Source organism: Oryza brachyantha, chromosome 4, assembly GCF_000231095.2.
Source record: "Oryza brachyantha chromosome 4, ObraRS2, whole genome shotgun sequence".
Taxonomy (NCBI): domain Eukaryota; kingdom Viridiplantae; phylum Streptophyta; class Magnoliopsida; order Poales; family Poaceae; genus Oryza; species Oryza brachyantha.
This window is the reverse complement of record NC_023166.2, coordinates 7,929,025-7,989,972: the sequence shown is the minus strand read 5'-3', so window position 1 is coordinate 7,989,972 and position 60,948 is coordinate 7,929,025. Positions and strand designations below refer to the sequence as shown.

Genomic DNA, 60,948 nt, shown 5'->3' with positions numbered 1-60,948 from the left:
CTCGAGGAATCAAACTAATTAAGCCAAACAAAAAACTCGTTATTAGTTGAAGCCAGTAACAACCTTGGTTTGGCATTAAATCGAATAAAAATCTTGCTCAGCGGCGGGCACCAAGGTATTTTTTCACACGGGACAAAGTAAATGCCGAAGTTAGTACAATTTGTTCGTTCGATCACATTGTCTGTACTCTGTTAGGTGAAGAAGACTTTGAGAGGATGAACAAGTCTAAGTCAAAGGAACAATTTATAAAAATCATCTCATTTATTTGTTGTGTGTGTGTATATATATATATATATATGTATGTATGTATGTATGTATGTATGTATGTATGTATGTATGTATGTATAGCATGGCGTGCATGCAGCATATATGCAGTAGAGGGTACGTGTAGCTGCTAGTAGATCGATTGCAGCTAGCGTACCACGTTGTCTCCAAAATAACTTAACCAGAGAGATGATTCAGGCACAGCCAATGCCACCATCTTTGCTGTCCCGCGCAACAGCTGCTGCTCTAGCGTGTCTCGCCGCAGCATTGGCGGCGGCATGTCTCGCCGGCGCCGTCGACGCGGCGGTGTCATGCCAGAGAAGATGCGGCGACATCGACATCCCTTTCCCGTTCGGCATCGGCGGCCAGCCCGGCTGCAGCATGGCAGGCTTCGAGCTGAGCTGCAACGACACCGCCGGGAGCGGCGCCGATGCGCGCCCCACGCTGCTGCTGCGGGGCGTGGAGGTGCTCAGCATCTCGCTGCCGCTGGGCCAGGTCCGGATGAAGATGGACATGTCCTACGACTGCTACAACACGACCAGGCACGAGATCGACTGCGTCGACAGGGTGGATCTGAACCTGAAGGGCACCCCGTTCACCTTCTCCGACGCCGCCAACAAGTTCATCGTCTTCGGGTGCCGCATGCTCGCCTACCTCGGCCCAGGCGAGCAGAACGACATCGGAAGCGACCTCACCATCGGCTGCGCCGCCACCTGCGGCGTGGGCGACGACCTCGTCGCCATCAACAGCGCCGGCTGCTCCGGGATCGGCTGCTGCCAGACGAACATCCCCAGGGGGATCCAGTACTACAAGGTCTGGTTCGACGGCCGCTACAACACGACGGGCATCTACAACTGGTCTCGCTGCACCTACGCGGCGCTCGTGGAGGCGTCCAGCTTCAGCTTCTCCGAGGTTTACCATGCCCTGTCGAGGGTCAACAGCAATCTTGGTAGCCAGCCGCCGTTCGTCGTCGACTGGGCCATCGGGAACATGACGTGCGAGGAAGCTCAGAGGAATGGAGATTCGTACGCGTGTGTTAGTGGCGACAGCGTGTGTCTGGACTCGCGCAATGGACCGGGCTACATCTGCAACTGCAGAAGCGGCTTCCAGGGAAATCCCTACATCAATGATTCTCATGGCTGCCAAGGTGAGTTTAATATCTGATTAAGGGCTTTCTCGGCCAAAAAATCGTTCGTGCGTATGATAAGTTAAATATGTATAAAAAAGTTAACGGTATCAAATAAATTATTTTTTTAAGAAAAAGATATTATCATGTAGTCCCTTGTACTTATTGTAATAATATTTTAGCTTTGATTATATTCATTAATAGATCCATACATATATTTTATATATGTGTCTAGATTCGTTACTACTATTTTGCTACGAAAGTCTCGGTACATGATAGCTTTAGCAGTAAAGTACATGTATCTATCTACCTAACTTGTCTATAGTTTATTGAGATGTTATCTAGGCAGCCATATCCTATTTTGATCTACTTTTTTTTTGACAGATATTTTGATCTACTGTAGTAGAGAGATCTACCTACCTATCTATCTGTTTATTCCTACTTAAGGACTGTGGATAGACTCATCCATACACGTCTTCATCTATAGCCACTACTTAGACTTTCAGATAGTTGATATATCGACCAGAGAAGGGTGTTAATTAATTTAGCCATTTAATTACGATTGAATCAAAATATAACCTTTCATGTAAGGAAGAGCTAGTCCATAGGTTAAGCATGGTAACCATTTGCTTACATCAAAAGTAGAGTTTCGATAGTATCTCCTCGGTGCTACAACCTGGCAATTAAAATTTAGCGATTGTAATTAAATTTAATAAAGCGATAACATGTTAGCTATGGTAACAATTAATTATTAGTTTAATGCGCTTTGATATATCGGGTTATATGTGCTCTATAATCTCTATAATTCATCTACCTAGTTGGGCAAAGAAAACAAATAATTCTAACTGGTTAGGTCACTCCACCATTTCGGTGGTCTTATTAAATATCTTTAGTTGCAGGTAAAAATGATTAATTTGTTAGTTATAACCACTGTGTTGTTTTGTGGGTCAGTCGACTGACCCCATATCCTACTACTAACACGGAAGTGCTGCCAAATTAACAATGCTGTTCAACTGCATGTAATACCTTTTAGTACATCATCATGTTATTTTTATTTTCTTCGCTAGTAACATTACATATTGTGATAGATATTTCTTATTTGATTGTAGATATTAATGAATGTGAGGATACAAGCAAGTACCCTTGCTATGGGAAATGTATCAACAAAGTTGGTGGATTTGATTGTTTATGCCCTGCGGGTACCCGAGGAAATCCTTACATTGGGACTTGTCGGAAAGATATTCCATTACCTACTGGTACACATATTCTCGTCTTAGTACGTACATCATTTGTTTTGTTTGAGAAATCTTACTATAGCACTTCGTTTAATGTTTATACTGATTTCTACAATATTTTCAAATGGAAATTTACGTTTCAGCTCAAAATATTTTCTTTTGCCCTTGGAATTTATTTGCGTGGATAGACATTATTTTTAATTGAAAATTAACCAAATTTATTCAATATTTTAGCCTGTTTATTTTTTATAGACTGGACATAATCCAAGCCTTGTTATTTCATAGGTATAGCTAACAGAAAGAAAAATAGATAGTGGCAGACGTTATTCATGTAGTCCAGCAGTTTAACATTCAAACAATGAATGAACTGATCTTAGAAACAATCCTTGCATTTAAATTATCCTGTGGTATTTAAGCTATCATTATGTGTTTATTTGGAACATAGAAAAAAAATCTTATATGAGCCCATGTGTCTAGGTATTGCAATTGGTCTGGCCGCTGGCTTTGGAATTCTCCTTCTTGGCTTATCAGTGACATTCCTTATCCGTAAACAAAGAAGCGATATTCAGAAACAATTACGAAAAAAATACTTCCGGAAAAACCAAGGGCTTTTACTACAACAACTAATATCATCCGATGAAAGAGCTAGAGATAGCACAAAAATTTTCTCCATAGAGGAGCTGAAAGAAGCGACAAACAACTTCGACCCGGCACGTGTTCTTGGTAGCGGAGGGCATGGTATTGTTTACAAAGGCATATTATCTGATCAACGTGTGGTGGCTATAAAGAAACCTAATATCATTAGGGAAGAAGAGATTAGTCAATTCATCAACGAGGTAGCAATACTATCGCAGATTAATCATTGCAATATCGTAAAACTCTTTGGATGTTGTTTGGAAACAGAAGTTCCTCTACTAGTATATGACTTTGTCCCAAATGGTTCACTAAATCACATTATTCACGCTGATACAAGTAACAAAGAATTCTCCTTGTCCTGGGATGATTGTCTGAGGATTGCTACCGAAGCTGCAGGAGCTTTGTATTACCTGCACTCTGCAGCATCAGTATCAGTTTTACACCCTGATGTGAAATCTTCCAATATACTCTTGGATGCAAATTACACAGCTAAAGTTGCAGATTTTGGTGCATCAAGACTCATTCCTAACGATCAAACCCATGTCTTCACCAATATACAAGGAACATATGGGTATTTAGATCCCGAATACTACCATACTGGGAATCTAAATGAGAAGAGTGATGTTTATAGTTTTGGTGTAGTTCTTTTAGAGATGCTCCTTAGAAAGCAACCTATTTTTGACTGCGAGGATGGCACAAAGAAAAATTTGTCTATTTACTTCCTTTCTGAGATAAAAGGAAAGCCAGTTACAAAGATAGTAGCTCCTGAAGTTCTTGAGGAAGCAAGTGAAGATGAGATTAACATTGTTGCCTCAATTGCCCAAGCATGCTTGAGGCTCCAAGGTGAAGAACGGCCAACTATGAAGCAAGTAGACATGTCATTACAGTCCATAAGAAATAAAAGTTTGAGTCCAGACATCGCGAGTCCAGAAAGCAATTATGAGATGCATCCACCCCTACCTGGAAGATATGTAGAGCAGCAATTCTTGGGAGTTGACATCAATGGCGGTGTAGCTAATTTACCGTATTCAAATTGCCATAGTTTAGAGGAAGAATTTATGCTATCTGCTAGCTTTGCACGGTAAATTATGTTTGTTCCACTATTGAATTATTACTAGATGTCCTGGTTGTATATGGTTGGGTTTACACGTATTCCTTGAATCTATGTGTTTGTCATGAAGAAAATAATGCTTTGTACACGTATGTGAGATCGATATCGTTAACCATTTAAATTAATTATGTCTGTCATGTGTTTTCTATCCTACATGTTTTGGCTTTTTTGCCAGAGTTCAAACACCAAATTGTATGCCAATGCCGAAGTTCGATTTGGCCGCTGTATTTTTTATAGGTCATATTTCAAATACTCTACTCTCTTTTTTTTGTTTTTCTACTTTTCAAAAGATTTTCTACCTACATTCCATATTATATATCACATGATTTGCATATTAGCTCTTATATATATGTTGTTGACACAACATTCATAGGTTTATCGTTGTTGCAAAGAAGGCACTAAAAGTACAAAGTTTGCAAACAATGTAAAATCACTTCTTTGAGAAGGCGGTTCATCCTATAGACATATAGGAAACCTCATTTTCTAAGTAGGCAAACCATCTATCAACCCTTGCTGGAGCCTGTTGAAGGAAAAAAAAAGAAATTTTGCTGCTTCCATGTATGCCAAAATGCCAGCAGTGCATATCGAAAAATCCCTTTTTCATGAATGTCAGCCCCATAAGCACTACCATATGATATAAATCAATTGAGGCGTTCCAAGGGATCTGAGGTTTGTCCCAGCAGGGTTTAACAAAGACACATTGTTGTTTTAACATGCTATCTTTGTGCTAGCGGGTCTATAGCTGGAAAAATACAACATATCGGCTAGATCAGAACTGGATCAGTTTGGTCCGATCTTCTAATCTAGTTATACGGTTGCTACATATAATATCAATTTTAGCTTAATGTACTTTTGCATCTTTGGTCATTCTAGATACTTATCTAGTGATCGTATCGGTTAGATTAGGACTTTTTTAGTTAGGTCCAATATTTCGATTAAAGTCTGTACTATATAGATGGTGATTGTATTGGTTTAGTTCTAAGTTACTCTTGTATAATGGGATGACCTGGTCAATCAGTTTGGGAGATTTAAGTTGACTTGATATTTACTGTTTGTTATCTTCAATCTAATATATTGTCAGTTTCGTACGATCTATTAGATTATGCTAATCAAATGGTTTGCACACTGTTTCATCAGAGTTCCAGCTGATAAGTTATCAGTCATCGGTTCATCGACTTGTGTCAGAGAAGTGGGACGGGGGGTACCCACTAAGCTTGGGTGGCGCAAGACGATTGTGGGCCCACCAACTAAAAACCCCCGGGAAAGGGGAGGTTGGGCCCCGACAAAGCCAAGCGCCCTCGGGAGGTGGAGCCCGAAAGCTAGCTCAGTGGACGAACGACGGAGGGGTCGGGCCGCTTCCTGCCCCCTCGGCCCTTGGATCACCTGCCACGGGGCCCACTCTACGTCAGACGAGGCCCCAACGCCCAACTACCGCATTTATTACAATGGAAGGGCGCCTGGCGTGCCTCGCCACCCTCATGATGGGCACGCACCTACATCGCATTAAATGCAGTGCATGCGCATGCTTCTCATCTATGCCTCTCTTGGGAAAAAGGGGTGGGAGACAAGGCCCCTTGATAGTTCTATGATGTCTCTGTCGCAGGGTGGCCTGTCTCCCTCGCGTCGCCATCGTATTATATGCGACAGACAACCGTGGGAGAGGCGAAGAGGCCCCCGTTCAGACCGCTGGGTTCCAACGAGCACCGTCCCTTCTACCTATCGACTGACAGACGGGACCGGACAGGAGTGGTGTGGGGCTAGGTTGACTAACGGCAAGCCATCGTAGTAGTCCCTAGCAGAATGACCACCTATTTGTAGTGTCCCCTTGCAATATAAAAGGATGCCCTGGCCAATAGCGAAGAGGACAAAGAGAACATTCCCACAGAAGCTTGCAGCGCATTTACTCTCATAGTTTGCAAGCAACAAGAGTAGGGTATTACGCCTCCCGGTGGCCCGAACCTATATAATCTCTTTGCATCTATTCGAGGGTCACAACCCCCCGAAAACCTCTCTTCCGCTAGTTCCTGCACTCAGACAATGCTTTCCGACCCTGTCCTCGCACTCCTGTGTCGAACTATCTAAAGGGGTCCCATAGACTCCCGTTTGAGGAGCTCACGCTCCGATAGCTTGATAGCCACCTTGTTACGTTTAGTATCAAGCCTAACATTACTAGGCGTCATCTTGAACTTTTAAGATTATTCCCAATAAGTTAGTGTAGATATTTTATAGATCTGGGCCGATTGTCAGGTGGTTATAGCCAACGATTCTTGTTAGTCTACATACTCATTGTATTTACATCAATAGACTAGTCGATTGTATTATTGTATTACTTGTACACCAACCGATTTTTATTTAAGTTAGTTGTTGTTTAAGTGTTGCATTGACTTATAAGGATTATATGCAAGTTGGTTTCAACCGATTCTAGCAAAGGATTTATTAATTGTTTATTTAATTATTCAAGTATATTAGTATCACACTTCTGTTCAATCCTATCTTCCAACGGTCGATTGTTCAACCTATCAGCTAAACACTGATACATTACTGATACATTGACATCCTCTCACGTGGATTCTCGGTTATCCACCGGCTCAATAGCCGATCAACTTTTTTACTCTTTCTCTTGTCAGTTGCAGCATATAGACTGACTGGCACGCCCGCACCGGCCCTTATAAGAATTTAGGTCCTACACTAGAGCGACGCTGAAACTTACAAGCATTCGCGTGTATTCAGCATGCCGAATCAATAGATTAGGGGTGAACAATCATGTATATCCATCACGCTTGTGTAGATTTATCAACTTAATAGGTTTCTTTTATTATCTTTAATCCTATACTGTCTCGGTTAGGTCTTATCTATTAGACTATCGCTACTGCGTTCAAATTTACTTAGCTGATAGGTTATCTGCAACTTATGTTAGAGTTCTACTAGTTGAGTTATCCCCTTCACGTTGTATCGACTAATTTATAAATTCTGCGTAGCTGTCCGATAGATCTAGTTTCAATCTTATATTATCTTGGTTCGGTCTAATGTATTAAGATTGTGTTTAATAAATATTAATTTGTGGATAATTAAGCCTAAGTGGAATATAGCCGATGACAATATAATTTCTTTAAATCGCTTACCATCGATGATTTTCTTTATCGAATTAACAAGGTACGATCAATATCGATCGATTATCGATCACCGTCTTCTTTACCAATTTCATGCAAATATTGCTATCATTTTGTTAGTTGTAGGCTCAAACTAATTGGCACACTTTGAATGAGATTTGATAGGACCTACACCAGAGTTAACTAGATCTTCCAGGCCTTCGTTTAACAGCGTAATATTTGCATGAAATTGGTGCAAAATTTTCGTCAAGAACACACAAATTTGGAGGCTGGGGTGTTATAGGTGGTATTAGACCCTCAACCAACGTTGTACGGGTGTACGTCATGAAGGGTATACCTAGTTCACTCCAAGCATATGATCTCGGAGTTAATCCTTTTATAGGATGCCAACATAGTACCTCTGGGATAATTATTATATGCAGAGCGAGGACTGAAGTGTAAGTGTGATATTTCATGAATCAAGATTGTAAGAAAATGCAGGCGATGTGCTATGTGTTACAAGAAGTACATATTTATAACTTGATATCGTGTGGATGCACAAGTTGATGACGTATTTGGTGTAAATAGAGCACACATCCATTTGATTTGTTTCGGAAACTCGCACTTCCTTTCACATTCTGGCATCGACCTTTTCGTTATCTGCATCTACCAAATGTATCATACGTACAAAAAATTTGACGACAAAATTTTGCGGTCAATGCTAATTTTGCAGCAAACAAACCATGGATGCTCAATAGATACTTGATCGGTACAAATATGTTTCCTTCACGCCAAAATGCTAACGGATGAAAGTCCAAATATCCAATCCTGGGGCAAAAATGCTAATGGATGAATGTTCGTGGGACCATCAGCCCGCATGTAAAATTATACATGTGAACTTTCTATATACATAATTTATACATATAAAATATATATATATATATTTAATTTCTATATATACCTCTTTCTAATAGAATATTTTACATATAGATATATTTTACTATATATACTTTATATGTTATATATTTGTTTTTTTTAAATTTTTATGTATAAAAATAAAACATTTATATATACCTAAACTTTTGATCATGTAAATTTGTTTATTAACAGATGCGCGTATGCTCGCCTTTAGACCCATCCAAACGAACGACAATCCGAAAACACTATCCCAGGCTACCTGCCTTGTAGCAGTAGGCTCGCTATGCAAGCCTTCCACAAGCCAACTCTTCCTCGTGCTGTCCCGGTGCTTCAAAACATCCATCGTCCTAATGCGTTTGGTATCTATCTGTCTGCACGGTGAAACGTTCAGCAAGACAAGCTGCCATGTAGGTAAAACTAGGTCTAGATTGAAGAACACACATAGCTGCGGTCGATATCCTGATGACTTCCATTCCGATCTCTGCTACCATCAGCTCGCTCGGTGTCGGTGTGTTCCCGTATTATATGGAAGTCGACCTGAAGCAATTAATTGATGTAATCTGCCTCTTCCTCTTTTGATGCTTCAAAATACTGAACCGAATGCAGTTGTGGCACGGCTAAATGGCTAAATGCTCATGGCTTTCTCAAGTAGGGGGCCTCCTCTGTTCGACAACAATTGCTCCATGCCAACCAACAAATCACTAAACGGTCATTAATTGTACATATTTATAGTAAATTTAATTAGCTCCATTGAATTTATTAAGTCTCTCACCATCCGATATATTCATGGTGACCATGCTCACAAACATAGTAGCTCATGATATTTTCATGAGTTTTACTCCCGTCCTTTCTTTTGTACCGCGAGGTACCAGTATCTCGAGGTACTAATATCCCTACTTGTGCTATCCGCTCACGATCAAGGTGGTACCTCTGGTACCATGCAATCGTGACCGTTGGATCTATTATCACCAACAGTTAGGATTTTAGTATCAACTTGATCATGAGGTGGATCGTACGAGTGAGGATTTGAGTACCTTAAGGTACTAGTATCTTGCGGTACAAAAGGAAGGATGTGAGTAAAGCTATATTTTCATTCATGCCTCGTTTAAAACCGTTGAACTGTGGTAAAATGGTTAGAGCATAGATGTTTATAAGCACGCTCTAGGCCATATGGAATTATAAGGTGTAAGTTTTAAGGTTATATGAAACCACTGCAAACGATTGTAGACAAACACCAGTGGAGTGATTTCTACGGCACTAAGCCAATTCAACATCATATACCATAATACGTGCTACAATGTGCTGATGACACTGCTCTTTTCCTCGCTCACACAAGTCAGAAATTTAACGGTCAGCCTATAATATCTGTTATCTCTTATAAACAGAGCAAACTAGCATTTTTCTCTCATTGCTTTCTGGATTCTAATTCCTCATGCAGATGACACTATTTCTATATTTTCTACATCTTTGAACTCTTTTGCATCTATCACTTGAGGCAATCCTTCAGCTTGCCATGTGCGACCAGTATCCTGATGCCTTGCATTCTTGTATAGCCAAGGCAACTGAAGCAATTTGTGTCGTTGCCTTGTTGCCGACTCCTTTCCAGCCTTATGTTCTGCTGCCGTCTGGCAGAGCGACTCAAGTAGGCTAGGTGCTGCTCTACTTGTTGACAACAGTTGCTCTCTGCGACTGCCCAAAAAAATGAGACCTGCACCAACTGGTCTAATTGAGAGGATTTTTCTGAACAAACTAAGTGTGCATCTGGCGCATCATATATGACCACTGAAATGTAAGTCCCGTCTAGTATTTGGTCTAAACAGATGGAGCATTTGCTTTAAGATATTCGTATCGTTTTAAAATGTAAGTATTTCTAGAATTAAAATAATATGCGGTAAGATAAACTCTTATGTACTAATTTCCATGATTTTACTAATTCTAACGGTTCCAGAGTTAATTAGATACTTAAAAGAAAAATGTAATAAAGTTAACATTCAAAAAATTGATCATTGAAGTGAAAAAAAACATTTTGATTTTATTGGTATGTACTAAACAACCTAGAAAACACTTATATGTTGGTCTTCTTCGGTTCTAATTTTCCTCTCGATCAGGCAGAAGTATTTACAGAGGCAACAACCTTGATTTAATTAGGTGCCTGAAACCTGTTGACCGTGTAGCTCGGCAGGGTGCCCTGGTCTTGGGGAAAGCCTCGAATCAAGGGGTGAGATGGAAGGTGTCACTTCACTTATTTTATGAACCTTCTGGCTTAATCGGCCGATAGATAGTACAAATGTACGCAAGAGGTACACAACGATGAAGCAGTAGGGAAAATCTATTATGTTGTACCAGTTCACGTGACATATGGTGGTGTTTTAGTCCTTTGTCCCATCAAATGTTTAGACACTTATTATAAATAGTAAACATAGACTATTAATCAAACACATCTATAATCTTAGACTTATTCGTGAGACGAATCTATTAAGCCTAATTAATCCATGATTAGCCTATGTGATACTACAGTAAACATGCTATAATTATGAATTAATTCAGCTTAAAAAAATTATCTCGCGGATTACCACTCATTTATGAAATTAGTTTTTTTATTAGTCTATGTTTAATACTTTGAATTAGTGTCTAAACATCTGATGTGACATAGGGCTAAAAAATTTAACCCCATCTAAACACCCCCATAAAATCGGACCGGACCATGTTTGAGTGGTTATATATCACCTCTATTTTTTCACTTATGTTTATGTTTGTATGTTAAATTTAAATTTTTAACGAGTTGACTTTGGGTTTTTCACCGAAGTTTACTTTGCTCTAGTATTTAAATCGCTAAGAATACGTACATAAAAAATTTATTCATAAATTTTTATTTGCAAATATGTCGTTTGCGCTTATATGTTTTCTAGCTCCCATGTGGCTGGGCTCTAAAAGTTCTTGCCCCTAGGCCACGTTCAGCATGGAAAAATTTGGGGTTAGTTATCCCGTGCAGAAAACGTGCTAATAGATTAATACATGATTAATTAATTTTTAATTTTCAAAAAATTATAAAATAGATTAGTATGATTTTTAAAACAACTTTTCTATAGAAAATTATCTCAAAACATAGACCGTTTGGCTGTTCGGGAAACGTACGCATGAAAAAAGGGGAAAATCTACGGTAAGTTAGAGTAGAGCCGAACGAGGCCCTAGTCCAAAGAGATTTTACTTGACAAAAGCTTTTTGGTGAACTCATGTTCCAATATTTCTGCTACATTGGGGCTTTTGAAAAGACAACCTATAAGATTCTTCCTAAAAACAATCTATTTTCCTAAAGAAAAGTTATTTCATGATTTTCAAAATATAATTGCCACACACATTCATTTGCAGCTCTTATTACGGGAGTACCAAGGATAAAATATCATAGCTTTCAATGAGGAATTAGTAACCGACTTTCCCAAATTCCCTCTCGACCTATGGCAATCTACCCTATAGTACACCAACATGAGTCCTCACTTCTACATCCTCACCTGTCATCTGCCCTATAGTACACCAACATGAGTCCTCACTTCTACATCCTCACCTGTCAGATCCAATGGTTCATAAGAGTCTGCTTCGAAATCAAGGGTTCAGATCATCCACGTCATCCCTCACCCTAGCATTCTAGTAACACACCCTCCCCTCGCCTCCGCCCCAGCGCCGCCCGCCTCTGCCCCTCACCCTAGCAGCGTGCCGCCTCCGCCTCCGCCCCCCGTTCGCGACCCGCCGCCTCCCTCCATCGTCGTTGCCGCCGCCCTCCACGCCGCCTGCGCCGCCTCCGCCCCACCTCCACCGCGCCGCCGCGTCTCCACCGCCTGCGCCCACTCCGTTATTGCTTAAGTCAGACAGGATAACAAGCAGAGGTTTAGTCTGCTGGATGCTAGAGCACAGAGGGGCAGCAGGACTTGTCGTCTGTCGGGACTAGCCGCCTACTCACCATCGCTGAGATGCCGAGGGCGGGCCGCGCCGTACGCAGCATCAAGCGGCGATGATCCTCCGGGCGCCGCTAGCAGGCAGATGTAGCTCGCACAGCCGCACTCCCGCATGACAGGGCAGGGGCGCCGCGGCCTGGCCGTCAGGGGCACCGCAGTAGGAGCAGCCCAGTGCCGAGCAGGCACAACGCATCTACCCTATAGTACACCAATATGAGTCCTCACTTCTACATCCTCACCTATCGGATCCAATGGTTCATAAGAGTCTGTTTTGAAATCAAGGGTTCAGATTGTCCGCGTCATCCCTCACCCTAGCATTCTAGCAACGCGCCCTCCCCTCGCCTCCGCCCCAGCGCCGCCCGCCTCCGCCCCTCACCCTAGCAGCGTGCCGCCTCCGCCTCCGCCTCCGCCCCCCGTTCACGACCCACCACCTCCCTCCATCGTCGTCGCTGCCGCCCTCCACGCCGCCTGCACTGCCTCCGCCCCGCCTCCACCGTGCCGCCGCGTCTCCACCGCCTGCGCCCCCTCCATCGCCTACTTAAGTCAAACAGGATAAAGCAGAGGTTTAGTCTGTTGGATGCCAGAGCGCAGAGGGGCAGCAGGACTTGTTGCCCGTCGGGACTAGCCGCCTACTCGCCATCACTGAGATGCCGAGGGCGGGCCGCGCCGCACGCAGCATCAAGCGGCGCTGATCCTCCGGGCGCCGCTAGCAGGCAGATGTAGCTCGCACAGCCGCACTCCCGCATGGCAGGGCAGGGGCGTCGTGGCATGGCCGTCAGGGGCGCCATAGTAGGAGCAGCCCAGTGCCGAGCAGGCACAACGCAGAGGGCAGATTTGAGGCTTGTGACTGAGTATTGTTATTTCATTCACTGAACAACAAGTTTGTGATTTCATTTACTGAATAATAGCTTTGTGATTGCATATACCGTGTAGTGAATTTGGGATTCTCATTTCCTGATTTGTAAATTTGTGATTTACTAATTGCAAGATTTGACAATTGGGAGTAGAACAATACAAGATGCATAAGAAAGAGAGGGGAAATGCAGCATCACAAAGAGGTAAAATGGTAAATTTGTAAATTGTGATTATTGATTGATGCATGTTAAGTTGTCACAAAGAGGTTCATTTAGATGAGCACAATCCATCAAGAGTGGGATGATTTGTTGCAATAATGGAGTCTTTGTTTTGGTACGACTTTACAAACCCAACCTATTTCTTTATGTTAATATATCTATCTTAGTTTTGAATACTAATATGTTGCTTTTTTTCCGTAGTGGACAGTGGAAAATTATTCATATATCTATGCTACTGGCCTTTAGCTCTATTGTTCAATCTTTATTTTATTGAGGTAGATTTCAATTTTCGATGCTTACTTTTATATTTGCAAGTTGCATGTTGTTTTGCTTGTCTAAATATAATCTCATATTATCATGTAATGAAAAGAATTATAGTGATCATTAGTCTCATATTATCAAGTGTTCGTCGTCGCCTCGGCCGCTGAAGGGGTAAAACCTTCACGCGCATGAGATTGTTGAGCATGTCCTCCGTCACTACTGCAGGTTGGCTGCCCCTTGCGTTGCTCATTTTGTGCCACTGACCACTCTCTGGATGTCTCTCTACACTACTGTTGTTGGGATATATGGCTACAGAGCCGCAGAGGTTTAGTTCTTGTCCATTTTTTCTGTAGGATTCTATGTGTTTCAGAGCATTTTGGAGATAATGAATGCATATATATTATAGGCAATTCTATCTTCTTTTTTGGAATAATATGAAAACAACCAAACTGACAAATAATATGAAAGAGAAAATAACCAAACTGACAAATAACTATGTATGCTTTTAACTGGTGGTGTGTATTGGCGTTACTGGTATATGTTTTAACCATTTTCTAAAACTGTGTCTTCTCCAATTGTCCAGTCATGGACTCTAAACTTTTCATTTAGCGGTATTGGCCGCTATTTAATCTATGTGAATGTTTTGTAGCCTATAGGCAATGTATTTCCATTTCCCACGGATTTGATTCTGTATGTGTCACTATGAACCATGCAAGATCTTGCTTTACTGTTTAATCTTGCTTGCCACTATAAGCAATAACTCGATGGAAAAAGATGAATTGGAAAAAGGAACCACGACTTTGCATTGTGCAAAAATGTAGGTCATTATCCTAGGCAAGCATGGTCTGTGCACAATGGTTAGGAAGCCAAAGAAGTAGATGAACTTTGAATGTTTAAATAAGTACACCGGTGCTAAATAAAGTTTAAAGGGAATGCATTACATGCCACTCTGAATTAGGATGTGTCTGGCAGTTGTGTGTATAACTCAATTATCCATTTTATGAATTATAATGTGACTGTTGTGACAAATTAAGTTGTTTCTATGCAGGGACTCAAACCTTGTATTCATGCTGTTTTATTTTCTTCATATGATACAACGGAATTGCTTTCAAATAACTACTGAATTCTATGTTTGTTCTAGGTGTCTAATCCTGGACAATTGTCAGATTACTTTCTAGGTGTCAGACTAGGTGTCTAAACCTGTATGATATGTAAAAAATTGGAACATGAGTTTAAGAATATTTATTAATGATATTGAGTTTAATATTTACAGGTAATGTTATATTATTGCACTTTGCCTCAATTATATTCAATATGTGACATATATTGATTTAAAGCTTTATTAGAATGATTGTAGTTTAATAATATATTACTAAATATTTAATAATATATTATTAAATATATAATTTAGAACCGTAGCGTTAGCATGGGCAAATTATTAGTACCAAATAGTATACTCACTGCTGTATCTAAACAGGAACAAATCAGTATGACTGCCGTCTTCACCTGGAGATATTTCAAAAAAGGAATGAGGTAAATGTTCTTTCACACTGGTTGAATGATTTTCTAATATGCGCAACCAGATGTTCAATGAGGCAGGGCGTGCACAAGAAAACGGGCCTAAGACAAGGACCTTTCTGGCTATCCTGACGCCCACCATTCTGATCAGCAACTGCTGTTTGCGTGGGTAATTCAAACCAATTTCTCTCGTTGCTTTTGTCGTGCATGTTTCAGCCTTTTCTGGCGACGAGTCTGGCTGCCTCAAGTAAGGGTGTGCTATACTTGACAGCCGTTGCTCAGTGATCCAGGCTGATTTGCCGATGAATCATATATCACCACGCGGTCATTATTGGAGCAGATCTTCAGTACAAAAGGGAATCTCTAATTATTGTGTATTTACGCTATAACCAATTAATATGTAATTACAAATGTAACTAGTATATAACTATACATGTAAGTCCGATGTAAATTAAAAAATGTGCATAGTTTGGTGCTAGTCATATTAATTAGAATATTTAAAATGCTACTTATATTACAATTATATTATAATTGCACCATAATTAGATTAGTGCGATTTAGCGAAAAAACCACCTGGCGGATTTCAGCAAAATAGTATTGCAAACATAGATGGTAGGGCAGTGACCCATCCTGTAAGCACCTTGTTGATCCCATTTAAATCATAGGCACCGTGAGTGTGGGTGAGCAAATATCTTATGTCAAAATTTTAATTTAAATTATTTAAAGTAGATTCTTGGATTTTATTATCATATTTTCTTTTAATCATTTGCTTTTAGAACCACAAGAATATATACGCGACTATTTTACCGATATATTATTTTGTATTTGCTAACATGGTCTTCCACTTATATTTATTAGTCGTCATGTTCGGAGTGAGAGGCTTGCATCTACAGTAAGTCCAACAAGAGAATAGCTACTATTCTCACACCCTTGCCATCTCAAAATATTGGTAATTCGGGAATATATTTTTTTGGAAAATAAAACTACTTTTCCAACTGTCCTTGTCTCAGCTAATCACAATCATCCCCCGTCTATTTTATTTTTTTACATTTTCAAGTCAACCAATCACGGTCATTTTAATAATTCTAGCCGAAGGCCCAATTCTCTTAAGCTTGTTAACCCAATTATTAAAATGGATCATTTGTGCCAGGGTTGCAAAACTATATCACTTAAAAGTTTCTCCTTCTCCACCGCTTAAAACACTTGTTTTTAGCTATTGGTTAATTTCATTTTTTTCAAATATTTAATTTACGACTATAATCAACCCATAACGTGCCACCACAATCCATGGGATTCATTATTTGGCTTTTTCATGCAAAAAAACAAAATGATGTATTTGCAAAGAAAAATAATTTGTGAATAAAATTTTTATACAAGTGTTTTTTAGCATTATAAAAGCAAAGATTAAAAATTAAACTACGACAAAGAAATTCCAAAATCTACTTCAAATTTAAGGTTAAAAATTAATTTTTAGCTTATAAGTGTATTCATTCTAATGTGACGGAGGGATCGTACCATTCGAGCCTTTTTTAATCCTTTTCCCGGTGATCTGGAGAAAACAGCAATCAATAGGACTTCCCTAATTCTCCCGTCCTGAAATGAAGAGCGTGAAATTATTTTTCCTTTCTGTAGGGACTAGGAGGTTGGATCTAGCCATAAGAAAAATGCTTGGTATAAATAAGCCACTTCTTGATCTTCTACACCCTAAGTCACTATACGCAGGAGCATAAAGACAAAGATGCACGTCAAAACAGGATCTAACTCTTCGACACGGATGGTGATAAGGCATCCTTGGTAGAATTACAACATGGTGAAAGGGTACCAGAGTCTTCAAGTAGCTAATAAAAGCTCACCAAATCCCCAAAGCTCCTATAACCTATCAAAACGAATCAATATACTGAAACATAGTAACAATCACAATGGACTATCTTTTGTTCACTCGGTTGGTTTCTCTGATCTTAAGCAATTGCTTGGCTTCTCTTATGCCTGAAAACACTAAACCAAATGAAGTTGTCATCTGTCCAATTGGATCAAGCCAGTGTACTTTAGGCTATGGGATGTTCAACTACGGCATGTGGTCCAAGTAGAAGCACATCTGTGGAGAGAAACTGTTACCCTATGAAACATATCGTGATGCGATGCATTCCTATCGTCTTCCTATGGGGAGAACTTTTCTGCTGCGAAATATAGCAATTTACCAACTAGCTCATTTCATCCTCCTAGGTAGCACGCCTAGGCGATGAACTTGCCTAGCTTAAATAGAGGCAATTTTAAAGTTGTTAACACCAAAATATGGTAATTTTTCTTATTGGATTCGGATAAGGAAATGTGCAATCACCAATAGAAATTTTATCTGAAAGAGTTCAAATTCAACAGGGAATCGTGAAGACTAAGGCACAACGGTGTAAATTTATCTATTAAGAGTTATGATTTTTGTTTTATCTCTAAGAGAGTTAGAGTCCGATCGGGACTTGTTTCTTTCCTTTTATCCGTTAGAAACTGTGTCGTATCTAATAGGGATTAGAGGTAGATTCCAAATATGATATGTTTGTTATTTCTTTTTATCTATTAGCAGTCATGTGTTGTGTCCGACATGGACTAGCATCAACCCGAGGGTATAAATATGTCTGCTCGGAGTCATTGTAAATCATCTACATCATAATTAGAACAATTACTCTTGGCACATCGCCACCCTCTTCATTAAGGTTTCAACACTGATGGAACTTGGCACCTGACGCATGGCTGCATCGTCTTGATCTCCGGCGGAGGGGTAAGTCCTACGTTCCGACGGCCAAGGTAATCGTATTGGCTAGATTAGAGTTGTCTCGGTTCAGTCCAATCTTCTAATTTGGTTGTGCGATTGCTAGTTATCGTATAAATTTTAGCTTAGATCCCTATCGTGTCTTGAGTTGATCTGGTCGATCACTTTGGGCGACCTATGTTGGTTTGATATTTGCTATTTGACGTATTCAATCTAACACTGTCTCGGTTCGGTGCAATCTAGTAGATTGCGTTTATCAGATGGTTTATATCAGATCAATATATTTTGCTCATTGTTTTATCGAAGTACCAGCCGATAAGTTATCAGTCATCGGCTCATCGGCTTGATAGCAATCTAGATTTATTTAGTATCTATCTTGACATTGCTAGGTATAATCTTAAACTGTCTCAGTTTGGTCTGATCTTCTATGATTATTATTAGCAATCTGGGCTAGATATTTTGTAGATCTTGGTCGTTTGTCAGTCGTTTATAGCTGATGATGTATGCCGATCTACATGCTTATTATACTTACATCAACAGAGTAGCTGATTATCTTACTGCATTATTTAGATTAGTAATTATTTTAGATTGCATGGACTTAAGGGTTTTAGCTGATCGCAGCAAAGCACTAATTGTTTATTTAATTATTCAAGTTTATTTCTATGAAAGTTCCAGCCGTCCGTGCTTTCAACAGCCGATTGTGTCGCCTATCGGCTAAATGCTGCTTCATCAACATCCGATTGGCTAGATATTTTGTTACCTATCGGCTCAATAGCCGATCAGCTTGTTTTATTCTTCATCCTGTCAGCTGCAGGATCGAATAAACTGGCATACCCACGCAATTTGAGAATTTAGGTCTTTCACTGAAGCATTCTGAGAAATGACTCCCAGGCCTTCGTATGTGACACGTCGGATCACATTTTTGACGTCAAGAAAGGTACAACTAGGCATCGATTTTACGTTCAATTTTTATATCTCGATATACAAAATAACTAAAGTTACCAAATCTTACGATAGAAAATATGGTACCCCATGACTTTCTCCATGAAGATAAAATTGCTCTAAATAGGAACCTACTTACTCCGTTTCGCAATGTAAATCTTTGTAGCATTACATTGATTCATATGGATACTAATTAATCTAGACGCATATATAAATTATATACATTCATCGATAAATGAAAAGAAAGACTTACAATATGAAACGGAGGTAGTAATATTTATTGAAAGGAGTTGCTCCACAACAACAAACAATTAACCAAATGGTCCTAATTTCGACTTTAGTAAAAAGAGCAGCATCAAATGGACTCCCGCTTTCTCATTAACATGCTTGAAAGGAAGTTTTTTAGCAGAGTGCACATTTCACATAATGCAGGTAGTTGGAAAGTAAAATGTTTTCAATAAACAAAAAGGGCAATACATCGCTCCAAAGCTGATTAATAAAGGGAGTTGGTTGCCACAAGAAAAAAAAAATGTATTGAAGTTGAGAATCAAGCGTTCGATACCATACCACGATCTCCAGCCAATCTAGTAAAATCTGGACCAATCAACAGGAGACCTAAACGGCTAAACCTGTAGCAAATGGTGTGTTATGGCCGAGCTTATAAATATTTGAATGACACAAAATAGTTATAGTGATAACTTTGGGAACTGAGCTTGATTACGATACTCTATACTACCAGTATTATCACCAGTATTTTGCACGAATAACAAGCAACAACAGCATACATGTGGAAACCTGACACTCGATCTGATACCCCATGGTGTGATGGGTACCACTATAGATATGTACACTTGAAAAAGACACAACCGGCTAATGCTATTCCCCAACTCTGCACTGAACCCAGCGTGTGCAATGACCAAATTACCACCTGAACTTAGAGAAGCTCCGTGTATGTAAAACAATATAGAGCTGGGTTACATTGCTACAGTAACTCACTACTATCTCAGTTTTTTAGGATGTTTAGTTTTTTTTGGTTGCAACGTTTGACCATTCGTCTTATTAAAAAAATTAGTATAAATATAAATGACAAGTCGTGCTTAAAACTCTTTTGATAATAAAGTAAGTCACAAGCAAAATTAATGATATTTTTATAATTTTTGAAGAAGACAAATGGTCAAAATTGCAAGCAAAAAAGTCAAACATCTTACATTATGAAACGTGAAACGGAGGGAGTATCAGTATAATTATTTGTACAAAATTCTCGATTGTTATTTTAGAGTCCTACTATAATCGAAGAAAATGTTCTAATATATATATTTCATGTGGTAGTATGATTATATATGATTTATTGGATTAGACTTCTACACTATGGGATGTTCAAGGACGCATGCAGCCCAAGTAGCATCACGCCCGTCGAGAGGAACTGTTCAGCTGGAAAATATACTCTGATGCCTTGCATTCCTATCATTTAACATTGTCTTCATAATAATTTCCCTCGTAGGTCACGGCATCCTTCTAGGTAGCACACCTTGGCGATGAACTTGGCTGGTTTAAATAGAGCCAAATTTAAAGTGCATCTAAGCAACAAAGGTTACACTCAAATTTTTATGTCTCGATATACACGAGAACTAAAGACACCAAATTTTATAATAGACAATATGATACCCCTCGTAACTTTCTCAAGAATAATAAATTGCTTAAAACAAGGACCTAACATTTATTGAATAGTAGTTGCTTGACACCGACGAACAATTCACCAAATGGTTCCAGTACAACTTTAGTAAAAAGAGTAGCATCAAATGGACTCCCGCTTCTCATTAACATCTATCATATAGAACACAAATTATGTATAAAGAAGTAAATGGAGCGAGTACATGCTAGGCTGCTACTTATTTTATGGATAATTCTAGCATCTATTGGGATGTATTATTTCCAATATTTTATAGCAAAAAAATTTAGTATATCCATGTGCTTTCTCAATAATCATAAATTTCTGATATTAATAATCACTAACCGGTCACTGACTATGCAAATTTTGAGCATGCGTGAAAGCTGCACCAAATAGACACCTTGTATCCTGCCAAGCTCAGCAAAGGGAAATGACAATTTGATCTTCTGTGTCCAAGTTTTCTCAAATGCAATTACCAAGCACAACATGGATGAAAATCCCACGACCTTCAACAAACCACTAGAGATTTGTCCAAACTGCCTTGACCTATCCTAACATGTATTGAAATATTGGAGCTCAACGAAACTTTCAAAGAAAAGATAGCTATTCTTTTAAATTATGTTCGTTATACAAGTTGATATAAGCAAACAATCTGCTTCTTCTCCCTCTGCTTGAGATTCAAACAGATTGAGCTAGCTAAATATAGTTGCCCTCTTGATGAATGGCTCAAGCTATCTTGGTACCAAGTAAAAGCAGGTTTGTACCAAGAAACTGTCTAGCTGTGAAATGTCTCCTGATACCTCACATTTCGAATAGCTTCCTTCGAGTGCATTGGAAATTGGAATCTATTTCCTTCATAACTTAAAAAGTTCTATGGGCTACATAGTTCGTCGGTTTGAGCTCAGAATTTCTTTGGTTATATATGCTTCTAGGTCAATAGAAAATATCAAAAAAAGAGATAAAATTGAAAAAGTCATTTCGCTCTCCTCTCCACTAGGAGAGTAAGCCTTCCAACATTCTCCCTATTTGTTTTGCAAGCAGCCCTTGCTTGACTTTAAACTGCAAGTTATAAGGAGATAATGGGTCCACTTGCAAAATGACCAAGCCCATTCCACTTGCTCGTCTTAAAAATTTTGCAGGCAACTCTTTGCCAGGGATAAAATGCCTAGTAGCTAGGTGGCAACAGGCTATGGGCAAAATTCACGCCCTTTGTCCATCGACAATCCCCTCCACTCCTCACTCCTCTCGCGTTTGCCACGTAAAATACCACATCCTGCTGGTGGGCGTTTCACGCCTACTTGCTAGGTGTTTGAGGGACGGGGTTAGACCTGCTATTTTTTTACGACAAAAGCCTATTTTTGAGAAAAATAAACAATATTAAAAAAAATAATCCAGAATTCAACGTCTCCTCATTGGACAAGAAGGTGGGCCGCTCGATTCTATAACACCTCTTATGGCCCTAGGCACATGATAGACGGTGGATAATAGAGTGGCCTAAGATTGGTTTATGTGGTTTTCTGGTTTACGAGAAAAACCAAACGGGTATCCAGAAGACCAAACAATGTGCTGGTTTATTTTTTCCCACGTCGGTCTAAAGGTGAGATTTGAGAGTAGCGTAGAACACAACCACTCGAGGAATGTAACTAGATTCGTTACAAACTATTAATGTAAAAAAAAAGTTGATTTGGCAAACAAGAGTGAGCTAGACACAAGGTGTGTCCACCCATAATAGACCAATATGAGTCCCAAGAATTAAATATTGATATTATAGTCTAAAAATACACTCCAAAATATGCCCAAAAATACTCCCACCCTTTTAGCATCCCCAAGCACTAGTATCTTTTGAGTCAAATTTTGGTCTTCCACTAGGGTTTGTAATCTCACAATTCGGACCATTTTCACTGACGCCATTTTTTTCGATGTCAGCGCCAGATTGCACGTCTTTCATTCCATCCACATATGCACCGTCGCCACCTTCCTCTCCACATCTACCGCCGTCCCTCCCCGCCATCCACCGCCAACCGCCGGTGTCCCCTCCTCCTCCATCGATCACCGGCCACTGACGCCTCCCTCTCCATTACAGTTAAAGTAAGACCTGTTTAGGATGATGTGACCCATTACACAAATATTTTTTGGAAACCAATTATAGGCAAACAAGGGTGATTTTTGGATATAATATTTTTTAGGACCATATCAATTCATAATTATTAGGAGCTATTTGTAGGCTATTGTCGGAGAGATGCTCAGGCCATGTAAACGCTGCAGTTAGCAGATTAATTTAATGGTTTGATGTCAATTACATGGGCTGTTGGCGGTTGTTCACACCTCCCGGATAACCACTCCGGATGCTCTAATTACGAATTAGGTGAAGAAGACTAGGAGCAAGAACAAGTCCAAGTCAACCTACGATGATATCTCGCTAGTTCTAAGACTTTGACTATAAGATTATTAGTGCCAGTAGCTAGTGCACGACTGACTGTGCGCAGCAGTATCTATGCTATAGCTAATTAAGTGTTAGGACAAGCTAGCAGCTAGCGTTCCTCTCAGTTCTCCCACGAAAACCGCAAAGATTACTCAGGCATCGCTCATGAAACCATTCCTCCTCCACCACGGATCAACTACTTTTCTATGCCTCGCGGCAGCAACCGTTGCCCATCTCGCCGCCGTTAACGACGTTGCAGGCGCCGCGGCATCATCGTCGTCCTGCCAGAGAAAATGCGGCGACGTAGACGTTCCTTTCCCGTTCGGCATCGTCGCCGACGAGGATCACCGGGGCTGCGCTAAGCCTGGCTTTGAGCTGACCTGCACCAGCAACGACGACGTCGACACCGGCAGGGGCGGCGGCGCAGCAGCAGCACCTAAGCTTCTCCGCAGCGTGAAGCCGCTTAACCGGAGCGTGGAGGTGGTGAGCATCTCGCTGCCGAGAGGGCAGGTCCGGATGAGGATGCCCATGTCCTCCCATTGCTACAACGCGACCACGGGCGCCATGGACTGCGCCGACAACGGGTGGATGGACCTGACGGGGAGCCCCTTCACGTTCTCCGACACCGCGAACAGGTTCACCGCCTTCGGGTGCCGCGTGCTGGCGTACCTCGGCGCCGGCCAGCAGAGCGACATCGGCAGCAACCTGACGATCGGCTGCGCGGCCAGCTGCGGCGACGACCCTGTCGCCGTCGCCGTCGGCGGCGGCGGCTGCTCGGGGATCGGCTGCTGCCAGACGGCCATCCCCAAGGGGATCAAGTACTACAAGACATGGTTCGACGACCGCTTCAACACGTCGGGCATGAACAACTGGAGCCGCTGCTCCTACGCAGCTCTCGTGGAGGAGTCGAGGTTCGATTTCTCCGCGGTTTACGGCTCGTCGTCGCGGTTTAACCTGGACACGCTCTCCACCCAGCCGCCGTTCGTGCTGGACTGGGTTATGGGAAACGTGTCCTGCCAGGCAGCGCAGGGAGATGTGGATTCCTACGCGTGCGTAAGCAATAACAGCGTGTGTTTGGACTCCGACAGCGGACCAGGGTACATCTGCAACTGCAAGGATGGATTCCAGGGGAATCCTTACTTGAAAGGTCATGACGGCTGCCAAGGTATAAATTTAGTTAATTTTATTGAACTAAAGTCAACTCTAAAATACCCATGGATTGACCTACGGTCATCCCTAATTGTAGATCATTCTTAAAATTTTTCTAGTAATTAATAAATCAAATCATAACAAAATAATTAATTATTATATTTTTTTAAATAAGATGAATAATGAAAACATAAACATATATATATATATATCATTCACATGAGATTTGATAGTGTCTATGTTTTCTGTTGGATAGGAGCGGAAACAATTACGAAAATATTTTTCATCATGGACGTGCAGGGAGTAGCTACAACTGATAGTAGGATCTAATTTTCATATATATATATATATATAATCAATGGTGTCAAATAAAAAAACAGAAAAAATACAAGTAGGCAACTAGGATGATATGCGGTAACTTAGATAATATGAGTTATCTTTGTCCACTGATCACTTTCTTTCAGCTTAGAGATTTACTTTAGTCCAAAAAAAAATAACAAAAATACCTTGAGATACCGATACCTCGTGATATCAAATGTTTCTGATCGTTGGATCTAACAGTGCAAACTATACTTAGCTAGATTCAATGGTGAGAAATGATTTGGTACCTCAAGGTACTGGTATACCTTAAGGTATTTTTTATTGGACCGGAGCAAATCTCTTTAGCGTAATCACTAGTTCGTTGAATGATTAAAAAAATATAAGGTTAAGGGCTCTGTATATTTCTTTACCCAATAACTGGTAAGCATATTCCATCTTCTGGGTGGGTTTGTGGAATATCTTTAGTTCCAGAGACCGGATGACCTGGCATGTGTTAGTTATAACTGCTAATCCTGGACATGAGCCAAGTGTCTAGTGGGTTGGTTATTCATCCTTTCTTTTTAAATCGATCCTAAATGAAATGCATCCAACTTAATTATGAATGGAAAAAAGATGACTAGCTTTCAGTTCGTCATGATGTATACTTTTATATTCCAGGGAAGAAATATAATATATTTGACATAAATTTGAAATTTGATTTGTAGATATTAATGAATGCGAAGATTCTAGGAAGTACCCTTGCTATGGTAAATGCATCAACAAACTTGGCGGATTTGATTGTTTCTGCCGTGCGGGCAGTCGAGGAAATGCTTCTGTCGGACCGTGCCGGAAAGATTTTCCACTGGCTGTTGGTACACATATATTTTCTTTTGTATACTCCTATAATATTTTTCTGGTGGTGGTGGTTGGTAAAAATAAATCTGCCACCATCACCACCATCAATTTCCTGTTTATTTAGCTATATTTTGTTTTTTAAAATAAAATAATTATGGATCTCATGTATCATCCACTCACACCAACTCTACGTTTTACGAGAATAAAAACACTATTAGACCAATAGGCTCACATATCAATAACAAATATATGTAGCAGTTAAAATATGATTTGTAACGCACATGCAATATATATGCTAGTCGTAACCAAAATAATGTTACTTAACAAATGTTTTGTTGTATGGTTAGTATGAATCACAGAAGCTATTTTTCAAGAAGATAAAAGAACTATGATTTGTTATCTATTCTCGCACACACAGGAACATAATCTGAACACTATTATTTTATATGTGCATACTGCAAAGTAAAGGAAAAATGGCACAAGTGGTTATTCAAGTATTCCGTCAGTTTAATATTTAATAGACGAATGAACTAATATTGTTAAAATGGTTTTTATCCCTTTCTATTCTAGTTTATCATTAGATATAACCTTGTTGAGAAAATAGACAAAACTTATAGTTTATATTGGTCTGTTATTGTAGGTATTACAATTGGACTGGGTGTTGGCTTTGGAATTCTCACACTTAGCTTGTCTGTAGTATTCCTTATCCGTAAACAGAGAAGAGACATTCAAAAGCAGGAACGTAAAAAATATTTTCGGAAAAACCAAGGTCTTCTACTACAACAGCTAATATCTTCCGATGAAAGAGCAAGAGACAACACAAAAATATTTTCCCTGGAAGAGCTGAAAGTGGCAACAAACAACTTCGATCCAACACGTGTCCTCGGTAGTGGAGGTCATGGTATGGTTTACAAAGGCATCTTATCAGATCAGCGTGTGGTGGCGATAAAAAAACCTAACATCATTAGAGAAGAAGAGATTAGTCAGTTCATCAATGAGGTTGTAATACTCTCGCAGGTAAATCATCGCAATATTGTAAAACTCTTTGGATGTTGTCTTGAGACTGAAGTGCCTCTACTAGTGTATGACTTTGTCCCAAATGGTTCGCTACACGAAATTATTCATGTGGATACAACTAATAGGGAATTCTCATTGTCCTGGGATGATTGTTTGAGGATCGCAATAGAAGCTGCAGGAGCTTTGTATTATCTCCACTCTGCAGCATCAGTATCGGTTTTACACCGCGACGTAAAATCTTCTAATATACTATTGGATGCAAACTACACTGCTAAAGTTTCAGATTTCGGTGCTTCAAGATTGATCCCCAATGACCAAACTCATGTTTTCACAAATATACAAGGCACATTTGGGTATTTGGATCCTGAGTACTACCATACTGGCCATCTTAATGAGAAGAGTGATGTATATAGTTTTGGTGTAGTTCTTTTAGAGCTCCTTCTAAGAAAGCTGCCTATTTTTGACGATGGATCTGGTATGAAGAGAAACTTATCTATATTCTTTCTTTCCGAGATAAAAGAAAGGTCCGCCATACAAATAGTTGCCCCTGAAGTTCTTGAGGAAGCAATCGAGGATGAGATTAATACCGTTGCCTCAATTGCACAGGCATGCTTGAGGCTCCGAGGCGAAGAAAGACCAACTATGAAGCAAGTGGAGATATCATTACAATCTATAAGAAATAAAGATTTGAGTTCCGGCAGTGCTAGCCCAGAAAAAAATGGAGAGAGGCAGGTATCTCTACCTGAAACATATGTGGACCAGCATCAATCCTTGGGAGTTGATATGAATGGTATTGCTAATTTACCATCGTCCTATTGCTATAGCTTGGAGAAAGAATTTATGTCATCCGCTAGTTTTGCACGGTAATAATGTCTATTAAAGAGCATTTCTCCTATCATTGAGGAGGTACCATGATTTATATGTAAAATTTAGTACCTTCTAGAATCTAAGATACCAAATTTTACATAAAAACAGTGATTCATTCAACTTTGAGTGCATGCATATCCATAGCATGTCTACTTGTTAAGAAGGTGCTTTGAGCAGACTTGTGATACATCGTTAATAGTTTGTGTTGATGTAAGTCCAATATTTTTTTATGTCATTTGTTTGAACCCTTTGGTGAGTTATCATCAAAAAAAATCGCATTCTTATACCATAGTTTCGTTCGGTCGCTCAAACATCACTCCGATATGATTTCACATCTTTCCTCTTACTTTGTAGCATCCCATCACTTGTCATATTTCATATCTACACTCTTTGTTGCGTACCACACAATTATTTGGTGGTGTTTAGATTGAGAAAATTTTGGGAGAAGTGTCACATCAAATGTTTGACCGGATGTCGGAAGGGGTTTCCGGACACGAATGAAAAAACGAATTTCACGGCTAGCCTAGAAACCGCGAGACGAATCTTTTGAGCCTAATTAATCCGTCATCAGCACATGTTGGTTATTGTACCACTTATGGCTAATCATGGACTAATTAGGCTCAAAAGATTCGTCTCAAGATTTCTTACATAACTGTGTAATTAGTTTTTTGGTTCATCTATGTTTAATATTTTATTTAGGTGTCTAAAAATTTAATGTGATGTTTTTGGAAAGAAAATTTAGCAACTAAACAAGACCTTTGTTTTCCTAGTTTCTTTACACAAGATTCATTAGTTTGCATATGCTGGCATGTTGCTGACATCATATATCTCGGCTGATATTATTACTATTTTGAAACCCTACGTGCAATATTTCCATATTTATTAATAAAGGATGTTCCATCACTAACAAACAATTACTTTCAACTGTTTCTGTTGGAAATTTGAGCCTACCAAATCATTATGGGATGAATCTCACTAAAATTTGCGCCAAAGAACCAGAAATTTACTTTTTTTTTTCTCCATTTCGGATTCACTGCAAACAACTCCACACACTTGATGGTTGACATGCATAGCAATTTGTAAAAATGGTATTAGGTGCGCAAGCCCCCGTATGATACGGGGGAAGCCCGAGCTTGTCGACGCAGGATCCAAATACACCATAAAACTTCACGAACTAGATGAACAACATACTGCTCGTGCAACACACCTTTCACCAGAAATTCGCAAAACCACATGTGACCCGTTCGGGCAGCCAGCTTAGATATTAGATATCTAAGAGCCCTCGTTTTCCACGCGCACGCTCCCGAACTGCTAAACGGTATATTTTTTGTGAAAATTTTCTATAGGAAAGTTATTTTAAAAAATCATATTAATCTATTTTATATTTTTTTAAAATTAGTAATTAATTAATCATGTACTAATCTATTACAACGTTTTCCGCACCGGATAACTTACCCTCTTCCTCCCTCAGCCGAACACAGCCATGGTTTGATACATTGTTCCACTCAACCACGGAAGAGTAGATATATTTCCCCCTGAATTCCCTATAAGAAAAGGCAAGAAAAACTATGGCAAACCTCCCACTTCCGCTCTCTAGTTTGGCGGCGACGGCCCAAAACCTCGAAGATGAACAAGAGAAAATTTGCTACAATTTTTCTTTAGATTTCTTTAGATTAAATGTGATCCCCCTACAAAAGGGCTTGTAGCCTAGTGGTTACAAAAGTCTCAGTAGCACTTAAGGTCTTGGGTGTGACTCCTAGTTGGAGTGAATTTTCCAGGATTCTAACGGCTTTGTGCTTTCAGTGGTAGCCGACGTACCCATCGACACTCGTGGGATCCGCGATTCAGGTGAGATCTACAATATTCACCCGTGGGATCCCTCGTGGGATCTTGGCGGTCCGGGGGCATCAGAATGGTAGGAAAAATTCGGACGAAGGATATAGGTCTATCTATGCTTCATTTTTGCAGAAGGTTTTGATCCTTTTGTTCCGGGGGGAATAGCTTCTCATCATATTGCTATGGGTACATTGGGGTGGTGTGGTGACTTTGTCAATCTCTTCAGTATATGTCGACTAGGCTTTGGAGGTGCTCATAGGGGTGTTCTCAGGGAAGGGTGTACGTGCGTTGCGAGCGTCTGCGTTGTACTATGTTCTCAAAAAAAAAAGGACGACGTAAAACGTGGTCAATTTGTTTCGGCTCTCGTACGTGGTGTAACAAGAAGGAATTTGTGTCCTGGACTCTGTCCAACCAGCGTTCACACGTCCAAACGGGCTTCGGACGAGAGAGAAACAAATGTTTAGGTCCAGCTGGTTTGTCACGGCTGGCTCAAACTGAATCCGAACTTCATATTTTCTTCTGTATGTTCAAACTCGCTCTTTGTTTTGGAATGTTTGAAACCATGGGGAATTTGTAGATGAACTCCATACGTTGCTAAGATGGGGCTTGGAACAATCGAACCCCATCAAAACCTGTTCTGCACGAACCACATCAAACAAGATACCAGTGCTCGCGCGCCACCGGTCTTCTTGCGCAACATGTCTTCAACTTGCAATGCCAATGATAAAGAGTTTTACTCTCATCATTTCTTTTATATCTCGTGATACTAAATCGTTTCTGATCATTGGATCCAACAGTACACATCCTACTTAGCTAGATCTAATGGTAAGAAACGATTTGGTATCTCGAGGTATAAAAGATAGGATGGAAGTAAAACTCAACGATAAAACACTCTGAATGAATGATGTGATTTTTGATCTGTTGGTAATTAAGTATAATTTGTAAGGTTTCCAAATATGCAAGCCATACATTCTGAAAGCCTTCATATATATCAATGTAGAATATGATGCCATGAACTTCACGGACAGAACAACAATCGATCTTATCCGTATAGTTCAAATATCTCTAGTCTGAAAGTAATAATGTGACAAATATGATACAGTATCAAATTCTCAAATATTTCGCAGATGGACTTAGAGAGAAACGAGTTCACCTTGTGTTCTGATCCGCATGCGAAGGACAATGTACAATTGCTAGCTACATCCGCATCATCCTCTCAGAGTAAACGTGAAAGCAACCTATCAAGCACTTCAGTAATATCAAGCTACAGCATTTTAAATTTCACGAAAGAACTAATAAATAATCTGCGTCTACAATAGAATATGTTTTCGGTTAGCCGGTGCATGTACGTCTCTGTTATCCAGATTCATCCGGTGTAGTGAAAACTTAATTTGGGGTGAACTTGCGTACCATACAATTAGGCGAATGTTCAGATTCAGGGATAGTTTAGGAGCGCCAGAACGTGTACACACGTGAAAGCAGGTAATTAGACGCAACTTCTGATTAACCTCATAGTAAGACGCAGCCAATAACCTGATGCCTTCCATTTCGACAGCTACGATAATCTTTTCGAAGCTAGCTAAATAGAACAACGATGCAGTGTGTGGTTATGTGCTATGGCATCTCGTGGCCAGTCTGACCGGATCAAATAGGTGATTTCTTAATTTATTGGGGGAAATTGCAAAGAAAAAAAATCCAAATATCATTCCTAGTCTACGATTCCTCCTCTGCAAGTTGATTTGTCGCAAATACCTCCCTTTTAACTAAGTTTTGTTTAAAAATTGTGTCTATCGTGACCACTCACATATTTTTATGGTTTAAAACTGAGACGGTTTACAACATTGATCCAACCGAACCGGTAGAAACAAGTGTAGAACGTGTTCAGTTAGTGGGTTAAAGAGTTATCTATTTGTTGTTTCTCGGCAGCAAATGATCATGGTTGTTGTTGATGGGTTGGTGTAGCTACTCTGACACTCGCAGAGTTGCAGGTCGATGGTTATGATACAGTGCAATTTTACCGGTCTTGAGATACCAAATTTTACATAAAAAACAGTGATACCTTCTCAGGATAAAAAACAAAGCTCTTTGATATATGTCTTGGCGTTATAGCTGAATATCAGATCCCCGAAACGAGTGTGATCGAGGACAACACCATTGGACACCGGCATTGAATATGAGCACCATGAATCTGTAGTAGCATAAAGAGAGCTTGATCGTCTGAACATCACCATATAAGCATGCTTCGTAACTAGGTTTAAGCATAAGATGTTTTAGGTCAAACATAATATATGGAAAAAAAAAGACTATAAAAATGCGTGTGCGACGGTAACAGGGAGCAATATCCAAGCAAAGTAGATTAGAAGATATTTGTAACAAATCAAGTTATAGAAAGAAATCTTAATCGAAGAACGATATGATATCATTTGTTCTTGCAATCGTCCCAGCTTTATTTACTAGTAGTTGTTCTCTGTAAGAAAAAAACTGTATGCACCAAAAACTCATTAATGGAGCAGAATTTTTGGTAGGAATCTGACACAAATTCGTCACTATTAACTCCTAAACATTTTATTCTTCGATTTTTCCTTTACTCTTGTGCGCTGCGCACTCTTCCTAATTACTAAAACAATGTGTTTTGTTGCCGACGCTCTTCCCAATTACTAAACAGTGTGTTTTTACATATTGAAGTTTATGATCTCACTTTTGAAGCAGTTAATTCCATCGTCTATATCACTAAATAACCATAAAAAAAAGAAAATGACAGCAATAAATATAACACAGAGGCTAGTAAGTGAAGTGTTGGGTCAAAACAGAAAACGTCTGTTATGTTTTGGTTGCTCGTCTAGAATTCCATGACCCGTTGGCACGTACTCAATTCAACCAAAAAATGATCAGCGCATAATTAAGGAAAACGGCAGCATGTATCGTGGAGAGTACGTGGCCATGCTACTCGCGGAGGCCATGCATCCTCTCTCGTCGCGGCACAGTTTGTTATGTATTGTTTCATGTGGCAGCTCCAAAAACAAATTAACTGAACCTTTTGCAACCATGAGATGTGCGATCCTGTTGCTCGAGTTTTTTTTCCATATAGTATGAGTCCTTTTATTTTATTTTAGTCCTTGTTCCAAGATTTAATTTATTTAGGTACCCGAATATCTTACTCTAATTTCAGTGCTACATAAAGCAATATTAATGTTTTTTCCCTTAGATACCAATTCTTGCAAAAAAAAAAGAAAGACTATTATGTGGAGAGCAGTGAATATATGTGTAGTGCAATGGTGCAGGTGGTTTCATATATACGTGTGTCTATAAATAATGGATGGAGTGATATATGTAAATATATGGATTGATATATATCTGTTGCGCGGTAGGTTGGAATGGCTGTAATAAAGTCATGGTGATCGTCCATCTCTCCATTTACTGATTTTGATTGCTTGATTTACTATACATGGCGTCCACACTGTTGCAGAGACCTCGCCTACAGGGTTGCAGGTTCCTTCACCTCTCGGCGCTATAGCCATTAATTAACCATGCATCAACATGCATCCTTATTTTTTCACTTCTACCTATACTTATGAGCCAAATTCATTTTTTAGTAATAAATGTACATTTCATTTTAGGATTTTTTTCACTAAAATTTATTTTTCAGCTTTGACTTTTAGATCACCAAGAATACATATATAAAATTTATAGTCACAAATTATTATTCATTTGCAAATATGTCGTTTTATATTTTTAATGAAAAAAACCAAACAATCACCCTGCTAATTATTAATTATTGTATCGAAACATTTCGATGGATTGTACTAGAATTAGGTAATGGCCCATGCGAATCCAATCGGAGAAAGACTAGGAAGAACGGAGAGAGTTTTTATTTGGTACTGGAGTTATGGTACTGAGAAGGGGATTAACAGACGGCCTCGTTGGCACGTTGGGTCATGTGTTGATGTAGGCAAAATTGCCTTGGAATGAGCATGACGAGATCGGTATTGGAGCTATGGGACGAGAACGGTTTCGAAAGACGGGGGATGGTTTTTATTTGGTATTAGAGTTATGGGACGAAAACTATATTGGAGCTTAAGGGGCGAATGTATACCACCTAATAGTTTAGGGACGAAAATTATATTTGGGACTCCAAAGCATCATCCAGACATATAAACACGGATAACCTCATCTAATGGTGCTTATATGCTGAAATTTAAATTCTCAACTTTAAATTGAAAGTTAATTTAGGGTTTTTTTTTATCTTAATATACTTTTCTGTCCTTTACTTTTAGATAACTACAAAGACTTATATAAAAATTTTATTTACAAATTATTTTTCGTTTGCAGGTATATTGTCGGCTTTTTAGGAACGTAAATAAACAATATACTCCCCAAATCATGTCATAATTAGAAAAAAATTAAAACTATAAAAAATCATACAAATCAAATCCTCTTGTGTTACACCTGAGCGGTATCTTTGCACTTTGATAATATTTTTTTGTCCTGAAGCCAAATTCTCTTTTTACTCGTTCGACCTAAGTGTCAATACCAATACTTAAGTGACTTTAACATAGTGTATTCAACTACAAAGCCTTGTATTTTTCATGTTTTTAAGAATACAAACACCAAAAAAATACCTCAAAGTATGTATTCCGTACTCCCATCCATAGGGGTGTCATGGCTAGGGTTGGTAATGGGCCCAATTATTTTACCTACAAGATTTAAGGGTCAGGCTTAAAACGGGTTAAAAATAAAATTGTATAAAGTTTTGAACTAAATTTTTTAAGAATTAAATAGGGTTATACGAAAGAACCCACGGGCCTTGGCCTATTCCCACCCTAGTCATGGCCGGCTGCTGGTTATATAGAGATATATACATGGTGAATTAACTGTTCTGTTCGAAAGTCATGCCCCTGACAGTCCTGGAAAGACCCACGAGAGATTTGGCGGCGTTTTCTTATATTAGATTCGGATCAAAGATAAACATTATCTGATTTTTTATAGCTACTTTATGGTATAAAAATTAAATTGACTACTACAACATTAAAAATCTATTTAAAATGTAAGACAATCAAACTTTTTTGCAAAAAGCGATGAATATTCATTCATAGCTGGTGCTGGTTTCTCATCAATGAAAACAGAAAACTTGATACTCGCATGCTCCATCTGAAATCCCTCGTGCCTTCCATTACCAGAATAGTTTGATTTCACCTGAAGAAAAATACCTTCAAATGCATCTATGTGTCTTCGCTCCAACTGGGATCCTTTGCAGTACTGCATTTGCATTTTACTGATGATATTTTACTGTTACTTTACTGTCGGTAGACGATTTTTTGCATTTATTTAGAGTTCTATTACATTATATTATATGTAGTTGTTGTAGTAGTATAAATAGATTTGATCATTTATATTAGAAAAAATAAACATCCTAGAATAAGTCTACGACAAGTAAAGAGTATCGTAGAACATCTGTCAGCTAAATTCAATCAAATATTATTTTAGCAACACTTACTAGATTCGGCATGGTACTCAAAAAGAAGAGATAATCAATGGCCTTATAGCGGCCCTTCAAGTAGAATCCATTGGTGCTCGATCGTGTCCAGCTAAACTCCAATATGGCGAAGTGTAGGAAATCCTGCATTTTCCTACAGGGACACCCTTCAATGCTTGTCGCGCACCTTTCGGTTCAATGCTAACGCAGGTACACCATTGACGGAAAAACTGGTACAGTGTAAGCTCCTGAAATTGCATGACTCTTATTCCAGATGACTTCTATTCCGATCAGGTGATTTACCCATCGCCATTCTACAAAACAAAAGCAATTTCCATCAGGAGATTCTCGTTAATTGTCTTCTAGATAAGACACAATGTGTATATGGAGTGTGTGGATGTGCCACCATTCAGCTGCGGTATCTAGCTTGTTGTGGCCGCTACTTATGCCGTTGTTGCTGTCCTCTCTCATTCTTATATACATCCTCTTTGCCAAGTCAAGCTCCATCGATCTCCCATATATATATAGTTGTGCTGCAGTGTTACATTTGCACCACACTATATATTGCTAAAATGACCCATAGGTTTATCAATTGTCATTAACCGGCCGGACAGATATTTAATTCGAACGCAGGAGCTACATCAAGTGCACAAGTTTCAGAAGAACGATATTTAGTCAAATTAAACTGACTCTTTAATTATGAGATGATATGTTAAATATTTCAATCTAATGTTTTCTGTTTTGATAAGCTACACACGTTTTGATGCAACATGGTCACAATGAATCATGCCATTTAAAGTTAGACACTTTTTTTTAGCTTTTTTAATTATAGTTTCTTGTTCAGTATCGACGTATTCAGAACTCAAATATAATTTTTTTAACCACAATTTATTTTTATTCTAATATATTTTATATATTTAGGAAAAGGATAAGACCCTTTCTAATGATTAACCCGCCAGTCTCACGTTTCTTTACAAATTTCCAAAATTTTGATGTCATTTGCAAAAAATACCTACACATGAAGGAACGTTTGGGCTTCATCCATGCTGCTGCCCCTATGTGGCACCTGTTCTATTATGCATTGTTATTGGTTCGCTTCATCTCATGATCGTAGCAAATGACTATTAATTATTGTTGCATTATTCTTGTATGTTTCTTTCTCTCGTCAACTATTTTTCAACGGCTGTTTGAAATCTCGCCTTCTCCGTTTCTACAGATTTCATTTCAAAATTTTCACCATGAATGTTATCACTACGTTTGCTTGCTTGCAGTTATATTAGTTCTATGACGCAAAGATAAAATTTCTTTTGGTGATGAAAGATGAAATGTTATCTGATTTTTATAGCTATTTAATGATATAAACAATGAAATTAACCAGTCAAGTTAAAAAAAATCTATTCTACAAATATAAGATGATTAAATTATATATGGAAACTTTTCACAACACATTCAACGATGATATAGGAAACGTGCACACACACACCAATGGTTCAGTATGGGAATTAACTTAGGTTGCATTTGTTCCATCCGATTAGTAAGCCAGATTCCCTTTTTTTTGCGTGCTCGTTTCCTGAACTACTAAACAGTGTGCTTTTTGCGAAATTTTCTATTGGAAAGCTACATTAAAAAATCATATTAATCCATTTTTCAATTTTTATAATTAATACTTAATTAATCATATACTAATCTATTATGATGTTTCCCGTGTGGGTTATTTATACAACTACCGAACACGGCCTTAGGTTGGATAAGTAACTAGCATGGATAATGTAGCAAGAGATTAATAATGATTAATTAATTATTAGCTATAGAAAACTTGTAAAGTGGATTGATATGATTTTTTAGAATGAATTTCCCAATATAAATTTTTGTAAAAACACACCTTTAACTTTAAGGAAGCGTGCGTATGGAAAACAAGAAAATATTGTTTAGTAAATTGTTCGTATTACTGATTTGTGTTGTGAATGCTTAATATTTCACAGCTACAAAGCTAACATGTCTCATATTATGATTAGACCCGGAGTTTCATCATGTGATTGAACATGTGAGAGGAACAACTTACTCAAGCATCCTTTGGTCTAAAACAATAACACAAAAGCCCTTAGTGGGATCCATTGGCCAGATTTGGATGGTATGCAGAAACTAAAAGGATGGACTATCTACCATGTTTCCAACTAATCTTCAAGCTTGATATCCAAGAGGATCACCATGACTCAGTTTCTTGAAACCCAACTGAAGCTATCCATGAATGAAGGCAGGTATGTCCTGCTAAGACCAGCAAGATCCGTCTCAAGTCCCTCATGCCTATCTGTTCACCTCATGCTCCTGCGATCTCTAACCCTAGGTGCAAGATCCACAATGCAGTCAAGTCTTGCATGCCACAAAGGAGCTGGGCTAGTGTCAGAGATGTAGACTGAATACTTGCATACTGCATCTCAAGTCCCTTATGCCTTCCATTCCTAGGAACCATGTACACGAATACATGTTTGGGTTGTGTACAGACACTGATATGAAACAAATTAGTCCTACCAAGGTTGTTGTGCTATTAGGCATCCCACGTATATATTGTAGTCGCCTTCATTACGCTCACTCCAATATTAACGAGTAGACCCATTCATCGACGTGAACAACTGTGGTTTTAATTACTTCCTCAAATGCTGGTCTTCATTATTTTGAAACTAAATTGCAAAATGGTATAGGTCAAGTTTTTATTGTGTGCTTTTTGGTAGGGACTTGGTGGCTCATTCACTTGATTTTTAACATTCAAGTAAAATATTTTTTGTTTCATTGAACCCATTTTGCATGTCACAAATTATTTTATCATTTATATTAGAAAAAAATAAAAGATCTAGATTTCTATTATCAGTAGAGAGTATTGTAGAACATGTACGTACTCAAATTAATGACTGGACATCTAAATTCTAAAAACAACAGTATTGTAAAAAAATGAAAATCAAAGTTAAACCAGTTTGTACTGGGGTCGATTTTGATAGCCTTTAGATGTAAAATATCTAGCTTCCTAGTTCATGTGCATGCTTAGGACAAGCCTAACGTTTGAGTGGCATACTATGGACTCTTGCATGTATTGTAAATTGTTCACCTCTGGCATCAAGCATACAAACTACATTAATTGTAACCGAGACATGGACAATTCAATAGTTCCACACTGAAAAAAAATTAGATATTTGTCATGAAAGTTGATTTCTTTATCAACATAATTTTCTTTCAAATAGATAAAAGCATGTTTTAATGCATCAAACCATACTGACTACGGCTCATTTTTGCTTTCGAAAATACGGTGAAAGATAAAAAAACAATAGGAGAAATAGTTGTCACCCATACCATTGGAACCATTGACTAATACTAAACAAGGACTTGTATGTAAGTCTAATATCATACTGTCCAGCAATCATGTGTTTGACCTACTTCCCAGGCTACTCGACCGTCCTCGTTATCCTTATCACGCACCAGGTGTGTAGACACACATCGTATCACTGTTCTAGCCATGCATCTATAATACAATATGATCTAACTACATCAACACATTTGTAATGTTTGTCCTTTTAGTGTTGATAGTAAAGTACTCTTGCACATGTGTCATCCATAGAAAAACAGTTGTAGAACAAGGAAAAGGGAATGCATGGGTGTTATCCCTAATGCCTTCCATTCCAGCCAACTATCAGCATATGTATATGGAAGTAGGGGCATGCAATTTTGATATATCCTCCTCCTGATTTGTATCTATAAAATTGTTTATGTTTGCTCTGCTGTATAGTATGTTTGAGTTTGGCTCTACTTGCTACTATTGAAATTGCAATTTCTCTCTCATAAGTTTTTACTAACCAATAGTTAAGCAAAGCTAGTTTCAGAATGAAACTGCATCAAGTGCACATATGAGCGGTAATGGGCCTATGCTTTTATGGATTCTGAGGTAAAAATATATGAGGATTGGGTTAGGTTGTGAAAGGAACTATTGGTCTTGTCCCATTACCACCCCAAGGTGAACAACTCGATGTGTTGTGAACGGAAGTAAGCATGGACAAACTACATGGAGTGCACACTATTGTTGAAGAACAAATATTGAATGATTGGGATTCAGAATAGTCGAAGTATTGCAGGAGTCATACCTTATTACAACTCATTTGGGGTTTGTGTATAGTCCTAACAACTAGGATTTATAGGGATACATGTCTGATTGCAAGATTCTCCCATGATAGAGTCATTTCTAGGGATACAACAAGTAATTTATATAGGTCTAAGCCTATTTGGGCTAAGCCCGCTAACTTTGTATCCAAAGGGCCTTAGTAGGCCGCCACTGCCCTCTTGTCATCAGCATTCCCCCTCCTGGAAGCTCCCCCAATGGAAGGCTCTTAAGGACAAAGGACCTTCATCTCCCACAAAAGGTTTGTTCACTGGTCAAAGATGTTCCCTAGCAAAGGCTAGAGTTAGGTGAAGTCCTGATCCGGAGGTCCACTAGGCTGTCTTACAACCCAGCTTGCTTGCGGCTTTTAATGGGGTTGATACATGGCCTCAAACATAAACCTCAATGGTTTGTCAGAAGAAGTAAGCATGTCATGTGGTTGTAAATACAGAACACACTCATGGATGAATGTAGGTTAAATGCTTATAGAATTGATGTATGTATATATAACTTGAAATATTATGGAAATATATAATTTGAGTGTAATAATTTGATATTCTTGCATGTTACTCTTGAGGATGTAATATATTAATAGATGATATGGCATGCTTTTTATGATGTTTAAGATGTGATGATTGCTAGTGAGTGATGATGCATTATGTTTTGCATAATGACCTTTAGCACTAGCGGGATGCAATATAAAATATATAGATAATTGAAAGTCTTATGTACTGGGTGCTTAGAGCCAATGATTATAACATAAAAGCATGAATACATGCCCTAATTCTAAAATAATATTAAAAAGAAAAAACTCTAAGTTTGGATAGAACCAAAACATAAAAACATTAATTCAATTATGAGATGAATAGAAATAGAAATGATGTTCTAATTAACCTAGCCTATTACTATTATGCCAGAAGTAATATAAGTATTTTTGATTTTTAAGCTCTTATTCCAATATTATTTTAATGTCGAAATTGTACCACAATCAATATTGATAAAATAGATAATGTAACTATATTTTAATGCAAGGGGGTGTTTAGACCTGGAGGGGTGTGTTATGCCTTTCCTATTTGGTAGTTGGTACTCATGCAATCAGAAATATGCAATCGAAAAATAAGCAATAAAAAGTTCATGAAAGATGTTAGTGTCTTTTCAAGGATTGTAATTATATATATATTATCGTGGGTATGCCTCCAAAACTTCTAAACAGCAGATGTATTTTTTATAGAAGTCTTCTATATATAAGTTTGATTAAATTGTTTTTTAAAACAACATTTCAAGATTGATATAGTCATTTTATTCATTCGTATTATTGACTATTATCAAAAAACCAGAAAATCCATCAGTCTATTTCTCCATTTGAGTGAGATGTAATGCTAGCTATAACGGACTTCCTCATGCACCTGGATGCCGGGTAGACATTTTTGCACGCAACAAGTTAGGTCACGGTCAACTGGGTAATTTATGGCCTAAGTCTTGAAAGCACTCTCATCTCTATGAATGAAACCCCAAATGTGTTTTGGACTTCTTGGTGAAGGCTTCATCAGCTATGCTTATCATGTTATAGAAACTTTAGTGATCTTCTCTAAGAAAAATCTTATCCGGGCTCTAGGTTCTTAATATATGTGCAAGCTACTGCTACATTAGTGTGTTCATCTCTCTATCCAATTATTTGGATGGAGTCCTAGGGCTAGCTATATATCCAGGCATCCAGCCTAGAAGACACTAAGTGGATGTTGGACTCACCACAAGGTTTGTAATGCATGGGTGGCCTGGCCCGTAAACTTTGGTTCTTATACTCGCTGTTGGTCCTCGCTTCCTCCCATTCCATGTCTCTGTTCCCCCAGATCTAATGAATTTGTCTTCTCTCAGCTTTCCTCCTTTGTTCTATCACTTGCCTCATCTTTCAATCGCCATCCCTACTGCGGGGCTTTCCATCCCCAAAGAGGCATCGGTGGGTGTTGAGCTAGTAGCCAAACTGTATAGCTTAGATTGAAGATGACATAATACGGGCTTCACATCTCATGTGGGGCTTTCCATCCTAAAAAAGTATAGGTGGGTATTGAGCTGGTAGCCAAGTTGTATAGCTTAGATTGAAGATAACATAATATGTGCTTCATCTTTCCTAAGGGGCATTAAGACAAACACCACAATAATATCAAACTCCTGATGGCCTGATACAAGTACCATTCAACTACCACATCTTAGGCGAATGATGTCATCAAGCTCGGGGGTAAAATTAGTTTTGTTATGGGGTGTCGCTCCATGAGCCTACATGTGGAAAATGTCAAGCACCTGTACTATGATATTTGGGGATGTTGTGTTGCCCATTGTTTTGTCTCCTTACATTCCCTTGTGTATTATCTTTTTATATTGTTGGGCACTTGAGCTTGCATAGCTGGATCTTGCCCTTTATATGACTATTTGACCTAATATATTAAGGTGGGGATTTTGCACCCCGATCACATCAATCCAAGCAAAAATAAGCCTATGGAACCTCATATATTTTTTGATTCATCTCAAACAGTATTGTATATAACTTCTAAAAAGTCTTAATAACGATGTGAGTTACATGATAGTCATGACAATTTGGAACATGATTTAACGATTCAAAAAGTATTCATTGTCAGTGTTAAAATTATGGTAGTCAATAGGGACGGGTTTTTACCTCATGCTCGCTCACTTTCTTTGTTTATTTGTAGAGAATTTTTGGGTCCACGAAAAAAGTACTTGGAAAAATTTGGCACTTGGTGTGACATAGTACCTGAAGTTACCAAGTTTTACGATATAAAATATGGTACATCAAATGATACTTTGGATGATGGTAAAAAAAAAACTCTTCTTTATAAGTTTTGTAGCCTTCAGTTGTGGCATGTTTACAGGGAGAACGGGTAGAACGATGCACATTACGAGCCATAACTGATTTGATGTAGTTTTATGTGGATTTTTCTTTCATTAGTAAAAAAATGCAAATCTCAGCTGATATACCTTTAGCTATGCTTTCAACACTTGCAATTAACCAGTGCATCATGATGTGCTGCATATTAAAATATTGAAAAATCACGAGAAGATTACAATTGAGATTCTAAACTATCAAATAACTCTCTCTGCTTTTTCATGTTGGTTAGTTCAATTCGTACCTAAGGAACCTCAAATAAAAGAGAATGTATCCAAATTTCTTGTTACTAACTCATAAAAAAACTATTTGAGACTGCCAACACATTGCCACTCACATCTAACTTTGATGCAGTGTTTAACCTGGACATTGATGATCACAGAACGATTCATCGTCCTAGGGCTAGTGAGTTGTGACTGCGAACAGAGGTAGAGGCCTGGTATATGTTGGTAGGTTTGATTCTGAACTAATGAACCTCAAATGAAAGAGAATGAATCCATATTTTAAGTTACTAAATCATAAAAGAACTATCTATGACTGCTAACAAGTTATATCTCATCTCTAACTTCAATGTAGCATTTAACCTAGACATTGATGATCCCAGACCTATTTCTCGTCCCAGGGCCAGCGAGATGTGAGTGCGACCTGCAGATAGAGGCCCAGTATCTGGTAGCAATCTATGGTCAGTCTTCGGCTGTTTGGAGACATTGGGAATGTGGACACATCCCCATGTTTTGAATTCTAGGTATCCACACATCAACCATCGAACAACTCTTCACTCATGGGAAGCGCTGCCGATGGATGGAGCCACAAGCATGAAGGATCCCCAAGGCGTGTCTCCAATCCCTCATGCCTTCCATTCCGATCGAGAAAATCTGGTCGGGTTCAAGCAGCATGAGCAGCTCTGATTGCATGGTTCTGGTTTAATTTGTCGCTTCGCTCTATGCCTTGCACTCTTAGCTTACTCTGTTTACCTTGCGATCCTTGTGATGTTAGAGGCTACAGTTCTACTCAGTTTCCATGTGGGCTTGACTTGACGGAATGGTGGATGCGTTTGTACTCTGCAGCCTAGTAGCTGCTGAGTCAGGTTTCAAGGTCTCCACTGACCTATATTTGGGACAGGGAGTGTGAAATGGTTTGGTACCAGTATATTTATATATTTTAGGCACTTAGCCTGTGTTGTTTTGATGGATGAAACTGAACATTATCTTATTTTTTGATAGTTATCTTATAGTATAAGCGAAAAAATTAACTACCATCAAATTAAGACATCTACTCTAGAAAGGTGAGTTGATGAACATCTATATAGAATCCTTTGTTAAAAAGATACAATGTTTGATAGTTTAGAAGCGTGAGCAAAAATCGAGAAATCATCTTTTAGTAGAAATAGAAGGAACCTACTAACCTCTTGAATTCATTGTCACAACCAATCTAACCGCATCATCGCTGCAAAACACAACCTGAAAATGCGCTATAAGTAGATTAACTTTATTGGATCGAGTTGTGTTGAGAAAATGTATACAAAATACTACACTCAAACACTATCTTTGTCTTTTACAAACTTATTCTGCTATGGCCTCAAGCCCTCATCTATTTATGCTTTCATTACGAACTAGGAGTAAAACCCCTAGTACAAATCTGAAGCGATCGGAGTATTGTAGCAATCCAATTTTGCTTCAAATTTCTCTATTATCTGTCCGACACTTAAACAAAAAACATGCGAAGCCTATTATGATTGTTTTCCCTCACAATATCAATCCTGCATATGTCACCTTGTATTCAACGTTAACATCATGTCACCTTGTATTCAACGTTAACATCCAGCTTCCTTGATCGTATGGATCTCAGCTACTCCCTAAGCCTAGTCAAGATCGATTTTGACCCTCCAATGTTTCTGACTCTATTTCAACCATGTTACATGGCATCTCAACCATAGTAGGTCTCGGTTTACTCTATGAACTTAGTCCCGGATACTCATCATTGATTATTGTTGACCAAAAGTCTCCTACAAACAGAAAAACAAACCGTTTTTTGGCACATATATCCTAACCTAATCCACATTAATTAGTTACACGTAGTCACACCAACACCACAAATATTTTCAAATAATTTTTTATTGATAAATCAATTTGCAAGCCAATTGTTAATCACAAAGTATTAATCATGATTGTATTTGCTCGAATCAAAAGTTCATTTTATCGATTAATTGTTCCATTCAAATATCGTGCAATCCAAATCTTAGATCAGAATCCTCTGTAGATTTTATTATAACATGATCTGTAATAAAAGGCCAGCATACGTTGTGGTAGTATAGTAAAAACACAGTATCCGCAAGGCTCCATTTGTTTTTTTACTGTAGCACTCATCTCGAGCAATTGGATCAGAAAATGGATGGCAAGTATTTTTGTTGTTGCTATTGCATAGTCACAATAGCAAATGCACTTGATCTCAGTTGCCATTGTTGTGGCACTTCGATGCAGTTACACAAATAGACTGCTAGAGGAATGTGCATTCTCCTCTATTGTATAGAGACATCCAATGGATAACTTATGAAAGTACCGAGGGTGCACTGGCTACCAAGTTCTATCATCCCTGCCACTTGAGCATGGGTAATCTACACATAGTCATTATCCACCCTAGACGTGAGGTGCCTATGGTGGATGATGGTTGGGACATGTAGACTTAAAAGAGTGTGTCCATCCCTTGTGTCTTCTATTCCAAGAAGTTATGCAAGTAGCACTATACATTTGCTGAGATCGTCCATTCCTTATGGAATGGGCGAAGAAATATGTGCCCGAGCGGTCTGATGAGGTTTTTTGCAATATGGAGGCACTTATTACTCCCCATATTAATTTGGCTTTCTTATTTTGCAACCGATATTAAAGTTTATATTGCACCCCTTTTTTATTGAATTGTTTATGAAGCATCCCACAACAATGAAAATGGAAACTTGACATCCCTCAGCTACCAAAATTGATCGAAATACCCCGTGTGCAAGTGCAATACAACTGGATTTATTTAGTGGTTCAGATGATCTCGACATCAAAATAATTTAGTTTATTTCATGTAATACTCTTTGCATCTCTTAAATTGGGGCCATACAATAGAAGAAAAAACTATAGTTCCTATTATAGTATTGAAAACTACCAATAAAGCAAAAGTCGTATTGATTTTGTTTGGTCTTTATAGTTTATATTTGTCAAATATCTGGCATCATTTTTTAGTCTTGTTTGTTAGATAAACCTGACATTTGACTTAAGAAGTGTAATATGGATTAAACCTATTATATTTGTTTCATCTGAGGTACGACGTTGACACTATATTGTAATCGGGACTCGGGCGATGGACAATATCCTAGTTCCAAAACTGAAATAATCTAATTTTGAGGCCCCACAAGTATAGTTCCATTTGCAACAAACATGCTTCCACTTAAATAAAAACACCTAATCTTGGTTTAAAAATCTAATAAGAAACGTAGGGAAAAAATAGTTGCTGCTCATATATCGTTTACACTTGAGCAAAGCTGAGACCAAACTGCCCTCTATCTTGACGACCCCCTATCTTAGTGCACTGTACGTGCTGCACGACTTGTGCTGCCTCATCTTAGCCTTGTCAACACGAGTCCAGAAATGCCACAGCTATGTCCAGAAACACCACAGCTATGTTCATGCCAAGTGTTGAAGGCTGTGGATGTAACTGCATGGACACATTTTGAATGTCTGTCCTTGCAGTTTTCATCCGATTGCTATGGCACAAGCAGTGTCTATGAAGACACAGTTGGAGAACAAGAAATGGGCAACACATTGCTGTTATCCTCGATGCCTTCCAGTCCGATTAGTTATCAGTATCACCTGACTTTAAGCAGGAGAAGCGATGGATGTGTGCTGTACCACTGCCATATAGCATGCGTAGTATGGTTCACTGGTGAGTCTGGTTGGTAGCTGTTATTTATTAATATAGGCAATTTTTCTAAAAAATATCTGATCTAGGTAGTAAAATTACCCTCAAATTTTTGGTATCTCGAGATACTCCCTCCGTCGCAAAACAAATCAACTTTTTATTTTTTTAATACAATGTTTGATTATTCGTCTTATTCAAAAAAAATTATGATTAATAATTTTATTTTTATTAAATGATAAAACATAAATAGTACTTTATGTGTGACTAATTTTTTTAATTTTTTTTAAAAAATTTTCAAATAAGACGGATGGTCAAACGCTCGACAAAAAACCAAAAAGTTGGTTTTTTTCTGGGACAGAGGATGTACTCAGTAAATAAAAGTACCAAATAAATTTACGCTTAAAATATGGTATATCTCAATACTTTATCGAGGATGCTACCATTGCTCTATTAATACAATATGAAGTTTTTCTCGCAGTGAGTATTGATGTGTTCCCCAAGACACCAACAAATCACTAGGCTACCAGAAGGACGATTTTCGTATATGCTTCATCAAATTCACATCTTCATAATTTTCACACACACACGTGTGTGTATATATATATATATATATATATAAAGCATTTTGAACAAGATCCAGCCAAACAGCCAAAACATTTAAATTTGAACTGTCGATGACTTATAGTTACCGTGTCTAATTACAAAATTGCTATTGATTGTATTTGTTTTGAAAAATACTACTAAGCTGTCATAAACAAGCAGTTCGATGCTGCAAATGGGCTTCAGATATCTCCAAAATTCAGAATGTTTTGATTTTTGTTTGTTTCCAATACGGAAGGGTTAGTGGCACAGGATTTGTCATTTTGTGAAAAGGGTTACACGAGTCTGCCGAAGAGTGGAAAATAGTTAAATGCTCCACCGGATTGATGTGTACTACTGGTACCAACTGTTTGTTACTACTCTCGCATATTTATACACTACGCCCGTTCTTTTTTGTCAGGTAACAGGCACAGAAAATGTAAAAAAAGATCAACGAAGAACGAGTAAATCTAGTTAATGAAAGCGTATATCAAGGCCTAGAGGGGGTGAATAGGCGATTTAAAAATTAAACCTAAAAAGTGGAAGCTGAGACTTTCGAAAGTTCCGGTCAGTGGCTTCGAAACTTTCGGCCTTCGGAAGTTTTGTTGATCTTCGGAACTTCCGACAGCACCAGATCTAGAACGAGAAAGGAGTAGATCTAGTCAACCAAACCTCAGATAAGTGAACCACCTCCAAGCTTTGCACAAACAGTAACTAGAGTACGCGTGGCAACCAAAAACAAAGCTTAAATAACAAGTTAAAGAGATTTCACCATAAGTGTAGACGGAGATTTTTTACCAAAGTTCCAATCCTTGAGGGGATTGTACTCTCCGTTGAGAAGCTCAAACTTGAGCCGGGTTCCACAACCCTTTACTTAGAGTTGTACCCATGCACTCCCCCTCACTCGAGGTATCTCTTCCCTTTCGGAGGTGAGATCCAACCTTCACAAATCTTTTCCCAACGCACCACAAGAGCTTCGGTGGCTCGAGGAACGACGCCTAGCTGTCTAAGTGCCCTCAATCACGAAGAGTAACAAGCTAGCAAAGAGATCTTGGGATGAATCTAATGCTCATGAAATTTCTTACGAAGTCAACACCAAGCACTCAAACCAACCAACTCTCACACACAAAATCCAAATCACTTAAATCCGTGAAGAGGAGGAAGTGAGAAAGCAAGGCTCAAAGTGAATCTCAAGAAAAGCAAGCCAAGCTCATAGAGATGAACAAGTGAAGCAGCAACCGTAGCTTGAGGGGTTGGAGGGTATTTATACCCCCTATCAATTTCTGTCCGTTGGGGGTAAAAGATTCCTTCTTCGGAACTTCCGGAGGTCTCCTTCGGAACTTCCGGTCAGTTCAAAATAGTAGCCCCAACACTTAGAAAATTCAAAGTCAACTGCGAAAAGTCAAGTCAACAGAAGTTCCGGTCAAGACCTTTGGAACTTCCGTGAATCTTACAGAACCGATTTTGGCTCCTTCAGAACTTCCGAAAGTCTCCTTCGGAACTTCCGTGAATCTTACAGAACCGATTTTGGCTCCTTCGGAACTTCCGCGAAACATACAGAACAGATTCTGACCCCTTCGGAAGTTCCGAAAGTACCTTCAGAACTTCCGAAAATTCCAGCACAACTTCAAAAAGATAGCAAAAGATGCACTTCAAAAATATTTCCGAGCACCGGATTCATTCCTACATTTTATTTGCACACCTCTCTTTATAGTACGGCATTCCTAGTTGACTCAAATTCAAAAAATACACACGCCAACACGAATATACCGACTTTACTTCTCTTTTTACGTGGGCGGCGTAACAATAACTTTTTCAAGAGGACTATTATACCTTCACATTCTCACACACGTCATTAGTCCTCATCATTTGATTATCATTAATCACCAAAACAAATTTGGGGACTAGATGCACTTTCACTTAACTTGGTAAAAGAACAAGCCCTACACACCCTAGTCATCGGTCAACATTTGATCATCGCATTTATAATTTTTAGCAGCACTATATTCCTCGTTTCGTTGTACTTTTGAAGTTAAATATATGTAAGGTTTATAATTTCAAAAAAGTTTGTAAAGTTTGATCAGACTTGAATATTATTGCAAAATTATTTAGGACATACCATTTGATTTAGATTATGGAGAACCTTATTGTCATAAATTATTTACTATGTTATTGTGATAAATTCAATATTTGAAGAAATAAACTGAATAAATAGACTGTAACAAGTGTTCATGAAAGCAAACTAAATATCCATGCATCCAAATTTGACGACCTTTTCTGTCATGAGAATCGGTTAAGCCCTGGTCCACCGTGAGTCCTCTGAGGGTGGATTGTGTGTGTCGGACTTGTTCCGCAGACGTGGTCACATCTTCCACTCCTTCACCCTTTGATCCATACAGCCACGTCTCATTTTGTGTGTCCCAAGTCCCTCATGCCTTCCATTCCGATGAGGTATAGTTAGCCTACAAGAGCACCAACATACAATTCATTGGGTTGTATACATATCCACCTTTTTAAAGCTACGTTCATGTGTGTGCATGCGTAGTTTGGTACAACTCGTGCTGCTAGCTCTAATTTAAGTAGAGGTGGGGTTGTGCTAAACGGTATAGGTTCAATATTTTTCAGAGTGAATTTATCATAGCTGGTCCTAAAAAATTAAACCTTTAGGATGGAGTCGGATTTATGCTGCTCCAAAGCTCCGCTTCATCCCAAAAGACACACTGCCCTCTAGTTTATTGATATAAATATATAAAACTGCCACCTAACTACTCCTAAAACTATAAGGGTATCATTTTCAACCTAGCCCTATAGTCTCTTCAGGAGCTCTGGTAATCAAGGTGAAAATCAAGCTGAAGACAATCTTAATCTTTCTTGCAATGGTAGTTAGATGCAGGTGGTAGTGGGGTTGTTATTCATTGAAAGGGAATTCTTATTGCAAGTAAACTATACGGGTATTTTCCAAGGGAAAAACAGTGTCCCATCCTTACTGTTCAGAACAGCACACCCTTAGATCGCATGAACACATACTAAGTAGCATTGTGCGTGGCATGTAGTACAGTTACCCAACATATTTTGACTTTTTTTAAATTTTTTCTTTATAAATATTATCAATAATGTATCACTTGGTACCGACCGAGTATTAGCTGTTACTACTCTAGTATTAGTTAGTACTGACTAAGTATTAGCCGGTACCATGCGAGTATCAGTTGGTATTGGTGTGATATTGATCAGACACCGGTGAGGTATTATGTTTGGTATCTCATAGAATTATTCCGTTACAAAACATGATACCATACAATAGTATAATCTAAATTGTAAGAATTCTAATCCTTTACATGTTTCGTGTATCGCCAATCTTTATATGTTGTGATCAATTCAATAAAATATGAGCTTAGACTCAGTTTTGTGTAATATATAATATATATCATACTATCACTATGCATTTGGTGTTATTCAAGCCAATTATTAAGACCTCAAGTATAAAAAAAATTCCTATTTATTAATATTTCAAATATCCAACCTCTAAGTCTTGTGCCGCCACAATCCGTCTGTGCAAATGTCATAAGATTTTCACTTCCCCAATTTTTGGTCCCTCGGTCTGATGACATGGTAAAGGAAAAGCGGTACTAAGAATGAGACTAGAGGATGGATTCATTACCAGGTTCCAATTTTTTTATAAGTTTGACCCTCAATCTAATTTAAAATTAACTTTATACCACTAAAATAATAAATTATGTTGTTTTCATAGTACTTTTGAAGGTAAATACATGTAAGGCTTTTTAAGGTTTATAATTCTAAAAAAGGTTATAAAATTCTATCAGACTTGAATATTATTGCAAAATCAATTAGGCCCATTTGATTTAAATTATTGAGGACATTATTTCATAGATTATTTACTATGTTATTGGGATAAATTTAATATTCAAAGAAATAAACTTAATAATAAATTTATTAAAAAAAGTGTTCTGATCACTGCAAAACCAAAAACGTTTTTAATAAAACAAAATTTTGGAAGTATGCAATAAATAATTAATTTAAATAATTGGTAAATAATCTAAAAAGGAACATGGACTTAATCCATCATATATTTCAACCATCAAAAACGTAAAGAAACCAGGTATACAAACAAAATGCAATGCTAGGTAGTCGTTAATAACATTGGTGATTACTCCATACATCTGTCTTTCTCTTAACCATTGACTACCTACTGAATGTTTCAACATGTCGTTTAAGTTGATAAAAGTAAACTAAATGGATATATCCATGCATCCAAACCACGGCCTTTTCTATCATGAGAACCGGTGAAGCAGTGGAGAACAATGAGTCCTTTAATTTGCTGAATAATGTTGTTGCCACCTTCTATTGCCACAGATATAGCAGGAGGTTCTGCATGCGTGGTCATACCATTCACTCCTTCACCCTTTGATCCAGACGGCGACAACTCGTGTTGTGCGTCCCAAATCCCTCGTGCCTTCCATTCCAACGAGGTGTAGGTGTCCTACAAGAGCACCGTAATGCATTTCATAGGGTTGTATACAGATGCACATTTTAAAGCTGCGTTCATGTGTGTGCCTGTGTGGCTTAAATAGGCTAGCTATTTCGCTGAATGAGAGAGTACATTTAATCGCAAAACAGTTATTACAGAGAAGATTTTTCACTACATGGAGTTGGATAAAACACACACAATCTTTGTAAACATTTAATCTATAGGATAAGATCAGCCAAACTTGAAAACTTTGGACATCAATTTTAATTTGAATGAGTTCACAACAGATAATAAATTACGATGTTATACGGTCACGCTAAAGAGCATGTGACGCGTTGTTTATTAGTTCGTATCACCTCCTAGCTAGTCCGAAATTCCAGTGTTTCAGTCCGGCTTGACACCTCCCAATCCAGATTTTTCCCGTACTTATGTCCCAGCTCCTCCCAGCCTCCCGGTTTACCCAAACTATTCCTGAAAATACTATCATTATGTCAAAAAATTTGTGAGATTTCGTAAAATACTTTAATACAAAACTACGGTCAAAGTTGCACATTAAAGACAGTAAAAATGTTCATATATGACTAGAATTTGCGCAACTCTTAACATCCCTACTATATAAAATGTAGGACGCTACTCATTGCTGGTGAAAACATTGGTCAACAAAAATTTATGAATGAAATTGTGCTGCTAACAATAAATGGCATAACACGATATACATCTATATGAGTTGCTGCCTTAAACAGTCTTCGTTAGTGCACGGATATCTTCTCTTCCTCTTATTTGTCATTGTTACACACACTTTGTAGTCTATGCATATACATCTTGTTCTATTTAAGAAAGTAATTATATTTTATTTTAAATTCATGCACAAAACATTAAGCCTATAGAAAAGTGTTTCGTTATGAAACCATCATAAAAGTTAACGCGACCATTACCCCCCCCCCCCCGCCCCTTAAGGAAAGAAATATGCATATTATATTATTTTTTTCTCAAACATCTAAACAATTCATGCATTGGCAAACTAACAACGAAAATTACCGAGCATGCTATACATGTCATAACACATAATATTCTTATTTTAAATTGATGACATGATTTACATAGACTAAAACAACTAAATATTAGAATTCTCCGTGATGTCCTATAACCCCACATATAGCACTCCGTAGAAAGAGAACGCCACTGTAAGAACCTATCGATAGAAATAGAATTAATCATATGAATATACGGTTTCTGAGTTTTCAATATGTCCATATTGTTGGCTTGATGAAAGGGTGACAGTTGGCAATCGGGTTTTTGTTCTCCCATGCCACATGGCCACCAAAGTCCCCCACCACTCCAACAAGATCCTATTGTTCCATAATATGTTATCCATAGACTAAGTCATTCTCACATAAGCATGTCACTGCTGTAAATATATATTTTGAATGTTTTGAAAATCTAAATAAATTTTTGCTAAAAGATAAGGATTTATTAGCAAAATAGTTTTTACTAAAGGAGCAAATCATAAAATTATATGCGCAAACAACTTTATCTATTTGTTTCTAGAAACCTCTTTTTTTTAGCTCACCTTTGGTCCACTTATCTTTCTTCTGGTACCTTGGTCTTCTATTCAACCATCAAGAAACCTGAAACATGAACGAAATACAATGCCAGGCAGTCATCTGTAGCATGGTGATTACTCCTTACATATATATATGTCCTTCTTGACTGTCGACCAAGTACTAGTTTCAGCAAGTTGTTTCATTTCATGAAAGCAACCAAGCTTAAACATACATCCAAATTCAACGACCTTTTCTCCTATCATGAGAACCGGTGAAGCACTAGACCACGGGGAGTCCTGTTGCTGAATAATGTTGTTGCCGGTTTCTGTTGCTAGAGAAATCATGAGGGTGGGCTGTGCATTTGAGCAGTGGTGGATCTAGCCAACGAGATTACGGGTGTCTGAATACTTTAGATAGAGTCTTAGCCTCCCCTTTCTATTATTAATTTTTGCTATAAAATTTTAGGGGGTCTTTGTGGAGGCTCCAATAGCTTTAACGGAGATAGCGGAGGCTCGAGCCCCCGCCGCCCCCATGTTGGATCCGCCCATGCATTTGAGACCTCTTCTGCAGGCATGGTCACACCTTTCAGTCCTTTACCCTTTGATCCAAATGGTGACGACTCGTGTTATGTCTCCCAAGTCCCTCATGCCTTCCATTCCAACGAGGTCTTGCTGGCCTACAAGAGTACTGTGCATTTCATTGGGTTGTATACAGATGCATCTTTTAAAGCTAAGTCCATGTGTGTGGCTGTTGTTGCTCAAATACACTATTTCATTGAATGCAGGCTTGTTGATGGGTGGTTGGATGGGAATGGATTAAACGGATTAGTTTCTAATTTAGATTGCGTTTGATTTGGTGAAAATGAGTTGCTAGTTCAAATAGTTTGGATTAGCCTAGGTCATAGGAACAACTGGATTGGTGTGGACTGAATTTGGTTAGGTGATTTCAGGTTCTAAATAGATTTGGCTCGTGGAGGGCAAATGGATCACTTTAACTGAAAACCAGGCGTTAAGAAAAAAGACATATGTGGGACCTACGTGTAGAAACTGATCAAAATTTATATAAAGTTGCTCTTATGCATAATAAATCATTCCATCAAATTTCAATCAAATTTAATATATTTTTAAAGTGTGAACGCAATTTTAAAAATATAACAATCTTGATCTATTATCTTATTCAGATCTAATAGATATGGTATGCATCAAATGGACAATTAACATAAGACCCAATGGTCTGATACCTTGAATATTCGCTGAAAACTAAGGTGCATATACCATGTCCAGTCCAATAATGCACGTCATTCACCCAATGGTCTGATACCTTGAATAGTACTGGGTCTAAACAGACAACCCTGCATACTACTCCATTTGATTTTTTTTATTTGACGTCATTGATTTTTTAATCTATGTTTGACCTTTTGTCTTATGAAAAAAAATTATAATTATTGACTATTTTATTATGATTTAGTTTATTACTAAATTAACTTTAGTATGATTTATAATTTTGTATATTTGGATAAATTTTTTGAATAAGACGAAGGGTCAAACGCAAATTAAAAAGTCAACAACAAAAAAACGGAGGGAGTATATCTGTATATAGTCGAGAATTGAAGACATATAAACTGCAGTGCAAGTAGAAAACATGTTCACGATGTACAATTTAGCAAATCATTTCTTCCGTTTTTTGATGCAAATCGCTTTGCTGATGGTCACCAGACAATACCATTTTATATGTAGTCAACAGGGTCAAAAAAATATGCAGATAATATGATTTCTTTTTTAGAAAAAATATGATTTCTTCCGTGTAGATTGTTAGAGATAAAGATGCATACGGTTAGAGATAACAGAATCCAATAAAAACTTCTAGAGGTAAAGATAAAATACTAGAGAGATACGGTAGAATATTTATCATGTACTCTAAGTTTTAATCTCCTATGTATGCTATAAATACACCCATAAGGGTCAGTGCAATATATAATAAATCACAATAAATTATAGATTTCTCTACCTATTTAATATTTTTCACGTGATATCCAACACTAATCGCCGATTTCGAGTCCACGCTGGCACTGCCGCCGGCGGGCCCATCAACTATTTTCCGGCTGACGGTTCTACGAGAAGACGACGAGAACGGCAGCCATCGTCATTAATATGCACTGCCATCGATCCCACGGATGCCATGCATGTAAATCGCTCGTCCATTGGCTGCCGTGCTAATTGCAAGTCCAGCAGGAGGCCACATGCATCCATGTTTCAGGCATTCAAGATGATCAGGCTACATCGATGTCAGTCCGCCCGCGACAAGATCGTTCCGACCAGCAGTACATACGAGTGTACAAGAGAAACAAATTAGCATATTCATATATTAGATTTTCTCCAATAATTAGCATTAGATCAATTATTTTAGCCACCATATATCATCTATAGATTAGATTAGATTCTTCTCGCTACAAAATCCCCAAATTCTCGCGGCAGAAGCAGAGGTACGACGACATCGATCAACCAGCAAGCAAGCACTGCATCAACCAATCAACGTCTTCATCAAGTCTCCACGTCCGCCATCAACATGCATTGAAGTAACATTACCGATGATCTACATCAACATGGAAACAACACGACGCCGCTCCGTCCACAACGATGGACATTCATCTTCCGTCCTCTGACAGGAATCTCTACAAGACGCTTCATCGATGTCGGCATCAACCGTGTCATCTACAACGAGAAAAGACTGCATCAACCTGACATCACTATGGTGGTGACCTCCTACATGACATACGGAGTACAACCAAAAATTGGTGACCCGACGTCAACGGCGTTCTCTGACATCTGCAAGATGACCAAAGGACATCCTCTGACATATGCAAAGACGCTTCCAATGGTATCCTTTGACATCTGTAAAGTGTCTAATCTATGATCGTAGCTCCGTCTTTAATCTTTTTTCGCCTTCGGCTATCTGCGGCCATATCAACTACCATATCTACATCAACCACGGCTATCACAAGATCAACTACCTCGACAAACATTACAACAAATCATCGTCGACAACTCCAGTCAAAAGAATTCGTGTCATCGCTATCATCCATGACACTCCCGCTATGACTGCGGGAGGGAATATAGGAGAGAGACAAGAGATGACACAGAAGAGGACGCAGTCATCAAGGCGGAGGACCGAGACGACAAAGAAGGGGACGCAGTCACCGAAGTCGAGGATTATCCATCAGAGATGCAATTGATGATAGAGAAACAAAGAAGAAAAGATGGTGAAACACATGATTTCAAATCCAATCGCAATCGTTCACTTTGCTCCCGTTAAGACTGAGAGGGAATGTTAGAGATATAGATGCATACGGTTAGAGATAACAGAATCCAATAAAAATTCTAGAGATAAAGATAAAATCCTAGAGAAATACAATACAATATTTATCTTGTACTCTAAGTTTCTATCTTCTATATATGTTATAAATACACTCATAAGAGGCAGTGCAATATATAACAGATCACAACAAGTTATAGATTCGTCTTCCTATTCAATATTTTCCACGTAGATAGCTTATATAGAGGAGCATACAAATTGAAGAGGAGCTGCCAGCCTGAACAAATGACAGAAAAATCATCGCTGCTTTGTTAGCTGGCCAGATTCATGTGGCTCATGTGTCAGCTTTCTATAGGTCATGATTCAATCATCTACTGCTGAAGTGAGTTTCTTGATATTGTATACTGAGATGGTATACGAGTCTTCAGGTCATCAGTTGTGATCTGCATATCATTCAGGCACGTACCCTGCAGAAAGAAGCTGACTGCCGACAAGTCGCCATTTTATATGTAGTAAACAAATTATAAGAATTGAATAATTGAAGTCCAACTTTTCTCACACTAGTATATGAAAATTATATTGGAATTGTAATTATGTAAACAACATTTTTCTCAAGTAATGTGAATAAAATACTGAAGCCTGAAGAGTATCACATTTTTACTTTTCGACTACTCGCAATGTGTAAGAACAAATAGCCACCGAACTTGTAAGTTGCAGGGATGAACTATGGGAGTATATCCAAGAAAGTATAATAAGATGGTAAATTTGAGTTGCATGTAAAACAAAATGCGTGTAAAGCTATCAATTAGCCTTCCAAAAATCAAGGCTACTCGTCCGTCTCTACATAATAAAAAACTACTATTTTACAAACAATAGAGACATGATGAAGACTTCTATACTCTAGAGCAACACATATAATGAGAACACCTATCAAGGTTCAAGGGCATTACCACAGCCAGGCTCTAATAGTGTCTCATGTTGAGAATGAAAATTGGATACCAATTCAGGGCCTCATATAAACTGAAGGAATCATCTTCGGTCAAAAACATTCGAAAGATCTCATGGAATTAAGTAACACATTATCAAACAATTAATAATGTAATAAATGCAACAGCTATATACAGGATATACATAATAATTAGGCACTAATATGTTGTAGGCATGGGATAGAGTTTGGGCAACAGGCCAGGTTCACCAGGCCATGGCTCCACCACTGCATGGAACCATGTCATTAGATCCTTATTGCCTAGCCTTACCATAAAATACAGTGTACTCGACGGGCTTGATGCCTAGAACGGTTAAACTCCACAAACTACATGAAAGTATACCTATGGACAACTGCTCTGCGTGCACGAGTGGACCATAACACCATATCACGTCTTATGTTTTGCTATATGCCTCTGCCATGCACCCCTTAATGGCACGGACATGAATGATATGATTGATACAAAATTTGGCATTGAGAATCAACCCGATCAAGCTCAGCGAATATCCCTGATGCCCTACATTCCAACCAGCTCCATGATCATTCCAACAAACTACAAGATTTCTTAGGTGAGATCCCTTTCTAGCTAAACCCCACAACCATGTGGATTGTGGTTGTGTTATGCTCTCTTGCTATGGAGCTCGCCTGTTAAGTAAGGATTTGCGTAGGTCGAGCCATGATCATCTCTAGTTGAACTAAATAAGTAAATTTTTATTTTGAAGGTACTGAAAATAAAATTTGCACTATTTAAAATAATTAGAGCTGATCCACGGCCATCCCCACAGGTGAGTGTACCGTATTTACAACCACAAACATAGTTTCGGTCGCATTTAATATTTTACATAGAGGCATCATCAACTGGCCATTAAACGAAGTATAAGATCTAATTCTATACAATGATGTAGCATCAAGTGTATACTCATATTCTTCTCATTTACTATCTGAAAAGCAATTTGTTGCGTTCATTTTCACCATATTATTTATTCTTTTGCACTAGATTATTTTGGGGCATTTGCACGCACACTTCTTGAACTACTGAATTATAAAAACTCAGCTTTGTAGACTAGATTTTTCATCTTATAAAAATTAAACCCATCAATATACCATCAAATAGATATAAACAAAATAAATAATATTTCATCTTTCATTGACCAAGATAACACGACAACCATAGTATCACGTTCAAACAGAGCACCCATGTATTTGCTCTGTTTTGGTTGGTTCCGTTTAATTTCAGATGCTTATCGACATATCAACGTCTCATGCGTCTTAATTTGATCAACTTTACTTTATGCCAGTTGCTGTGCACAATAAAAAAATGAAGTACTCGTTCAGATGGACTATTCAATGCATGTAAAATTTGAGAAGCAGAATATACTTGCAACCATGAAACAACAATTCTATCTCGGTCAACCATCGTACATGAAAAATATTCCAAAATCATTATATGTTCTTCTAGCTAAATACCATTGAACGTAGATAGAACTCCACTTTACAGCTTTATCTCCATCAGCTCGTTGTCCAAATCATAAAATCAAGAAATCTGTACAGTCTACTAAGACCAACAAAGGCAAAAACAATAAGAATGGTGTTTGCAGTAGGTCTTGACGTGTTGATCCAACAGGTTATAATAGGTGATAGAGATATCACTTGTCTTCCTGGCTTGAATAGTCGTGGTTCCATTGGAAGTGATTTGGATCACCGCTATCAGAGTGCAAAATGGATGGCTGATATTGGGACCTTTATGATGCATCTCACATATCTGATGCCTTCCATCCCGAGAAACAATTCTGCTTGAATCAAGCTTGAGCAAATTGCATTTTTTTTTTATTTTGGTTCACTACAATTTTATATCTGCCCAGCTAAGTGTGTAGCAAATATATACTAGGACTGCACACAAACATCAATGTAGCGATATATATATATATATCGTGTCATGCTTCCTCCAGTGGAAATACTTGATCATTTTTAACTTCCTTGTGGACATATAACTACATATAGCAGGTACCAGTAGATAGAACTTTCATCCATCTATTAATTTAGGACGTGTTGATTTTAGCTTCGGATTCTTGTTATCTGAATTGTGTGAAATAATATGGAACAAATGATTTTATTATTGTGATAGATTATTATAATATAGAGTTCATATTACTGTAATTTGATAAGCTTCTCCAACAATGTGTTTTCAGATTATTAAATCGCTAAATACCCATTACCCTTGGGTAGGTTAAATTAATTATTCACGTTATTATCCATTACATATCTCAGCTTATATTATAATAATATAGTATAGAAAGATAGCTCAGTAATCTATGTTACAACGTTCATAAGCGGAACCAACTAATGGTGAGTGGGTTATTTCCATACGTAGCTGTACATCAATCAGGCAACTCTGATCAACTTAACACCCACCTGTCTTCTTTGCCGTTTCTTTATCAGCCTCCAGATCGTATCCGACATGGTGAAATTTCAGGGAGCTCCTGAAGTTCAGACTAAATCTGACTAAATGTTTAAGAGGGTGGTTGTTTGGCCAAACAAAAAAGAAAAATAATTTACAATAAAACTTGTATATATGTTCTTAGTGATCTTAAATCAAAAACTGAAAAATAAACTACGATTGAAAAAACCAAAATCAACTTTAAATTTAAGATTTAAAATTTAAATTTTGGCTTATAAGCATAAGTTAAGCGAAAAGATGAGAGGTAGCATTCCAGTTTGAGTTTGCCCCAATTTGCTTCAAAATTCATCAAAAATCAGTAAGATTTAAAATGAACACAAAATGAATTTGTTAACTTGGTTGCTCCTATGGTTCAATTTGTCGGTTTTGGCATTTCTTTTGGGTGACACCTGCGGCCAAAATATTTTATATTTTGGGATAAATTGAAAATTGAACAGATTTTGGTCAAATTTGAATAAAGCATGAAACAAACAGGTCTGTTGCGCAGGTTCACCGACGCAGTACATCGATCTTATTATTGTCAGCTTTGATATTTCCCGGGGAAATTGCCACGGGAACATGCAGTTTGTACCAGGACGGTCTCTCTGTCCAGCGTATCATATTTTTTTCGTTTGCAATTGTTTTCTCCGACATGTCTTCCACAAATTTAACATCAAGAAGTTCAATGGCATGATCAGTTTTAACATATGTCAGGTTTAGATGAAAATTATTTTTCTACAAGTTGATATTCATAAGGCCTAAAGCAATTCACCGAGAGGGTATTTTGATAGTTCCTATTGGTCAATTTGTCTTGGGTGAATCTGCTAGATCCACCAAAAAATATGTACCAGGAGTTTGTCATATCCTTGTTCAGTGAACACATAAAGTGTACCATATTTTGATTTTTTTTCTAGTGTAATAAAATTCATTCAAGTAATTTCAGGATTATTTTTCCATGGAGAGTTTAATGTACGATCTATTGCTCATATTCTGATCATGTGATTCTAGTAAAACTACTATAAGAACAACCAATGTATTATAAGGTTTAACATGAGATTAAATTACTCTGTTTTAGCACATGGAAGTGTACCATTGTTCGCATATCTGTTGGTTGCACCAATTTACACCAATAGATTCAGTAATTAATTCTCATGACGAGTTTAAAATATGGTTCACTGCTCCTATTTAAAATAAGCAAGTTGTTATCCTCAAGTTTGATCGGCGTTTAGTACAGTCAAAAAGACTATTTTTCCCTAGGAGATTTTGTCTATACGAGGTTTATTTGGTGATTTATAATGTATGCTACAAGAGAAGTTGTAGATTGTTAGAGATATGATCCGAATTTTAATATGCAATATACTCGTGTTATGCTATTAGTTTTTGAGAAGACTTATAGTTTTTTTTCTCTTAGGCACTTTATAGTTTTTTTCTATTAGGTCTTGTAGAGTTTTCTAGTAAGACTTGTATCTCTTTTTCTATTATGACTCTTAGACCCTCCTTTATATATCTCTTCTAAGATAGACGAGTAGAGTCCGATGGCTCAATGTTACTCTCATGTGTTATAATCATCTCCTTGCAGAGATTATTGTTGGTCAATGTCTATGGTTTTTCCCATAAGGGTTTCCAAGTAAAAATACCGTGCCTGTAATGTGCATCGATTTTCCTAACAAAATGTTTGCATATACTCAGTGTAACTTACCAGCCTCTAAAATTCAGCTGGATGGCCCTAGATGATGGAGTGGCGAGCCAGCCAATCAAATGGGTCATTGATTGTTCTCGTGCTCAATCTGACAATTTCATTGTTTGGAATTGAGCATATGAGAATTGTTACTTTTGATATTTGATCTGAGACCTTTTATTTGCAAGCTCTAACTGCAATGAACTGGTTATTAAATGTTTGCCATCATATGTTGATCGTGTTCATTAGTATGACAGGACGCAGTTGGATTATCTTTTCCCAAACGGGCGAAAAACTAACAGATTTGATTTCACTAGTAATCTTGGTAACCGAAAAATACACCGTTTACTTTTACAGGGGACAACTTTTTGTATGTTACCAAGCAGACCTAAAAGGCCAGCTGCTGTGAATATCTCACCTTATGAAATTCAATTCAACCATTAGCCGTTGTTTAATTATAAATGAAATGAGTATGATAAGGCCACTAGTAAGTAGTACAGTAATTAATTAGCTTT

The 60,948-nt window shown here is 38.2% G+C and overlaps 2 protein-coding genes across 2 annotated transcripts; both read left to right on the top strand.

The window, feature by feature from the left end:
- Positions 1 to 573: 573 nt before the first annotated feature.
- Positions 574 to 4,346, top strand: LOC102705813 (putative wall-associated receptor kinase-like 16). The gene is made up of 3 exons (XM_015835930.1): positions 574 to 1,411; positions 2,500 to 2,646; positions 3,103 to 4,346. The coding sequence occupies exons 1-3, from the start codon at positions 646 to 648 to the stop codon at positions 4,344 to 4,346; spliced, it is 2,157 nt and encodes a 718-aa protein (XP_015691416.1). The 5' UTR covers positions 574 to 645.
- Positions 4,347 to 23,251: 18,905 nt separating this feature from the next.
- LOC102705528 (putative wall-associated receptor kinase-like 16) lies at positions 23,252 to 27,163 on the top strand. Its single transcript, XM_015835929.2, has 3 exons — positions 23,252 to 24,140; positions 25,150 to 25,296; positions 25,920 to 27,163. Exons 1-3 carry the CDS (start codon positions 23,492 to 23,494, stop codon positions 27,161 to 27,163), a joined length of 2,040 nt encoding a protein of 679 aa, XP_015691415.1. The 5' UTR covers positions 23,252 to 23,491.
- Positions 27,164 to 60,948: the final 33,785 nt, after the last annotated feature.

Coding starts and splice junctions, on each gene's coding strand:
- LOC102705528 (XM_015835929.2), top strand. CDS start 23,492: ATGAGGATGCCCATGTCCTCCCATTGCTACAACGCGACCACGGGCGCC. Junction 24,141..25,149: donor AGGTCATGACGGCTGCCAAG/GTATAAATTTAG, acceptor TTTGATTTGTAG/ATATTAATGAATGCGAAGAT. Junction 25,297..25,919: donor AGATTTTCCACTGGCTGTTG/GTACACATATAT, acceptor CTGTTATTGTAG/GTATTACAATTGGACTGGGT.
- LOC102705813 (XM_015835930.1), top strand. CDS start 646: ATGGCAGGCTTCGAGCTGAGCTGCAACGACACCGCCGGGAGCGGCGCC. Junction 1,412..2,499: donor TGATTCTCATGGCTGCCAAG/GTGAGTTTAATA, acceptor ATTTGATTGTAG/ATATTAATGAATGTGAGGAT. Junction 2,647..3,102: donor AGATATTCCATTACCTACTG/GTACACATATTC, acceptor CCATGTGTCTAG/GTATTGCAATTGGTCTGGCC.